At 41.5% G+C, this 72,089-nt stretch overlaps 1 long non-coding RNA gene across 1 annotated transcript; it reads right to left on the bottom strand.

Moving 5' to 3' along the window:
• Nucleotides 1–40,911: 40,911 nt before the first annotated feature.
• LOC116420255 lies at nucleotides 40,912–71,584 on the bottom strand. Its single transcript, XR_004230556.1, has 4 exons — nucleotides 71,103–71,584; nucleotides 51,622–51,700; nucleotides 45,236–45,329; nucleotides 40,912–40,970 (listed from the first exon to the last, which is right to left on the bottom strand). It is a non-coding gene; the product is annotated as an uncharacterized LOC116420255 (long non-coding RNA).
• Between the last annotated feature and the right edge of the window lie 505 nt (nucleotides 71,585–72,089).

Below are 72,089 nucleotides of genomic sequence, written 5' to 3'. Positions count from 1 at the left end.
CCATCACCACACTGAGGTCGGTTGGTCATAGAATTACCCTGGTTGCTGCACAGTCTGGAGGGCTTCCTAAAGGAGACACGCACATCCTATAAGCCCAGCTTCCATGTTCCAAAATCCCTCCCTCCAGTCTCAGATCTTCTCTGACCTCTGCTCTTGTGTTTCTTCAAGACTCAAGGACACCGTCACGTGTGCTGCTCTGTTTCACATTCCTGCCAGTCCCCATGTTCTGAGGACCTCTGAGTCAATCTTCTAGTGTTCCTACCAAAAGATGTCTCGATGGATGGGGAGGAAACCACGGCTTCCAGGACTGCCTCAGATAGTTTGCATCACGGTGTCCATCACCTTTCTGCCACCCTCGCACTCTGCTTCATGGCCACATGCCCAATTCAAGATTGGCACAGGCCTGGCTCATCACTTATCACAGGGACAACAACAGAGCCGCAGGTGAGAACACAGCAGCTTCTCTACCTCTATGCTACCAACCACTAAGTTTGGAAAGAGGGAAAAGGGGACACAAGGGAAAATCCCAAAGTGCAATGAGGGTACCAGTCATCCTCTCTTCTGAGAAAGGGTAGCCGGAGGTATGAGGAATCTAGTTGGGCTGCTTCACTGCTGAAGGCCTATAACTAGAACATAGGCTTCCCCAGAGATCCCTGGTCCTTGCCCTCTGCACCATTCTCTAAAACCAAAGCCTCACTAGAAGGCCTCATACTCACTAGAAGCCCATTCACCACCCCCATTCACCAGTCTCATAGTTGGCTCCAATCTTTTTCCACCCTGGTTCTGACTCGCCTTGTTCTATGTCCTGAGGTCTCACCCTGCCAGCTCTGATCCCCTGGGAGCTCTAGTTGAAGGCCGGTGACACTCATTTCTACTGCTGTCCCTCTGACGATTTGTACCACAAGATCTCTATACCTTTGATCCTCAATAGCCTACACAGAACTGTGATTCCTTTGCTTTTTAACATCCTGAACCCTATGTCTGGAGGCCCTTCCATTCCGGTTCTGCAGCTTGTGTTGCATATTCTAAAATCCTCCTTCGCACCTGGGATATTTTGTTCCACTATTTGTCTGTGTCCAAGGCCCTTTCAGCTCAATCATTCCTTGTTTCGTAGTTGTTTTCCTGGCTTTAATCTTTGCTCTGAGGCCTTTTCCTCCTCTGACACCTTTTGGTCCAAAGTCATCCTCAAGTTAGCTTGGTCTAGTGCATCGAGACCCAACCTTGGAGTCCTGGAGACCTCACTTTACACAGCCTGTCAATGTCACATGATCACTGTGTAACTAGGTGAGATACGAGACCTTCTACATGATCTGGCCTGTGAAAAGTCTAGAAAGGAGACACCAAAGGGAGAAAACATCTGATTGCTTGACAGAACAGGAGATCCTGCCTTCAGACAGAGCATTACCAGTGTTGGGGTCACTTAGGCACTGCCTCCGCACAGCCTGAGGTCACCAAAGAATCAGGAACTGCAAGGCAAATCTTTGGCCCCTGCCCCAGACCCGAGTTAGGCTCTCTATCCATAAGAACCAAGTCTAGAGATTCTTCTTGACCTGCTATTCTATGTTCTAAGATACTTTAGAACTCTGATATTCTGGCCTCCAAAAACCCCTTTAAGATTAAAGACTACTTCTTAAAACAGTCTGGAGAAGCACAGAGACCTTCGTTCAAATCCTATCTCAGACAAGGTATTCATCCTCGTAGAGGCCCAGGGACATGTTCAGACTAAAACTTACAGCTCAGGACAGGTAGGAGAAGCAGCTGGTGTCCCAGCATGCTCAGTGCTCCTTCTTTAGGCTGACTCACTGGAAGAGAGAAGACAGCTCAAAGTCAACTACATCTTTATTCCTCTCATAGTGTTCAGCACCTGGGAAAGGAAGTACCAGAAAGGACAAAATGGGGGCACAGTGGAAAAAGCAAGGGCAGGAATGGAGCCAAAAATCCTGCCTTCAGAGAAAAGGCTGCTCTTCCTGGTGGGCCCCCGGGGACTGACAACCAGGGTCCCCAGGGCCAATCCTGGGGCCCTGTCCTGGACCATACCTCCCCCCACCCCAGACCGCCCTCCAGGGCGCCTTCAGATATGCACCTTCTACATGGCCGAAGAGTTAGGTTCCACGGTCCCTTCTTGTATGTAGGCTGCCTTTTTGGATTCTCGATGTTCTGCCAGCCTTCCTTCTGAGCATTGGTACAGCACATTCCCCTTTTCTGGAAGAACTTTCCTTCACGCACAGCCATGGTGCCTTTGTCTACCCATCCCCAGCTTCTCTAAGCTTTGTCCTACCTGACCCTGATCATCTGTGTTCTGGGTCCCAGGCCCTTCCCGACTTGGACACTCTCCATTTCTCATTCAGAACCCTCCTGGCATGTTTGGAAATTAATTCCATGTTGCAAATTCTCCCTTCCCTTTCTGTTCTGTCTCTGTTCCTTATGCGAAGATCTTTCCCTGGGAAGCTTGCCACTCTTTGTTAGCTGCCCCAGGCTCTTCTTGCTGGCCCTGCCATTCTGCATCCTAACATCCTCTCTTCTGGGTTTTCGCCTTCCTCTTTCACATTCTGTACCTCAGTGGCAGCTAGAAGGCACAGTGCTGAACCTGGAATCAGAAAGACGCAAGTTCAGATCCAGATTAGCTGTGCCATCCTAGCCGAATTGGAGCAGGTCTGCCTCAGTTTCTCCATATGTAAAATGGGGATCATAATGATACCTATCTCCCAGCATTGTGAGGATGCAATGAGATGATATCTGTAGAACTATATAGCACGTGGTAAGTTAGTATTCCCTTTCCCTTCCTCCCAGTTCAGATCGTGTGCTCCACTATCACCCTGGCTCTGATACTCTGTGTTCTCTCATCTAAGATCCTTTCCTGTCAGCTCCATGTGTTCTACTGGTCTGGCTTTAATCGGTGCCATAAACTTTCATCTCAGGCAGTCTGGAGCTTATGTTCAAATGACTCATCCCACCAATCACTGACAAGTGTGCTCTGTGGTCCGATATCTCTCAAGGCTGCGCCATTGTATGTCTTTGCTCTGGGGTTCCTTTCCGGATCTGTTCTAATGTTCCGTCCTCAAGCAAACGCAATCTAGCATGGAGAAATCTAAACCTTGAAGTCAGCTGGATTTCACTTGACATTCCACCACTGAGGCACATGGTAACCATGTGACCAGGACAAGACAATTAACCTAAGGGGCCCAGGAAACTCCCTGACTGTTACTTACAAGCACAGTGGGGCTGGAGAAGTAGGCAGGCTCTAGGTGCGCTGGTGCCCAGATTCCTCGCTTGCTCCTAAATCCAGGTGTAGAAGCAGAGCCCTAGACACTAGGCAGCGAGAAAAGAGTGATTTGCCTGAGAGAACACGACATTCTCACCCTCCTCTACACTGCCAGGCACCTGGAAGTTAAAGTACCTGAGGAAGGTTGAAGGGGAAAAGCTCAAGATTAGTAATGGGACAGGAAATCCCAAGAGGGAACACGACATCTTCCCCACCTCTATGCTATTGGGCTCCTGCAGCTCAGACAACATGGGGAAAGAAAGGGGGGAACAGCTGAGGGATCAGAGTCCGGTGATGAGATTGGAAATTCTGCCTGCAGCCAAAGGGTGCAGTTATGAGGTTATCAAAGAGTATCAATGGCCTCTGACGGAAGATCCTTAGCCCCTGCCTCAAATCGCTCACCGGGATGTAGCTCAGCTACATGCTTGCTGCATGCCCAGTCTTCATGTTCTAAGATCCTGCCTCCTAGAATAGCGCTTCTTAACCCTTTTTTTACATCTTGGCTGGCTCTCTTTGGCAATCTGGTAAGCTTATTGACACCTTCTCAGAGCTATGTTTTTAGGTGCAGAAAATACATTTGGATTACAACAGAAATCAATTGTCCATAAGACATAAGAATAGTCCTACCTAGCTAGCTGTCTTTCCTACCTTTATGCTGCCAGGCAGCTGGTGACCAAAGCACTGGAGGCAGGAAGTGGAGGAGATGGGGAAAGGTAAGTCTGAGAGTAAAGAGAACTGAAAGCCCTCATGCAAAGGCTGCTAGTGTTAGAAGGACTCTAAAACTGCTTCTGCATGGCCTGAGGTCACTACAAAGGAGCCCATCAAGGAAGATCCTTGTCACGTGGCCTAGTCTCCCCACTAGGCCCAACTTCAGGCCCCTTCAGACAGAGCCCTGTGGTAAAGTAACTGAAGTTCCAGCTTCCAGATTCCCTCTTTTTAGGTTCTGACATTTTATGTTCCATTTTCTCAGGTTTTTGCCACCTTGGCACACAACACAGAGTGCCACAGGGAAGGCAATCCCAAGTGTTCTACACCAAAGGCATTAATGGAATAATAGAGACTTTAGAATTCAATGCTGAGGTTCCTTCTTTCTTGGGATTTTTTTAACTTCCAAGGTATATTCCTCCTGATGCTGCCAAAGTCCTCCCTTTCTGCTCTGCTACTGGAGTCTAGATTCTCCTGTTAAGTCGGACATCGACATTCCATGTACCTTAGTGGCTCTTCCTGAGGCCTTCGGAACTCTGCCACTCTGTTCCACGTGGCCCTTCCATTTTGGTTTGGTTTTTTCCTCACCAATTGGCTCAGCTTGGTTGCCATTTGGGGCCTGGACTTTAAGCCCTGGTTCTCAGTCCTATTATCTGGCTGATCGCTTTACCTAATAATAGGCCAGGCAAATCAGCTAAGACTATGACTTACCAAAGGAGGCAAGGCTAAGGTCCGAGAGATACTTCAGTGGCCACTCTCCTCCTTCTAGCATCATGGTCCTTGACATTTAATTGACATTCCCAATGGCACCAGGCCTCTTTAGTACCCTTCATTCTTCTGGGTACCTGGAGGAGAAAATGGAGAGAGGACGTTACTAGGGGTTAAAAGGGAACCAGTGGTGGGGGCACCCTAGTGCTATAACCTGAGGCCATTAATGAGGAGAAGAGATTCCTAGGGAAGCTTCCTGTCAATCAGCCAATTGTCCACTCCGGCTGCCTGCTTGGACATGGCCCCTTGGCTCTTTCAGATGTGCACTCGCTTCAGATCCAAACTCTGTGTTCTAGAACTTCTTCGTCCATCCTCATATGTGCTTTGCCACATTCCAACAACATATCCTGTATTCTCACCTCCGTGCCCTTAGGCTCTGGTTTTGATACTATGGGCACGATATTCTAAAAGTCTTTTATGATCAGATATCATCTGCTACGTGCTAAGGAATTCCTCTCACCTCCACTTCCCTCCCCACCCGCCACCATGCCAAATTCAGCTGGGCAATTCTATGTTCTCGGTTTCATTTCTCCTGACTCTGCCCCTCCCTCTATCCTGGTTCTAATGCTCCCCGATCTACCTTAGAACACTCTTCGTACGCGGGACCCTCTGAGTCCAACGGCTCAGTTCTTCACCTCCCATCTCTGACTATGTGTCTCTGATTCTCTTAACTCTTATCACTAACTGGCTCCTGTTGTCTTGCTCTGGCTTGAATGAGCTGGGAAACCAATTGGAGGCCTGCCGGAAGCCGCCTGGAAGTTCAGAATTCCCTGCTGTCTCCTCTGTTCTAATGGCCCTCCTGTAGCCAAAGCCCCTCTAAGTCTAATCATTCCTTGGTCTGCTGCAAACTCGATCCTTAGGCCCCTTCCAACTTAGACATTTGTGTTCTATCATTCCCTCCTCTCATCTGTGCACCATAGTGCAACCCAAGCTTAGAGTCAGCTGGACACCCGATGTGTGGCAATCGAGGAACCAGAGCAAGACCTTTCCCTTCTAAGTGGCCAAGGCAATTCCCTAAGCTGGGGCCAGGGGGGCTGGAGAGTGTGCAAATGGACTCACACCTGTGGTTAATGCTCCCTCTTCAGGCAAGGTCCAGTAGTAGAGCCCTAGATGCTCGACAGTAAGAGAAGGGAGAATTACCTGACAAAACACAGCATTTTCACCCCTCTCTACACTGTCGGGCACCTGGATGAGAAAGGAGAGGAAGAAAGATGAAGGATTGAACACCAAGAATCCGAAGATCCAAAGTCCAAACTGCCTGGGAGAGAAAGGACAGTTAGCTGATGGGGAACCATCTCATGTCACCCTCCCCTGACCCAGGCTCCTCCATTCCAACATTCACCCCATCTCCCTCCCCCACTACCAAGAAGTAGATGTCCAGAATGTGGAGGGGAAGGAAGTAGAAGAATGGGGGAGAACCTAAGGCAGGACAGAGGGTTGCCGGGGGGGAGGGTGACCTAGTGCTACTGCTGAGGATCAGCACCTCCCCAAGAAGATCCCTGCTCCCCGCCACCTCCAACCTGAACTTCACACTCGGCTCAAGCGCCAGGTCCCGTCGAACACCCACACACGACATGCCCCGATTCCACTGTCCGGCATCCTTCCATCTGACGCCAGCCTCTGGCTCTTGTCCCTTCAGCCTCGGACATGCATGAAGGAACTCCTACCTGCATCCCACAGAGAAAACCAAGGGGCTCCAGGCCTTCCATCCTATGTTCTAATGTCTTCTCGACTCTCCCCTCCTCCTCCTCAGGCCCTTGGGACTCTGAAATTCCCGGCCCCCGACTAGCCCCTGTTCAACGTTCCTTCCGGGTCAGAACGCAGCATCACGGCCGTGGACTCGGCCTCGCGGTCCGAGAAGGACTTTGTTTGCGGGCCTGACTGTGGGAAATCATTTAAGGTGTCGAGGGGACCAGACTCCTTGGAAAACGTACCTGAGAGCCAGTGGTCAGAGGCACATCGCACCATTCACACAGATCTGGGCCCAGGGACCATCTTCCTCTTTGGACTGGCTCCAGCAGCAGAGCCCTGGATGCTCAACAGGGAGAAATGAAAGAGTTAGTGGGGGGGGGGGGGGCGCCTCCCCTTCTCAACACTGCTAGGGCATCTGGGAGGGAAAGGGCAAACTAAAGGACAGGGGAAAGAAGGGCAGAAGAGAGAGAAGCCCAGACCAGGAAAGGGGCAGGCGGGAAATGGACATTATATTTACACATGCCGGTGGTCCGGGCGACTCTCAGAAGATAACGTTCAGCCAGGACTCATTTGGGGCACTGTGCAGGCAGGCTCAGGCCCAGGGGCCGATGCCCTCCTGCCCTCCATTGTACTGCAGCCCAGAGGTTCAATTGGGAAAAGAGTCAAAGATACCTGACAGAATATGTATGGGATGTTCACTCTCCTCTAGACTACCAGGTACCTGGATGAAAAAGTTCAAGAGGCAAGCAGGGAGAGAAGAAGGGAAGCAGAGAATAGGAAGGAAGGGAGGGAGGGAAAGAGGAAAAGAGGGAAAGAGGGAAAGAGGGAAAGAGGGAAAGAGGGAAAGAGGGAAAGAGGGAAAGAGGGAAAGAGGGAAAGAGGGAAAGAGGGAAAGAGGGAAAGAGGGAAAGAGGGAAGGAGGGAAGGAGGGAAGGAGGGAAGGAGGGAAGGAGGAAGGAGGGAAGGAGGGAAGAGGGAAGGAGGAAGGAGGGAAGGAGGAAGGAAGGAAGGAGGGAAGGAAGGAAGGAGGAAGGAGAAGGAAGGAAGGAAGGGAGAGAGGGAGGGAGGGAGGGAGGGAGGGAGGGAGGGAACAAAGGGGAGAGAGAGTAAAGGGACGAAGGAAGGAAGGAATGGAAGAGAGGAAGGAAGGAAAAATAGGAGGGAAGTGAAGGAAGGAAAAATAGAAGGAAGGAAGTAGAGGAAGGAAATGGACGAAGGAAGGAGGGAAGGAAGGAGGGCAGGAAGGAAGGCAGGAAGGAGGGCAGGAAGGAGGGAAAGAAGGAGGGAAAGAAGGAGGGAAAGGATGGAGGGGGCAAGGGAAAGCCTGTGTGCTTATGGGAGAGAACACTGTCCCCAGCCAGAGTGCTGCCTCTGCCAGAAGACAGCCCCACTGTTGTATAGTCTGAAGGTACCCAAGAAGCCCTAGGGTTCTAGAAAGAGCTTTCCCCAGGAGTCAAAGGCCTCTCTTGGCTCCCTACCTGGATCCAAGTCCCGGATTTTCTCCATCATAGCCTTCCCATGAGGTCCAGTCCCAAGCTCTAGATTCCTTCCCGGCCCGTTTCTGTCCCGTGACTTCCATTCCTCCTCAGGCACCTGGCTCTGAGCCGGGCTTGCAAGGGCTCCTTCAGCTTCCATGTCCTCCAGTCTAATGTGTCTTCAAAGAAGCAGCAGGACTAAGCGCAGAGGCTGGGAACAGGCTGTCAGTCACTGCCGGGACAAACACAGTCACTGTGACCATGAATAAGTCACGGCTCTCAACAGCCCTGGAAACCGCACAGCTTCTGAGAGCCCAGGACCAGGGCTGGTGTGCATGGCCACGCAACCAAGCTCATGATAATCTCTGCCTCCTGGGGCAGCAAGAAGGCCCTGGATGTGCTTGACAGAGACGTGGGCAAGCTCCCTGACATGTCCAAGGAGCTAGCCCACAGTTACCCTGCTGGCACCTGGAAAACAAACAAGTCTGAGGAGGGGACAGAAGGAAAAAGCACACTCTGAAGAAGGTCCTGAAAATCCTTCCTGCACAGGGGAGGAGGAGGGGCTGCTTCTGCACAGCCTGAGGCCGTTTCTCAAAATTCACTCTAGCTTCACCACTGTGTTCTAAGAGGTCCTCTTCCAGCTCATGGTTTTTAGGTTCTCTCTGCTTCTGGTTCTAGCATCCATGTTCTCCGAGTTTTTTCCAGTTTTAACGTTGGAGGTTCCAAAGATTCCTTCTGATGCCGACATTCTATTTTTCAGTGTTTCTTCCAAGAACATGCGTATGGTTAAGTGTTTAACAACTGGCTCCTCCCCAACAAACGTACATGCCAGACACTTTCAAGTTTAATCCATACTATTGTCATTTTTTTCTGACACTTTCTTAAGTTTAGAAAATCATCAAAACAATCAATCAAGGCTGGATGTATAGCGTGAAGTGAAGCGCTCACACCCAAACTTTGGGCTGTGACTCTGTGACTACTGACTAAAAAGTTCCTCGGAGCCCATCTCCTCACACTGAAATAACACCTATACTGCCTACTTTACATGCTTGTTTTAAACCTCAAGTAAAACGCTGTCAGCAAAACAGTACAGTTTTTAAGCGCTACAGCAGTGGCGATAGGGCACTATTTCCTGCCCAGCCCCCAATGAACCCCTTACCTCATGAAAGGGCACAGACCTCGTTTATATTTTTATAGTGACAAGAAGTGTTGGTACAGACATGTCTGTCTATTTCTGTGAACACACACATGTCCTCAGTCACATCTATATGGGGATCCTTCTTTGTGAGGATCAGGGGGCCTGAAGAGCCAGTTCCATGGAAAGATGGCTTCCTCTGGAGTCAGAAGTTAGAGCTTCCCTTCTGACCCGGCTTCCTCAGGAGTTGGCTAATATCAGGTAGCCTGAGAAACCCACCGTCCTCCTAGGGAAATCTAGGGGCTCTAACTAGACGCCCTCTTAAAGCTCTTCCCAGCCCTGTGAATAGTTTACTTACTTTCCTAGAATAATTTCTGTTTTCTAGAACTTTTAGAATAATTCATCCCTTTACTGGGAGTAGATTGTATGGCTGAGTTCCCACAGACCTCTGCACACTGATTATTGAGGGGGAAGAGACACTGGAGGAAGAAAGGAAGAGGAGGGCGCGGGGGGACAGAGAAGGGGGAAATGCGAGGAAGGGGAGAAAAGGGAAAAAGGAAGGGGGAAGAGAGGAGGGGAAAATGGAAGGGAGGGGAAAAGAGGGAAAGGAAGGGGGAAGAGAGGAGGGGAAAATGGAAGGGAGGGGAAAAGAGGGAAAGGAAGGGGGAAGAGAGGAAGGGAAAATGGAGGGGAGGGGAAAAAAGAGGGAAAGGAAGGGGGAAGAGAGGAGGGGAAAATGGAAGGGAGGGGAAAGGAGGGAAAGGAAGGGGGAAGAGAGGAAGGGAAAATGGAGGGGAGGGGAAAAAAGAGGGAAAGGAAGGGGTTAGAGAAGGGGGAACAGAAAGAAGAAGAAGAGGAGGCTGACCAGAAAAAGGAAAGGCCCTATGGGCTGGACCTGCCTACCTGTAGTCTGGAACCATCTGGTACCGCAGTTTCTCCCGGACCTGGATTATTGTCGCGCTCCTCTTTTCTTCTTTGACCCGGGCTCAGATTCAGAGTTCTGGCTGCTCCAACACTGCCCAGCTCTCTCTCCTTGCACAACAGGCCCTCTCCTTCACACACCCTACCTGTCCTGGACAAAGTAAAGGCTGCCCAGGGTTCTAGGAAGGGGCAGGGCTTCCTATTCCGACAGAGGGCGCTCTAGAGCACACCATAAAGCACCAAATGGCTCAGGGATCCTTGGGAAGGATGCTGCCAGCCTGGCCCAGGGGGTTTCTTCATGGACACTTGAGGAAAGCCCACGTGACAAGACTGTGCATAGTCCTGCTAAGCCGCCTCATAAGCCAGCCTTGCACAGTGGGGCAACCCCACCTTCCAGGGCTCACCTCGCAAGCACGTAGTGCACAGATCCTGCCTTGCAAGGCAGCCTTATAAGGAGCTCAGCAAAGCTGCCACCTTGAACGTTTGCTTTGTAAGGCTACAGGCCCTGCTGAAAGGCCTCATGCTTGAGCAGGCTGGAGTTACAACAAGTTCTTTGCCTGGTCTTAGGTGGGGTTTTTTTGTTTTTTGTTTTTTTCCTTTCCCTTCCCTACACCCAGAGTTCTCTGCACAAAACAGACTCTGCCCTTACTAGCAGCTGACTGGGTGGAGTCACTGAGAGGATGGCCAGTAAAAAAAAAAAAAAACAAAAAAACAAAAAACGAGGTGGGGTGGGATGAACAATCCAGGTACAGGAGAAAGTGGGTTCTGTGCCCCCTACTCCGATTCTTTCCCTGAGCCCACCTACCAGGCTAGGGGGGCCAGGACAGTGAGCATCCCAGATCTCAGAGATGGGTCCAGAGGCTGAGCCCCAAGTGCCACATCTACACTTCATCCCATTCCTCCCCCCAACTCCTTACCTATTGAGGGGCTCGAGGCTTCCCACAGAGGGTATCCAGGATACTTCTGGTGTTCAGTTCCAGGGGCCATCTCCCTCCTCAAGCTAATTCCAATAGCAGAGCCCTAGATATTGGGTAATGAGGGACAAGAGAGCCGCTCAAACACTCGCACCCTCATCACTCCCCCAGCAGACTGGGCTACTGCAGCAGAAAAGAAAGAACTGGCTACTGAGGGGAAACCCCGCTTAAATAGAACTAGATATACTATTGACTAACAGGGGGGCAGTGAATCAGGAGGAATTCTAGCGCCTCATAGCACTAAATGAGATCAGGCCCCTATCTGAAAGAGCGAACTTCCTTCTCTCCTCTTCCCTCTACTCCCCGCCCCTGCTGGATGGAAAGCAAAATTCCGACTTGATAAAACTCTCCCCTCTCTGAAATCTGAGATTTATACTCTATGGCTCCTTTTGGCTAACTTTCCTACCCTTCATTCTAAAGGCCCTTCCAGCCCTGGTATCCTATGTTCCCATGTCCCTTGGAAATTCTGACACCCTAGTAGTAAGAACTGAGGACTATTCCTACTGGCTATATATTGACTTATTTTCTAAATTTATATTTGTCCATGAGTCCTATACCAATAATTACATATGTTACAAAACTTACCTTCAACAGAAATGGAAAAGGTTGAAATATATTTGATCCTGGGCTTAAAATGAAACCATTGGAAATTGAGGTAGGAAATGAAAAGGGGGCAGAAAAATTAATCTTTTACTCACCAGTTAGAGCCATCAAACACAGACTCTGCCTTGCAATGGATACCTGCCATGGCCATGATGCGACTGACCTCTGGCTCACAAGTGGGGGGGTTGGGAGCTTGCACAGTGGAGGGCAGGAAGAGTGCCGGTAAAGACAAGTGGGGTGGGCTAGTGCTGGAGACAAGCATATCGGCTTCTGAGGGGTTGGTGGAAACCAAGCCATTTTTCAGGCCTCTGGGAGGAGGCCTGATCTGGGAGATCACATACCCTCTGGGGTCAGGACACAACCTCCACTTGGGGATCACATTCTCAAGTTCCTTCTGATTGTAATACTTTGGGCTCTAAACTTCACCTAGCCCTGACATTCTATGTTCTTAGGTCCTTTCTACCACTGATATTCTATGTGCTAAAATTCCTTTTATCTCTGATACTCTATGGTACTTTCAGATAGGTCACCTCTTTCTGCTGGGTTAAATTATACACGTTAGATTGTCATTTTCTTGGATCTATAAATGTACAGAGTATGTCCCCATCCAATAGCCATCCTTCCCTCTTCCAGACTCTAGTATCTTCTCCTCCAAGATTACTCATTTATTCTAAATGTATCATCATCGTCACTGCTAATATTTATAAAACAATGCGACAGGCACTTTGCTGAGCACTTTATAATTATCATCTCACTTGATCTGCACAACAATCACGGGATGTAGGTGTTTCTGTTAGTCCCATTTTACAGCTGAGGAAATGGAGGCAAACAGGTTAAGTGGCTTGCCTGGTGTCACCCTGATATCCCTCCCTTTCAATTTGCTTAAAAGTCCTCCGTTCGGATACCTCCTTCACCCATCTATTTCATATCAAGATCATAATTTCAGGCATGCGTTTCTTATCGTCACTATTAGGTTCTATGCCCTATAAATGAAGGAGCCAAATTGTTTTTATGGCAATATCCTCAGGACTATGCACGAGCTCTTTGTGCCCAAGACATATCTGGCTGAAGGAATGAATGAAAATCAAAGGAATAGTAAATTCTATTCAGTACAGAGAATGTAAACTACAGGGATATAACACTTGTTGGGGGGGAGTCTAGGCAAATTACAATCTCCAAGTTACACTTTCCCTATCTTTAAAATGGAGATCATAACACCTGTGGTACCTGACTCAAAGGGCTGTGGTGAGGCCTAAAGAGACTGTATATAAAATACTTTGATATGCAAGCCCAAACTTGGTTGTTATTATGATTATTATATTTCTGCCATCAAATGTTGAAACAAAAAAGTTTTGAGAATTAAAAGCCCGGTTATTCAGAAAACTCAGTAGGAGTAATCCCATCAGCTGAATTCTGGCAGTACTTTTCTTGCCTAGCTGCCATCCTCATTCAGCACTGGATCTGGAATAATATAGTTTTTACCAATAGATACTACTTTAGTGTGATATGCAGTATCTAGCTTGGCAGCCAATTACTCATGAAGAAAAATGCATGAAATATGTTGCATGATTAAGTATAAAAACCCATTCCAAAACCCAGCCTTTGAAAGAACACATCCTACAAAACTCAGTTTGTCTCCACATAGCAATACCACAATCCAGAAAGAAAAGAAGGGGAAGTCCATTCAAAATGACTACAAAATACGTAAAATATCTTGGAGTTAATCTATCAAAGCACATTCAAGATAAATATATATATATATATATATATATATATATATATATATATATATACATATATATATATACACATATATATATAGCTATAATATATATACATACATACATGCATATATATTTATATATATGCATGTATGTATAAAATACACTTAAAAATAAAGAACAACTTAACTGTTCAGCTATTCAGTGCTCATGGTTGGCCTAGGCCAATACAATAAAAGTGACAATACTAAATTAATTTCTGAATTTAGTGGAAAATCAAACTACAGAGGGGATACTATAAGATAAAGTTTATTTAGAGGATCAAAAAAATCTAAAATATCAAGACAAACAATGAAAAAAGTAAGAATGGAGGAGAAATAGTATTCTGGGCCTCAACCTATATCATAAAGCAATAACCAATGCAACTATTTGGTACTGGTTAAAAAATAGAAAATAAATCAATAGAACATACTAGAAAGAAGAATAAAAATAACTGAACTCAATTAATCCAGTGTATGATAGAAAAACAAACATAAACCACCTAAGGAAAGAATTCTCTATTTGAAGAGAATCACTGGCAGAAGCAGCATAACAGAAATTAGCTTTAGAGCAGCATGTTATACCATATGCCAAATGAATATCAAAGATCAAACAAACCATTAAAAAAAATCAGGTCAGATACCTTTCACACATCTATGGCTAGGAAGTAAATTCTAAAGCAAACAAGGGATAGAGGAATTATACAAGAGAACGTGCATAATTTTGATAGCATGAAATCGAAATACTTTTTCCCCAAACAAAATTAATGCAGTGAGGATAAGAAGGGAAGGAGCCAATTGGGCAAAAATCTTTTTGTCAAAAAAACCTTTGATGACTGTCTGATTTTCTAAATCTATGGACAAGTAACCGAAAGCTATAAGCCATTCATTCTCCAATAGATAAGTCATCAAAGAACGTCAACAGCTCTCAAAAGAATAATTACGATCAACTAACAACCATATTAAATAATATTCCAAATCACTAATAATAAGAGAAACACAAATTAAAACAACTCCAATTTCACCTCACATCTCCCAAAATGGCAACAGTCAACATTAGAAGGGTTGTGGAAAGACAGACACACTAATGCATTGCTGGTAGAGAGATAAGTTGGTTTAATAATTATAATTTGAAATTATAAAAATAAAATGATTAAAATGGCCATAATTTTTGACAAATAATCTGTTGCTAGATATATACCCCAAAATGATCAATGATTAAAAAAAAGATCCTATATAGTTCCAACACTTTTAGCAAAGGACCGCAAACAATGCATGTACCAACTCGTTGGAAAATGGTTAAACAAGTTCTATTATATAAACACAATGCAATATCATTGCACTATAAGCAATTTTGAATGAGGAAAAAAATGAATGAGAAAATGAGAAATTTCAAATGAGAGAAGAATGGGGAAGATTTATGAATTGATGCAAAATGGAGTAAGCACAACTAGGAAACATTGATTGTTGCCATTTTTCTCAGTCTCTTTTATAGGATCGTCATGCACATTCTGTCCTCTTTGTGTGGGTTTACTCCAAGGTTCTGTCTTGTTCCCTCTGCTTTTCTTCTATTCTCTCAGGCATCTCAGTAGCTCGTGGGCTGCAATTATTATCTCAAGATGTCGAGCCCTTATCTTTCCCCTAAACTCTCATCGCATATCACCAATTGACCAATATGATGGGACATCCCCAGGCGAATCTTCAGGAAACCTCAAATCTAATGTGCACCCTCACCCCTGAAAAAAAACCCACTCCTCTTACTAACTTTCTTATTTCTATCATTTTCTAGTCATTCGGGTTTTAACCAACAGCAAATAACTTTGATGACTATTGCCTTACAGCACAGTTTGAAATTTGGTACCATCAGTCCTTTTCTTTCCTTTTTCATGTTTTTCCTTAAGATTCACGAGCATTTATTTCTCCAGATAAATTATACTACTTTTTTGGATCTATTCAGTAAATCGTTGGTAGTTTGGTATGGTGTTAAATAACTAAACTAATTGGTCTGTTTATTAACATTGGTATGGTCCAATCATGAGCAATTAATATCTTCAATCATTCAGCTCTGTTTTTATGTTTTGTAGTTGGGTTCATATAATTTCTTATCTGCTTCTTGTTACATGGATTTAGGTGTATTTTAAATATTCCATAGGTATTATTGAATGGAATCTCACATTTTCTCTTTCTACTGGGTTTTCAGAGTGATATATAGAAAGGATGATTATTCCTATGAATCCTGCCACTTTGCTGAAGTTATTTGCTTCAATTCATTTTAGTTGAATTTCTGGGATTCTCAAAGTAGGATGTCATATCTTCAAAAAGTTATCATTTTATTCCCTGCCTATGCTTATTCCCCAAATTTCATTTTCTTATCTTATTGCTACAGGAAGCATTTCCAAAACTACCAATGAGGAGGATAATGGACATCCTTGCTTAACTCCTGACATTATAAGAAACTTCTCTAGAAGTTCTCCATTACATGAAGTCAATTCAAGATTTTTATTTTAAATAATTACAATTTGTCATACTAAGGAAAGGTCCAATTATTTACACTTTGGAATGTTTTTAAAATGTAGGAATTTTGTATTTTGTCAAAAGCTTTTTCTGTATTGATCTAATCATCTGATTTTTGCTTTATTATTAATATGGCTCTTTATATTTATAATTTCTCATATTGTACCAATCCTTTATTTTTAATATAAAACCATCCAGCAATAGTTTAAAAATATGTTGTTGCAACCTGTTACTTATATTTTTTTTCATATTTTGTGTCATCATTTGTTTCTCTTGTTTAAGTATCACGACTATAATTTTTAGAAGGAACAAGGAAGGATCCTTCTCTCTCCATTTTTTTCAATTTAAATAATACATTAATTCTTAAGAACATTTCACAGAATTCATTTGTAAATCCATTTGGTCCTTTGGGAGATCCTTTTTCTCCCTCTTTGGGAGATCCTTTGTGACTTCTTCAATTTGTTTTCCTGAGATTGGTCTATTTGAATTCTCTATATCTTCTTTTGTTAGTATAAATATTTTTATATTTGTGTATATATTCACTTGTTTCATTTGTGTAATCAATTTATTGCCACAATTTAAAATTGTTTTTCTCAAAAGCAGCTCCTAGTTTTGTATTTTAAGTCAGTGTTCAATAGGACACTGAGAATAGAAAAAATAAGACATTTCTTAGTTGTACATGTCACCTTTATAAAAAACTGATCATCTGCCAGAGCATAAAAATCTCTGAAGCAATATCAGAAAAGCAAAAATATTAAGGATATCTTTTTCTGACAATAATGTAATAAACATTATAATCAATAAGGGATCCTGAAATAAATTTGCTTTGGATTTGAATGGAGGATAAAATATACTAAATAATATTTCGGTCAAAGAATACAAAACTATAGATAACTTCATCAGATAAAATAACAAGATACCAAAAACCTATAGAAACTGCCAAAGCAGTCCTTATGGAAAAATTTATCCTTCTAAATTCTTTAATTAAAAAAAAGAACAGATCAATTAATTGGGCATACAACTAAAACATTAGAAGAACAACAAAAAAAAAATTTCCTGGCCTAATCCTAAAGAACAAATTCTGAAACTGAAACAAGAATAAGAAAAATTAAAAATAACAACAAAAATATTGAATTGGTGAAGCTTTTGAGAAACAATAAAATAGATGAATCATTACCTAATCCAATAAAAATAGAGAAAAAACAAATCACCAATATCAAAAATGAAAAAGGAGACAACAACAAATGAAGAAGAAATAAAGGAAATTATTTGAAGCTATTTTCCTATATTACATAGTAATAAAATCGATAACTTAAATGAAATAGAAGAATATTTATAAAAATATGAAATACTCAGGTTTGCAGAATAACAAATTCAGTAACTTAATCTCAGAAGAAATCAATTGAAGAAGCCATAAAGGAGCTCCCAAAGTAAAACGAAAAACCCAGGAGGAGATGGATTTATAAAGTGAATTCTACAAAACATTCAAACAATTTTCCTATTTCCAAATTTCCACTAATTTCACAATAAATTGTGAAAATAAAGAAAAGTATAAGAAATCCTGGAACTTAAATGAAGGAGAGATAAAGCAAAGAAAACGATAAACCAATATTTTTAATAAATACCAGTGAAAAACATTAATTAAAATATTAGCAAAGAGATCACAACAACACACTTCACAAGATTATGTACTATTATTAGGTTGGATTTATAGCAAGAATGGAAGACAGTTTTAATATGGAAGTGTATAATATACTATATTAATAATAAACACAAAAGTCACACAATTATATGAGTGGAAGAAGAAAGAGCTTTTTTGACAATACCCCTCTTTGTTTAAAATACATTTTTAAAATATAAGAATAAATGAACCATTCCTTAATAAAGTTAAGTAATATTTATCTAAAACAAAGGTTTAGTATTATTTATAAGAGAAAAGTGCTGGCGAGGCCTTTTTGATGGGATCATGGTTAAAGCAAAGATGCCCAGTGTCAGCACTAATACTGTTATTAATTCTGGAAATGCAAGTTAGAGCAATAAGCCAAGAAAACAAAATTGAGTGAAGACATAGGCAAAGAAGAAGCAAAATTTTGCTTTTTTCAAATAACATGATGGTTTACTTCCAGGATCCAAGAGAATCAACCAAAATGAAGTGAAACAACAACTTTAGCAAAGTAGCAAGACAAAGCTGGGAGGGTCAGCTAACAGATTTGATGGCAGAGATGGGATTAAAAACAATTTTGAATGTCTAGAACACTAGAGGCAATAGAATATGATAAAATATAACAGGGATAAATGTAAAATCTTATTCTTGGGTTCAAAAAACCAACTTCACAAGTATAAAACGGAGAAGGCATTGCTAGAGAACACTTCATCTGGAAATGATTGGGGGGTTTATCAGAATGGAAGTTGACTGTGATTGTGATCACACAAAAGTGTGATGTGGCAACTGAAAAAGCACATGGCAAATTGTCTTTCATTGAGAGAGGCATGGCTTCCAGGAATAGGGAGATAATCATTCTATTGGAGTTTTGCTTTGATCAGATCACAATTGGAAGGTCGTGTTCTAATTCAAGACAACAAAATTTGGAACATTCAAAGTAACCAAATCCTCTTTCAGCTTAACAAAAATTGTCTTATTTACTTGATTTTTCCTATCATATGTTAGAGGTTCCTTGGTGAGCTCATCAGTTCCTTTAAGTCTGATTATCATTTTTATGTAGATGGTTTCCAGATCTATCTAGCTAGCTTGAATATTTCTCCTGAACTTCAGTCCTGTACCACAGGATTGCCTAATTTCAACGAACATCTAAAATTTAACATGTTCCAAACAGGATTCAAACTTTTGTCCAAATCTTGCCCTTATTCCACGCTTTCATGTTGTCTTTGTTGTTGGGTCATGTTGTTTGGTTGTTGGTTTGTTGTTGTGTCCGACTCTGTGACCCTATGGACCACAGCACACCGATGCTGTCCATGAGTTTTTCTCAGCAAAGATATTGGACTGGTCTGATGGTTTCTCCTCCAGTGGATTAAGATAATCAGAGCTTAAGTTACTGACCCAGAGTCACACAACTAGTAAGTGGCTGAGACTAGATTTGAACATGGGTTTTCCCAATTCTAGATCCAGGGCTATCCACTGAACCATCTTAACGGTTTCCAAACTTTCTTATTTCTGTCAAAAACATTAGTACCCTTCTAATTAACCACATTCACAATCTTTGAATTATCCTTGACCCTTCACTCTCCATCTTATTCACATCTTCAAATCTTAGTGATTTTTATCTCTACAACACTTCTGGTTATTTGTCATTTAACATGAAGTCAAGAAGTCCTGGGATTGAATTCTTCAGACACTTAATAGCTGTGTGAGCCTAGGTGGATCACTTTGGTTCCCTCTGCCTATTTTGGTAGCTGTAAAATGGAGATAATAATAGCACCTACTTTACCAATAAGGATCAAATGAAAAACATGTCTAAAGTGCTTTATAAACTTTAAAGTACTACATATATTAGTTGTCTATTATTATGAATTATTAAATGCAGGCTCAGGATTTGTATTTTAACCCAAGGTAATGGGGAACCACTGAAGATTATGGAGTAGGGATGTGATATGGTACCCTCATTTTTGTTTTAGGAATACGAATTTGGTGGCTCTTTGAAGGACGGATCGAGAGATTGGGGACTTGAGGCAAGACCATCAATTTGGAGGATATGATGAGAGTACAGGAGGGAGAATACATGAGAAAGTCCTTAACTAGGAGGCTATAGAAAAAAAGTTGCATGCAAAAAGTTGTAGAAGCAGAATTGATAAAATGTGGCACCTGATAGTATATCTCAGAGTTGTCATAATAAAAATAGTCCTTAAGATCCTTTTAAACACCTTTAGAAATAAAAGGTCATCATAGATGTAGAGCTTGAAGGGAACTTAGGACTCATCCAGTCCAACTCTTTGCCCATCTACCAATGAAGAAATGGAGGCCCGTTAGAAGTACATGGGGAGTAGTGGTGGAACTGGATTTTGAACTGAGGTGCCGACTCCACTAAGTGTTGTGCTACGTGTTTGTGATGGGGCAGCCACCTCTGTAGTCAAGGTTGGGTCATGCTTAAAAGGAAAAAGATGGAGCACATGACCTCAGGAGCTCTCCTCCACTCTGGGCCCAGATTATTTCACTGTCAAATCTGTCTGCCCGTGAAGCTCAGGGGCCAGAGACAGAGAAGGAATGGGGCCTAAATGGGCAACTGTGGAACTCCAGGGCATTTCAAGGTCAGATTGGAATCAGCCCGCTTTGGTGTTTCTGATGCTTTTCAAAAAGAGGATCTGGGAAGGGACAGGAAGGACATTTCTTCTGGGTGGAGCAGGGGAGTGAAGACAAATAGTCTGAGGAGTCAAACAAACAATGGGGGAGGAGAGTTTCCTCCACTCTCTTTCATGGCTCTTGCTGGGGTTCTAGGGTCATGTTTGGATTCTCATGTATTTAGAATTACAGTACAGGCAACTCTCCATGACCTAAAAGCAGACAATCTGCTCCGGAAAGAACTTGTGACCTCCTCAAGAGCACTTCCCATTCTTCCAGGATTGTAAAGTTTATCAAGCACTTTTTCACAACTATTATGATGATCCTTATTTAACCCAAGGGGATAATTTATGGAAATATTAACTGATATTTCTAGAATGTTTTAAGATTTATCTAGTGTCTAAATTCATCACTTCATCTGAATCTCACAACAGCTCTGGTAAGGAGGTACTAGAGATTTGTTTAATCCCATTCTCTGTATGCCAAAACACAGACTCAGAGGTCAACTTGCCCAGTCACACGGTTGCTAATTGTTCAATCAGGGGAGCACTTAAAGAGAGCTGAGAAAAGAAGGACCAGAGACAAAGGGAAAGGGCAGTGTTGGGGGGGGGAGGGGTCTAGGGAGGGACGTGTGTATATAGGGGTATGTGTGTATGGACGCATGTATGAAAGTATGTGTGTCTACTAAAACCAGACAATGGTTTCAGGGAGGACTTCTCAAATGTTTTGCATTATTTCAGGTTCCTCCTCCATAGCCGAGATTTGGGCAGCGTTTCTTAACGCACGTCTATGGTGTCCCTCATTCTACGGACTGAAAGTCGTGTCCCTTCTCTGATGAACTTGCTATCTCGTTCCACATGCTTGCATATTTCTCCACATAGAGAGATCTCTTTGAAGTCCAGGGAGCAGGAAGAGAAGTTGGCCGATAGTTTGTTCATATGTGTAAATAAACATCTTCTGTTTTACTGGATTCCTCTGAACTGTGGTGCAGAGTATCAAGAATCAAAGCAAAGCAAATAAGAAGGCTCTTTCCTACCTGACCCTGCAAGACACTGTATTTCCACAGCTTTCAGAGTCAGATTAGGGAACCTGCTCTGGGCTGGGAAAAGCTAAAAGCTGCAGCCAAAGAGAGTGGAAACTGACAGTGAGACGGTCCCAAGCTCTCTTACTTGTGCTGCTCCAAGGAAGAGTCCCCTATGATCTACTTTCCTCATTTAACCTTTAAAGAACATTTTGGGGGCAGCTGGGTGTCATGGCCATAGATAGAGCCTGGACTCAGGAGGAGCATAGTTCAAAATCTTCTGACATTTGACACTTTCCAGCCATGTGGCCCTGGGAAAGTAAGTCACGGAACCCCAAATGCCTCGCAAAACAACCAATAAAGAACACTTAAAAACTTGACAGTCATCATCAGATGGGAGCAATTTCACATACAAAGGACAGAAATAGAAGATTCCAGATGAAACTATGAACCAGTCATGTATAATTTTTCAATAATTTCCAATTTCACATGGTGGTATCACCACCACCCTGCTTTTCTGTGTCCCCTTCTAACAATTTGCGCTCATTAGCTCTCTTCTGTGAATTTTTAAAATGTTTCCCAGATACCATTCCCCTTCTTTTCTTTTTTGCATCACTATTTTATGTCTTACTCAACCTGCAACATTCTCCCTTCCTTCAATAAAAGCCTTCCTTTGAAACAAAGAAGTAGTCGAGCAAAACTAAGAAAATTTGCCTTGGATTGATCATAACGAAAATATGGGCTTGCTGTGTCCTTACAGTGTACTCTTCCTCTTGTATTCTTTGGAGACTATCTATGGAGGGCTCCCAATTCTGAGAAATTAAAAGATAATTCAGCTAGACTCCAGGCTAGCTCGGGTTTTGCAAACATTAACTCCATTGGGACTTCACAAGGCTGAGGAAAGGAGTCCTGGTGGCCAGTGTCCTGTCCAAGATCACGTGGCTAGTATGCAGATGACTAAGACGCAAACCCAAAGTCAATAAAATATAGGAGAGCAGCAAGTCTGTTGGCCTTTAGAGCTAAAAACCCTGGCTTTCTTGTACTGATAACAGGTTATTTTCCTTTAGAATATAAACTCCTTGAACAAAGGGACTATTTCACTTCTGTTTTTGGATTTCCCCAAACCCTGCTCATTACCATTTCTGCCACACGGTAAGTACAAATAAATACTAAACAAAATCACGGCCCCCTCCATTCTGCCATCATCAACCAACACATGGATTCCGCTCCAGAGTTCCTGGGGGTCTCATGGATGAACTTCCACTTCCTCTTACCCAGAACAAAGCTCCACCTCACTGCCCAACACACCAGCTTGATGCCAAGAGCTATATACTGCTGCCACCTCCAACGCACAGGAAACTAGGGCGCCTTCCCGAGCAAACTAGCTTGGCCCTACCCAGCTCTCCATCTCTCCTAGCTGGCACCTTTAAACAATGCAGCTATTTTTTTCTACCTCCACCACAGACCATGGAGTAATCCTTTGTTGGACCATAATCTCCTAGAGGGTAGGAACTGTCTTGTTTGTGCCAACATTTAGCACCACGCTTGGCACAAAGTGGACACTTCAGAAATGCTTTATGTGTCCATCTGTCTGTCAAGCTACCAATGTACCATTCAAGTCTCAGCTTTGCCACTTACTCCAATTCAGGATCTTCTCCTTAGTAGTTCCATGACTTTGGGGAAGTTCCTCTCCCTTTCAGGGCCTCAATTTCCTCCTCATCTGAAAAGTGAAGGGAAAGAGGTATTAAACAAGATGCTAAGGTCAGCTCTGTGCCCCAGAGAGACTTTAGCACCTGCCTTAAGGGCAAGAGCTCTCTCTTGCCTTATACCCACACAACTCAGCACCCATGAAACAGGGCACTGTTCTTCCTTTTCAAGGATCTGTTTGCTTTGATGGACCTTTCCCTTGTGTTATTAATGTAACAGCCCCTGAGTTTATGAACATGGGTCTGGTCCAGTTGTTCTCAATGTTATTAAATGTGTCATACTGTTATGGCCTCAAGTCATTCTGTACAGAAGACAAATAAACAGTGAACATTTGTCAATCTCAGCAATAAACCAAAGTGGCAGCAGACTTAATCTGGTGTTAATTAGGCTTGTGGAAAACTAAATCAAGCATCAGAAACCACAGATTATTTTAGGCTTCCTCTAGCATAAACAGAAAGGCTCGAGGGTCCGTAACATATTATTTTTGTTGACAGTTGCCCACTTTTGCCCCAATTAATTCTGCATTTCTGATAGGCCGTGGCTTGATTGCCTGATGCTCTGTCTTCTTTTGCCCTCTGAGCGGCAGTTTGTTAATCCTTCCTATTTCTGTGTATTTAAGCAGGATTACAAACTTCAAATGCACTGTAAAATGAACCCGTATACAATCTTTCAAAACCACTTAAGTGGCCCGGTGATAGAAGTACCAGCCTTGTAAGGAAATACAGAATATTTCGGAAATCATCCTGCATGTTTATTTATAAGCCATCTGTAATTACCAGGCAGGAATGAATGAAAGTGCTGGAAAATGTCGACCAACAGAACCCTGTTGCATTAAATTACGGCTTCCCCAGAACAAGAGATGGCCGATACTGTTTGTTAAGTCTGTATAATTGAGGGGTGTGATTATAGTCTGTGAGTTTATTGACAGGAGAATGAAGAACCCAACAGCAGAGAGTCTGGAACACATGGAGCAAAATAAACCAGCGAGGAGAATTAACGAGGGGAGACAAGAGCACAAGGCTTGGCCCTCCACATCTAGGCCCAACACACAGAAAATAGTCACAAGAGGCAGGTAAAACACATGTCAAGGGGCTCAAAGGACAGGCTGAGAAGCAGCAAAATGGTAAAGTGTTATTTTGGGGATGTGCAAGAAGCTTGTGGGGCCCGACAACCAAACCTTAACCTGGTGCCTGAACTGAAGGGATCCCAGGATTTAAGGGGATGTTTGGATACGTTAAGTAGACTAGGAAGGAAGGATTGGTGGCTGGTACTGCTGATGAAACGTGAATTGTGTCTCCTTCGGTAAGTCGTTAATGGTTCACATCAATGTGACAGGAGGTTTCTGGTATAATACCCCAGGGGTCCAGCCTTGGCCCTCAGCCGCTTAACATTTTTATCAACGACTTGGATAAAGGCATAGATGGGATGCTCTTCAAACGTGCAGATGACACAAAGCCGGGAGGGGACAGTCAACACATTGAACGATTTGAGTCAGAATACAAAAAAAAAAAATCTTGACAAGCTGATACGTCAGGCTACATCGAGTAATATAGATTCAAGCAGAGGTTGGATGACCATTTTTTAGGTATGTGATAATGGGTATTTCTTTCATATATAGGGTGGGCCACGGAGGAGCCTTCCAACACTCAAATTCTATCATTTGGAATGACTGGAAAATTTGGAGTTTATCCCACAAATTATATTTGTACAGTGGTTTGAGGGTCATAAAGCCCTTTATAAACTACATGATCTCATTTGATCTCACAACAGAGCTATACATTCCCATAGTTTAATGGTCACCTCTTCCTCCTAAAGCCCAGATCCACACCACCAATTACCAACCGAACCTTTCAAACTAGATATCCCACAGACATCTCAAACTTGCATTTTATCCAGAATTCATTATCTTCCTCCCAAATTCCCCTTTGTCCACTTCCTGTTTCTTTCCAAGATACCACCATACCCCCAGTCACCCTGCTTCACAAATTCAACATTATCTCGACTCCTTGTTTGAGCTCACCTTTCATGTCCAATCGGATCCCCAGGTCTAGTCATTTCTGTCTCCATTAACATCTCCTACATTTGTTCCCTTCCCTACCCACACAGTTACTACCCTGGTTCAAGCCTTCATCTTCTATGGCCTACATGATTGCAATCAACATACCCGCCTCAATTTTCTCCTCTCTCAAATCCATTCTCTCTACACAGCTGCCAAAGTAATCTTCCTAGGGGGCAGGTCTGGTCACTTTCCTATTCAATAAATATCGGTGGTTTCCTAATACCTGTAGGATCAAATAGGAACTCCTCTCGTTGTCATTTGAGTCTCATCACAATCTAGCCCCCAGTCTACCTTTCGAGCTCCCCTCTGTGCCTCTGTACTGGCTATCCCCCGCCCCACCCCTTCAAGCTCTCTTTCTGCTGCCTCATATCAACATCTTAGAATCTCTTGTTTTCATCAAGTCATACCTACAACACCATCTTCTGCATGAAGTCTTTCCCGAGCCCCTCAACCGTAAGCTGTCTTCCTCTTCCCTGCACTCCAAATGACCCTCGATTTAATTTTGTATCTCAAATACGTGCATATTGTCGCCACCAATAGAATGTAAATTCCTTGAAGATAGGAACTATTTCAGAAACAGCTAGGTGATACAGTGCAATAATTTGTCCTGGACTTAGATTCAGGAAGACCTGAACTCAGATGCAGCCTCAGACACTTATTAGCTGCATGATGTTGGGAAAATCTCTTTACCTCTACCTGCCTCAGTTTCCTCATCTGTAAAATGGGAATGATAATAATAGCATCTATCTCCCAAGACTGTAGTGAGGATCAAATGAGAAATATTTGTCAAGTGCTCTGCAAACCGAAAAACACTATATAGATGCTATTTTTTTTCAGCCTCCAAGTCTGATGTAATACACGAAACATAACAGGCATACTTATGATAAATTCTTATTGATTGCTACATAGGTAGCCCAAGCATGATGATCTCCACTTTACGAATAAGGAATCAGAGGCATTTTGAGACTTGCCCAAGATCAAGGAGCTGATGGTAGCCGTGGTGGAGCCTGGCATTGAACCCAGGACAAATACTATCCTAATTTTCAAAAAAGGGAAGAGAGGAGAGAGAGTCTACAAAACACGTAGTAGCCATCTTGATGTACATTTCTGACAAAATTCTAGCATATATTATCAAAGGACTGATTGGTAACCCCCTGGAAATCACCAAGAGCCAGCAGGCAAGACTTTCTCAGGAATGGATCAAGCCAAAGTAACCTAGGATTAGTTGACCAGTAAGTAGGGGAGGGGACTGCTGCTGACAGTATTTCTCAAAGCTTCTGACAAAACCTTTCATGCTACTCTTGTAGATAAGATGGCTAGATGCAGTCTAAAACAAAGCTTCTTAAACTGTGCTTTGGGACCCCATATAGGTCATGTTACTGAATACAGGGGTCATAAAATTACGATTTATTATCAGTAAATGTTAAATTAGTATACCTATTTTATATGCCTATATACCTGGGGTTGCATAAAATTTCTTGGGTGAAAAGAGGTCATAAGAAGAAAAAGATTTAAGAAGCCCTGGGCTAGAGGATAGTATAGTCAAATGGATTCAAAACTGATTAAATGCCCATATTCGTGGAGTTATTTAATTAATCAAACCATTAATGAATTGATGTTAGATTGAAAGGAGATCTCTAACAGAGCATCCTAGAGATCTATCCTTGGTCCTGTGCTATTGTGATCAACTAAAAAGACTGAGACTCATAAAAGTCCCTTTGAGTAGCAGGCTGTCTCGGCCCTGGACGTGTTCCCTTTTCCTGCCTTTTCCTGAAAAGTTCTTTATTTCATTCTTATTTGTCTTACTTGATTTGCCACCCAATCCCTTGTGTTTCTGTGCAGGTGATATTAGAGATATCAGAGATCAATTCGATTTTTAGCTAGAAAAAGTAGCTTTGAATTCTAGTCCTGCCATTTCACTGAATTAGAGCAGTGATTAATAATAATGGCTCACATTTATAGAGCATAAGGATTGCAAAACATTTTAACACATCAGCTCTTCATTTCACATTTCTGGGCCTCAGTTTCCTCATTTGTAAAAGAAAAAGGTTGGACTAGATGACTTCTAAGGTCTCTTAGTTCCAAAGTATCTGACTCCAAATCCAGGGTGCTTTCTATAACATAACACATTTGATCAGAAGCTCTTTTGTGTTCATTAAAGTAGTTGGGACTAGATTTCTAAAATGATTTCAAGCTTTAAAATTCAATAATTCTATGACTGTTCTGATGGATATCCGAATTAAGTGCATTTAATTAAGATTTCAAGATCTGGAAAAGGATATATGACACTGAAAATTAACTGAATCTACTATTGTAGTCTAGAAAAAGATGAAGGCTGTCCTTTTAAAGTAGAAGAGTATCAAATATGAAAGGGGGAAAAAAGCTTCCTATGGACACTGACAGGTTTTAAGCATTCAATGGATTCAATTTTGTGTTTTTTATTCAGACAGAACTGTTGATGTCAATAACATTTGACTTCAATGAAAATTATATGCCTGAGCCGGAGGTTCTGCCCAAACAAAAAAAGTAGAGCCAATGTCACTGACTAAAATGAAGGAGATGGAAAAGTCTGTAAACAATTCAGGCTGAATTTCTCCACAAAGGATGGTTAAAATGTGAAACAAATGGTCAGTCATCTACAAAAGTCAATCTCTTAAATCAGTTTTAAAAGCAGTTCGATTTTTTTTCCTGCCTAAGATGTGAATCAGAGGGGATAAATGCCTAAGACTTGGGGGAAATGGTGATAAAATATAAGCTGATTTGTATTTCTTTGAGTTTTGAAACTCAGTCTTTCTGGCCCATGTGGATTTTAAATGTGTCCAGGGTTGTAAACATTTCTGAGGGGGGCAGGGAAAGAATCCCAACACAGTAACCTTTTGTTTGAATAACTATGAGATGAAAATTCGTGGGGGGGGGGGAGGAACATACGGATATGTGGAACTATATTCAATAACCACAGGAAGATATTTTATATCTACTTGCATTACACCTCTGTATAGAGCAAAAGTCAGACGTCTTTCAAAAGAAGTTTTTGGAGGATCTAACACTTTAGCTGTGTGCGTAGACTCTAAGAGATCCCACGGAGGAAGAAGGAAGAAGAAGAAGGAACCCAGCAAGTAGAATGGAACAAGACGAGATGATAAGGTACAGGCTCTATGCCATCACAAGAGCAAAGCATGGGACAAAGTAAGGGGGAAGAAAGGAAAAGATGCTTGAAGAACCCGATAAAGAGGTCTTCTAACATGAGGACCCACACTCTACTTCTTGTTTTGGGTTTTTCATCAGGAGCTTCCTCCCACAGAGATTATGTTTGTAGTACAGGGAATGAAGCTGGCATTCTTCACTGCTCACTCTGGATGCAGTTTCATGGCGGGCTGTCACAAGGCAGTAAGTTGTTCAACTAGAATCTTACAAAAGAAAGAAAGAGGTCTGCAGATTAAACTCTTTGTTTTCAAGATATATCTTGCTGCTCACCTTTCTCCTGGGAAAGGTTAGTAGAGAAGATTTATAATGGAAAAATGGAAAATTCAACATTCATTCAAACAAGCCTACCATGTGCACAGTGCTAAGCACTGAAGGAGCCTTACAAAGATAAACAAGATATTGTGATCTCTTCCCTCAAGGAACTTACCATCTGGAAGAGACTAAATATACAGACAAATATCACATCCCCTCAATTCCTAGTAGGGAATTACCTACCTAGTAGGTAAGGGAAATACAGAGAGCCATAAAACTAGGCGGGGATTAGTTAAAACAATGGATGAGGGGGCAGTGAAGTAGAAGGAAGGGTAGTGTGTCAATCCTGGAAGAAAGGGTCAATAAAGACAAAAATACAAATTCTTCAGCTGGGCATTTTAAGCCTTTTCCAGTATGTCTCCAAATATGTTTTACATAATTCTTCTTTCCACACTCTTTGCCCCCTCCAAACTGCCTTCAAGTCTTAGCACTGTCTGTCCATTTGTAATATAACCCGCCCCCCCCCCTTCACTTCATCTTCCTAGAGTCCTTGACTTCTTTTAACTCTAATTTCAAGTGCCACCTCCTATGGTTGGACTTCCCAGATCCCTCTAATGGTTAGTTCTTGTTCCCAAATCCCTCTCTTTCCTCCCCCCATACTACATTAGAGATTTCAAAAGCTATGAGTCAGAAGCCCTCCCCCCCCCCACTGCCGCTTTGTACTTAACCCAGTCCCGTACCTGTAACTGATCCAAGAACCTTCTCCACAACACTTATGACACATGGCCCTATCTACACCATTGCTTGCAGCCCCAAGTTTTGTACGTACTGCATTTGTGTAAAATGTGGCAGCCTCCAAAAAGAATGTGAGCTCCATGAAGTCGGGGGGTTGTGCTATCTTTATATGCCCAGCTCCTGTAGTACCAAGGTCACAGTGTGTGTTAAATCCTTTTTGGTCACGTCCAACTTATTGTGAACCCATTTGGGGTTTCCTCGGCACACAGTAGGCACTTAATAAATGCTTGTGGGACTGAACAGACTTGAAAAGTATGAGGCACAAACAGTCCTTCTCCTCAAGGAGCTTTAGACGCAACATATAAATCAATGGGTATACACAAGATAGCTACAGAGAAAATAGAAAGTAAGCTTTAAAGACTATAGTAGCTCAGAGAAATGGCAAAGGCTACCTGCAAAAGCCAGGGATTCTGAGAGAGACAGGAGAGAAGACATGGCATTCAAAATACAGAGGACAGCTACTACAAAGGCATGGAGGTGGGAGATGGAGTGTCATGTGAGAGGAACAGCAAGAAGGCTAGGATGGTTAAATTGTAGAGTCCCTGGTGGGGTATGAAGTATATAAAAAGACTGAAACAGCAAGAGAAGCAAGCTTGCTAAGAGCCTTACGTGCCAAGTGTCTTTCTGTTTGATGCTGGAGATAAGAGAGAACTATTAGAGTTCATGGAGTAAAGAGTGATATGGTCCAGCCTGTGCTTTATGAAACTTGCTTTGGCAGCTGTGTGAAAAATGGATTGGAGTAGGGAGAGATTTGATGCAGGGGTTAAGGTTTTAGTTCCCCAATGGCTCTCAAAACAAGAATATGAAATCTCTTCCCAACTCAGTAAAAGCTTAGATTTTCTTCTCAAGACTTTTGATTCCTTTAGACTCCCCTGACATCTCCAGATGACCTGCATAACATGAGAAACCCTAAAGTCCAACTGAGCAGTTGTCTGAGCAGACAGACAAGCTGGGGAGGGGAGAGAGGAGGAACTGTATTACAATGTCCACTCCTATGAAAAGCACACAAAGTCCTTTGAAGGTGATTCCCTAACACTTTAAGTTTAAGGTTCGCACACTTCCTTGGTGAAAGACTTGAAATCTCCAAATGCTGAATTTCTCAGGATGGAAGGCATGATTCAAGAGACATTCCGACATGTGCGATGGGCCCCTTGGGAAGGGAGAAACATCATTCCTTCCAAAAACATAACATTGCTCAGAGCTTCATGTCTCTTCTTCCCTCTATGTATGAAGCTGCCGTCCCTGGGAATCCTTAAGAAACAAAGAGCTTTAAAGGAAGTCGAACAGAATGAACCTTATCCTGATGCAATGTAGATAAGGCACGTCTCAGAAGAGATATATACAGTTTCCATTTGCTGTTCCCAGCCAAGGAAAACAGCCATTCCATGGTTCTGCACATACTGTAATGGCCCCATGATCTCAATGATACAAACATTTCTATCACTGAGTCAAGTCCTAACTCCTGCCTGCCTTCTCACTGGCTATGAATCTTGGGCATGTCTTTCTGTATAGCCTCCATAAAGAATTACCCTCCTCAGTGTGCTGGTTGCTAATCTTTGATTCTCCTAATGTTTGGTGGAGACCAACACAACACTTAGACTGTACATCTGTTAGCCCCATTTCTTACTACATGGCCATCCCACTCCTTTTTGGGGAATACATGTCCTTGGTAATTACTTTTTTTTTGGTCATTTCCCATGTGTAAGTCATCACTGCTAATAAGCTACAGCCGACTTACACCCATCATGTATTTTTCACAATTGCCCTTTGGGTCACCTTTCATTGTGAGTCTTCTGAGATCATAAGAGTTCTGTGATTCATAACCATCCGGCATCAACAGGATGTTGCTGAAAAGATGAGCTTTGGTGGTAGGGAGAAACCTAGGTTCACTGGAAGCACCATGCAGTACCCCAAATATAATCCAGTCTGATCTCCCTCCAGTCTTTTCTGAACCTAAGTTCCTTATTTGGCTACATTAACCCCAAAACAATTGGTTATTATGAAATATATTGATGTTTGTTATATTCGGTGATTGTCAAACTTTTGTTCTTAGTATCTTTATACTATTCAAAATTATTGAGGATCTGTCCAAAGAGTTTTGTTCATGAGGGTTAAATTTATAGATAATTACCACGTTAGAAATAAAAATTAATTTGGAATTTGTAAACCCTCTGAAAGGGTTTCAGAGATCCCCAGGATTTTCTGGACCACACTTTGAGAACCACTATAATCTAACCCATATCCCCAGAGTCTGGTCCAAATAAAGACCTAACAGAGCGCCAGTGGTTCAGAGACCAGGATTGGTTTAGGGTCTAACTAGGAGGCTATATGGAAACCAGTCAGTTCATTCCAAACCTCTCTGAGGATATCCTGAGGTTAAATTCAACCCCTGGAAACCCCTAGGGCCAATTCAGCCCTACCTGAAAGTAAATCTCTGTTTATGGGATTCCTATCTCGTCTAGAATATACAATGGTCTGGTAGCCCTAAACCCTTGATCTCCCCCACCTTAGAATCCCAAAGTACAGGCCTATCTCAAGGTTCTTAATTAAGAACCAGATAAGAACAACTGTTCCCAAAGCCCCCTTTTTAAGGCAAATTAATGTGTAAGAGGACAAAGAGGAAAAACATGAATAGCTGGATCAGAGAATCAACTTCAGAACTGCAAGAGATCTGTGATTCCACTGATCTTTGGCTCACATGCAACTCTGATTCTTAAATATCATGATGTCTCAAGATTTACAACCATACAGTATAGAGAAGAGACCATTTCTGCTAACAAAATGGATTTTTACACTGGAGGTCTTCTTCTAGCATGATAAGAGATGTGTTAAAAATTTCCATTCTTTTTCTACGTTACATTTTGCTCTATCAAAGTCAGACTGTTTTTTGTTTTTTTTTTTTTGTAAATAATAACTTATAGATCAGAGTTCTTAATCTGGGGTTCATTAAATTATTTTAAGCATTAAAAACACACGATTCTGAGAAGGGGATCCATGGCTCACCCAGACTACTAAAGGGGTCCATGGCATCAAGAACGTTAAGAAGTCTGCTGTAGAGGGCCGGTATTTCTGTGTTGTTGGAGGCAGATATCATATTAAAGGCAAGACTGTAAACCCTGCGGATGAAATGAGATGGCTTTGTCTTCTTGACTCTGGTTCTGGCCTTAACTTCATTTGCTTGCCAATCAAAGATCTTGGCTCTTAGGAATGAGGTTCACCTCAGCATTTTAGGCTTGGCACAATCAGTGTTTAGTTTTTGAATATACTTCCTTAAATAGGTTTTGAGGACACCGATTTAGTTAGTACTGAGTTTCTAATCACAGAAATTTTGGGCACCATGGCCTAAAAAGAATGGAAAAAAATCATGACATCAAAAGAGAACAGAAGACACACATACAGACACAGTTTGGTGTAGGAATACATTCAACTCAACAGGGAATGGGAGATAATTTGTGCAAAGGAAAAAGGGAGAGGGAAAGGAGACTCAAGGAGGGATTAGTCATAAGCAAAACAAACTTCTCTTGGAGGGTGGGTCTTAAAGGGGTTTAAAAGGAAAGAAAGCAAGCAATAATCTGTGATTGGCATCTATATGAAAAGAAAAGGGCATGTGAGCACTATATATAACATGGGGATGAGCTAGAGGCTTTTCTAGGAAGATAAGGGATAAAGGAAGGAAGAATGTCCATTATCATTATTCTTTTAATATAGTAATAGAAATGCTGGCTATTGAAATAAGTCAAGAAAAACATTTAAGGAAATAAACAGACAAGGAGGAAGCAAAATTCTCACTTTTGGCAAAGGATATGGTAGTTTACTTAGAAAGCTCTTGACTCAACTAAAATTAATAGAAATCATGAATAACTTCAGCAAAATCTCCATATATAAAGTCAGCTATCAAAATCACCAGTATTTCTGTGTATTATCAACAAAACTCAGCAGAAACAGAAAGAACTCCATTTAAAAGAGCTACAGAATGCAGAAAATACTTGCGTCTGCTTACCAAGATACACAAATAAAATCTATGTCACTCCAGCTACAAAACACTTTTTTAAAGAAATAAGTAGATCTAAATAACTGGAGAAATATTAACTGCTCATGAGTAGTCTAAAGCAACAGAATAAAAATACCTACATGAATATCCCATTAAGAAAGATCACTCGATCAGTGTAACAGACTAGTTAAATAACATGTAGGATGGGACTTCTTTTTCTGCTTTGAGTCCTGAACTCTCTGACAGACTGGAGAAGCCCATGGACTCCTTTTCAGAATAATGATTTTAAATGTAGAAAATAAAATATATAGCACTACAAAAGAAACCTTATAATGAAATATAATTATCAAAATATTGACCCCAGCTTAAGAACCCCAGATATAGAAGACAATTAATCTAATAGCTTCGTGTGTAAAAAAGCCAAAGACTCCAAGGAGCCAAGAGGGCAAAGACTCACTGTCAAACAAAAGCTGCTGGGGAAAAATAGGGATTTTACTATGTGTTCAGCGCAATACTAAGTACTGGGAAGACAATCCCTTGCCCAAGGAGTTTACATCCTAACAGGAGGAGATAATACATATAGAGGAATGATGGACAGGGCAAGGTGATCTGATCAGGGAGGTCACAGGGATGGGGAGTAATTTGTTCCATCCATTCTTGAAATGGTGGTGTTCATTTGATTGCTCTTTACAGAGCAAGAGGCATGGAGTGAGGATGGCCAGAGAGCAGCAGCTTAGGGTTCTAGGCCAAATTAGAAAAGGTGAAGGCTCTTCAATCAGAAGTCCAGGTCCCTAGGGCAATAAGTCAAGTGCTGGGTAGGACATAAAGTCTGAAGCACAAGAGGTGATACAAAATGGCTGTGCAACATGAATAAGATGTGCTCACTATCTATCCAGAAGTTTATATTCTACTTCTCTGGATCAGTAGTGTCAAAACTCAAATAAAAAGTGATCCAGCCTTGCTGGTTGAATATTGACTTATAAATCTACAAAGTAGTGTTAGCTATGCTGTACTGCATTTTTATTGATTTTTCTTTAAAATTTCCCAATTATGTTTTAATATGGTTCAGGCTACACTCTGGAGTTTTGCAGAGCAGGAGTCTGACATCTCTGCTCTCGAGTCTAGATCTAGAATGTTGCTTAAAAATGGTGGCTACAATTGGTATATGGCTGAATAAAGGAACATATCTCCCAAAGTCAAAAGTCAAGCCCCAATCTAGTGTAGCAATGGCAATGCGAACTGTGTTCAGAATCATTTGGGGCTATTGATTGGTGAAATGACTAATTAAATAACATAATGTTATTCACTCTAGGAAATGATGAATATGGAGGATAAAAAGAAACATGGAAAGACCTATGTGAACGGATATAAAGTAAAGCAAATAGAATTAGGAAAATAACATGCACAATGACTACAACAATATAAATGAAAAGAACTTAAGAAACACTGTTATCCAACTTGATCCCAAAGAAGAAAAGATAAAATGCATCTCTCTCACTTTTTGGCAAAACTGGAACAATTTGGCTACAGAATACTGCATATGCATTCACCCTTGGTCAATAATTTAGTGAATTTTGGTCAAAGGGCTTTTCCCTCCTATTTCTTTTTTTTTTAACTTTATTCCAAGGAATGGCTCTCTCCAGGAAGGGCCAAGGGAAAGATTTCAAATTGGAAATGAAAATCAAAAAAAATATTCAAAGACATCAATAAGAACATTTAAGGGGAAAACATGAATTACCTTGAACAATTTTGTTCTCTTCTGTAGGCCTCTGTTTCCTCATCTATAAAATGAAGAGTAAGGATTAGCTGAACGCCCAAGTCCCTTCTAGCTTTCACACTTTACAACAGCAACAACAATATACAACATTATATACAACCTGCAATAATAATTGCAACAACAGTTGCAACAATGCAATAGACTGTGTAGGATTAGAGGCAACATTCTTGGTTCCAATTCATATTACTTGCAAATATCATCTGTACTAATATTTGACAATAATAATCTCACATTTCTCTGCTACTTCAAAATTTTTAATATGCTATTATCATAACAGCCCCATGAAGTATGTAGTACGATTATTATTGTTCCTTTTACAGAGAGGGAAACTGAGGCTCAGGGCTTACAAATAGAATAATATGAGTCTGCCCAGCCATATGAAAGAAAGGCAAGGGGGAATAAAAAAGCTGTAGCTTGGGTGCTCAAGTCTTCTTGTTCATATCACATGAAGATAAGTTGAAGGAACCAGAGATGTTAAGCCTGAAGAAAAGAAGACTTAATAGGGACATGATAACAGAGTTTAAGTAAAGGGATTGTCAGGTGGTAAGGTCTGCTTGTTCTTCTAGGTCCTAGAGGGCAGAGATAGGAGCCTTAGGTAAAAGTCGCAAAAGGCAGATTGAACCAGATGAAGGAAAAAAGTGTACTAACAATTGAGGAATGGCTGAACAAACTATGGCACATGAATAGAATGGAATGCTATCATATTCTAAGTAATGATATAATAATGGAGCAGTTAACTTGCTTAATGGATAAAGCACTGAGTTTGGAACTATAAAGACTCATCTTCCCGAGTTCAAATGCACAAAAAAGACATTTACTAGCTATGTGACCCTGGGCAAGTCACTACATCCTGGTTGCCTCAGTTCCTTACCTATGAAAATGAACTGGAGAGGGAAATGGCAAACCATTTTAGTGCCTTTGCCAAGAAAAACCCAAATGGGATCACAAAGAATCCTCAAAATGACTGAACAACAATAAGTAATGATAAACAAAGAATTCAGAGAAACATGGGAAGACTTTTTTGTGAAATGATACAAAGTGAAAAAAAGAGTCTGAAAGAATAATAGGCAACATGATTGCAACAGTATAAATAATGGCAAAACAACACTGGTCCAAAACAACAAATCAATGCTGAATGCACATTGTCAAAGATAAAGAATGCATCCCTTCTTTCTCTCAAGAATCCATTTCAGGAAGTATACTTTGTAAGGATGCTTGTATGTTTCTTGGAAAGTGTCTATTGTTAAAATTAAATCTATCAATGTTAGTATTGTTGTTTTAATTTTAAGTAAAGATGTATACTCTATGATTTCATATCACCATTCCTTACAAAAGTTTACCTAGTATAAAAAGATGTACAAAGTTAATTCAAAAAAAGCTGATCTGGTAACTTTATAGCCATTAAATGCTTGATCTCCCGGCCAGAGACATGGCTGCCATTGTGGAATACAATCCCATTTAAAACACCATATAGAATAAAACCCCACTAATAAAATATTACAAAGGAGAGAAAAATATCTGTCCCACTGGTCCTGAAATGTCTACAATTCAATTTTGCTCCTTTTTAAGATGAACACAGTAACTGGGAGGGATAACCCATTAAAATAATTGTCATTCATTAACTCAGATTAGTTTGTTGTTTCCTAATGAGGCCCTGAAGAACCTGGACTCAGGTAGCTAAATACCGATGAGCTAAGAAGGTCAAGACAGGTCCTAAACAAAGCCAGGGGCTTGTTCGGGGTGGTCACTGTGGTAGGTTTCCTGGACAATCAGGGGTCAGGGAAGGGGTTAGAGGAAAAGGTTACTAGAAGAGGATAAGGATTAGTTTATGCTTATTTTATAATTCTGCCCAGGGCCCCTCCTAAATCACTGGATAACCTGGTTTTACAACTTGAAATTCCTGACAATTACATTAATTTCCACTTGTTCACAGACTTCCCTTTCACGTGTGCCTTGGCTTTGTCTTGTGCTTGCCCTGTCTCCCCTTGACATTCCAAAATAAGCTCCTTTGGGGATAGGGCCTTGTGTTTCCTCTCACACTGCATTTTTCTGAAGTACCCCGCAGATAGTTCAATTCAGTCACTAGTGACGACTGAACAATTGGCATTTAGGGATGGGATTTAAGCACCTGTGTTTTGTTTTGCAAAACCAATTTCATACCCATTTTTCCGGTCTCATTCCTCCAGCTTACCCAATTTGAGTCACCACAGACTAAATTTCATTACTACACTTAAATTGCCTGACATTGGACATTTAGTTCTATACACAGAATCCAGAGCTACAGGTAATCTGAGAGATCATCTAGTTTAACTCCTCCATTTTACAAAAAAAGGAAACTGAGGCCCAGAGAGGTTAAGTAAAGCCAAGCAAATGGTAAAGTCATATTGTACTGAAAAAAAAAACTGAGGCCATTTGTTAAAAGCTCCATCTTTGGCCCCCCTCCTCCTTTCATGACACTCAGATGCCTTTTGCCTCTACTCCTCCCCTTCACCCGAACTCTCATAAAGAGGTGACCCTTTTTTGCCAAAGTAAACTCTTCTTCCTGCATGAATGATCCCATTTGAACTCCTGTTCTCCAGTAGATTGTCTGCTATAATTATCATCTCCACTCTCACTTGTCTTCAATCTCTCCTTTTCTACTGGCTGATTCCCCAACGCCTATAAACATGCCCATGTATCTCCCATGTTCCAAACCTGAAACTTGATCTTTTTATTCCTGTTATCATCCCATATCTCTTTTGTGTCTAAATTCCTCAAGAAGGCCATCTATAATAGATGCCTCCACTTCCCCTCTTCTTCTTCTTCTTCTTCTTCTTCACTCTGTACAATAAAGCTTTTGACATCATCACTCAACTTTAAACTGCTCTCTCCAAAGTTCCCAGTGATGTTTTAATCACCAAATCCAAGGGCCTTAATTGAATTCTTATCCTTCTTGACCTTCCTGCAGTCTCTGACGCCCTCAATCACCCTCTTCTCCTTTATCTGAAGAGCCCTTATAAGCTCTTCTTCTAGGTTTTTAGGAGACTACTTTTTCTTGGTTTTCTTCCTACTAGTTATTCCTTATGAGTTTCCATTGGATCGTCATCCAGGTCACAACCACTAAATTTGAGGATCCCCTCTCCCTCTGTATCATTTCACTTGGTGATCTCATCAGCTCCCATGGATTCAGTTAACATATCTACGCTGATGATTCTCAAATCTACATATCCAGTCCTAACCTCTTTACTAATCTCCAATCCCAAATCTTCTACTACCTATTAGACATCTCAAATTGGATGTCCAGTAGCCATCTTAAACTCAATGCATCCAAACCAAAACTCATTATCTTTCCCCTCAAAACTCTTCCCACTCCTATTTTCCCAATATTCCAGAAAACAGAAATGAAAGGATTAAGTGACAGGTTTGGAGCATGGGAGATACATGGACATGTCTGCAGATGTTGGGGAATTATCCTAGAAAGGGAGAGCTTGAAGACAAGCGAGGGTGGGGATGATAGAGCAGAATATCCCTGTAGAGGATCCTCCCAGTTCTCCAGACTCACAACCTAGGGGGCATCCTGGATTCCTCACTTTCATCTCCTCATATCCAATTAGTTGCCAAGAGCCATTGATTTCTCAAATATGGCCTATTTCTTAGGTGTGGCCCCTTTCTCTCCTCTGACACCACTACCACCTCTGGGTGCAAATTCCCATCACCTTACTCCTTGACTATTGCAACAGCCTGCTGGTGGGTCTGCCTGACACAAATATCCCCCCCACTCTGCCACTTTGCCACAAAAGTGATTATCCTAAAGCGAAGGTCTGATGGTGTCACCCCTCTTACTTGATAAACTTCAATAGCTCCCCATTATCCCCAGGATCAAACACAAAATGGTTTTTGGTATTTGAAGCATTTCATAATCGGATTCTCCCAATCTTTCCAGTCTTTTTACAACTTACATTCTCCCAAACCCCAAGGACTCTGATTCAGTGACCCTGGCCTCCCAGCTGTGCCATGAACAAGACATGCCATCTCTTGGGTCTGGGCACTTTCTGAGGCCTAGAATCTTCACTTACTGGTTTCACTCACTTTTTTCAAGTCCTAACTGAAATCTAACCTTCTACAGGAAGCCTACCCCAATCCCTCTTATTTTCAGTGCCTTCTTTCTTTTAGTTATTTCTATTTATCCTATATAGAGTTTGTTTGTATATATTTGTTTGCTTATTGGCTCCCCCACTTAGATGATGATCTCCTTGAGGTCAGGGGATAGCTTTTCCCTTTGTATATTTAGCACTTAGAATAGGGAATGGTACACATAGTAGGTGATTAAAACATGCTTATGGACTAACAGTGACTAGGTCTTATGACTACAAGTCCAGTATTCTTTCCATTACCCCCAGCTGTCTTTCTTCACTGATCTCTTACCTGGCTAGCAGGGGCTCTCTCCATATTGGGAAGTGTTTCCATTATAGAATCACAGACTCTGTGATGCATCTAGTTCATCCTCTGTCCTGCAACTTTTGCCAACTGCCCCTCTGCAGGTAACGGAACAAGTCAAATTCCATTTCACAGACGACTTTTCAAATACCTACAGACTACAGACGCCACCACCCCCAAGCTTTCTTGTCTGCAAGTTAAACATCTCCATTTCCTTTCTCTGATTCATGTATGGCACAGCCTGAAGGCCTTTCACCAATCCTATGCTATGGGTTCTCCAGCTTAGCTATGTGATTCTTAAACATGTGGCACCTAGACAGGAATATAATCTTCTCGGTATGGTCTGATCCAGACAACAAACTAAGGAGCATTACTTTATTAAGCATTTATTACGTTCCAGGCACTGTGCTAAGATCCTGAGTGAGAAAAAGATAGGCAAATAGACAAAAAGAGGCAAATAGGCATAACACGTTCCCACCTTCCAGAAACTCTTCCAAATGATCTGAAGAATCTCTTAAATAAGACAGGTCTGCGATTGGGTTGTAGTGGAAATAACATGGCATTTGGAGCCTAAAGTTCCAATCTGGGTTCTGCTACTCACAACTTAAATGATAATGGGCTTGTTATTAAGCTGCAGAGTCTCAGTTTCTTTGTAAAAAAAAAAATAGAAAAAAAAGTTAGACTAGATGATCCTTAAGGAACTTTATTAAAACCCTACAATCTCAGTAGTTAGTGGTGATGGTGTAGGTATTACCCTCCCTGATACAAATGATAACCCCCCCCCCCAGTCTTTGAATGGCATGCTTCTTTAAAAAGGTGATAGCAATATTAGCATTGGAGAAAATAACTTTCTTTAAAATGGCTCAATCTAGAGTTCTATCCTCTTTCTTTGTCAGCCACTCATTATTTTTCCTGATAGAATCTCTCTCTATCTGGCTATTGTTTTACACCAAAAAGCACTGTTACCATCTGGAGACATTCACAAGTATTTTTGAAAATATTTTTTCTAAAAGCATGGAAAGACTTACACGAACTGAAGCCGAGTGAAGTGAGCAGAACCAAGAGGACATTGTACACCGTGTAACAGCAACTTTATCAACCATAATGGATGTGGCTCTTTTCAGCAATGAGATGACTCGGGCCAGTTCCAATAGATTTGGGATGGAAAGTACCATCTACATCCAGAGAGAGGATATGGGAATTGAGTGTTAATTGAAGCATAGTTTTTTATACCTTTTTGTTTGTGTGTTGCTTGTAAGTTGTTTTTTGTTCCTTTTGGTTTGATTTTTTCCTGCACAAAATGTTCAAATGTGGATATGTGTTTAAAAGGATAGCACATACTAAATCTATATCAGATTGCTTGCTGTCTTGGGGAAGGAGGGAGGTGAGAAAGGGAAGAAGAAAAAACTGGAACACAAAGTTTTACAAAAATGAATGTTGAAACTCTCTTTACATGTATTTGGAAAAATACAATACTATTGAGAAAAAAAGAACTGCAAAATCAGAACTGCAGAAAGGAAGATCACCAAAGATCACTCAAAAATCACTCAGATGGGGACTGAAAATCCCCTCTATACATACCATTGATGAGTGGTCAATTAGGCTCTGCTTGAAGATCTCTAGTAGCCTGTTCAACTTCAAGATAACTGGAATAAATGAATATGCATTTATTAAGAAAAAAATTTTTCTATTTTTGCAAATAAGACATCTATTCCCAATTTTGAATTGGAAAAGTGGCTTTCCCCACAATCGACCACAAGATGGCATCATGAACTAAACTACTACAGGGGCTTTATAAAAGGCCTTTGATGAAAAATTACAGTTGTACTGTTTGAAAAGATGATTGATTTCTCTCTGGGTCTATTTACTTAGTAAAGCACCGTTGCACGGAGCCTTCGGGGTGGCTGAACGTTAAGTCATTCCATGTTCGTTCCTGAATTTGGATGGGAGAAAATAGTGTCCTTGTTTTTCTGAAGTTGCTCAGGCCTTGCAACTTGCTGGATGAAGAAAAAAGCAAGCTGAGCAGGCCTGTGACTGTCATTTTAACAGACAGGTATTTCAGAGTAGACAGGAAAATGCTCTGGGAATCTGGCTTTCTTAAGGCTACCGCCAATAGATGGAAGAGGTTTTTCCACTCCATTTTTTCATTCTAGCACTGATTTTTTTTCCCTACTTAAATTTGGAATTAAAAAAAAAAAGCTTTATAAAGATCTGTACATGCATCTTTCAAAGCACAAACCTACATTTTGGATGCACTTTCAAACGCTAAATGAACAGGACATTTCAGTAGCCTATAGGTCTATTTATTTTAATTTTTGGAACTAACTTGAATCTGTGGGTCTTAATGGAAAATGTGAAAGATTTTATGCAAAACAGGTATAAACAAATCGGCCTTTCATAAATTCACTGGGTGTTGCTTTGAAATCTTTAAACGATTCCCCAGAATTCCTCCAAGGGATAATAATTTTTTTAAAAAAATCAAAACCAAGCCACACAGAAACACCAAATGGAAATGGGAAAAAGCTTCTTTGTCCTTTGCCCGAAGGTATCTGCCGATCTCTAAGGTCCCTCCCTGCTTCAACAGTCCTTGCTTCCATGAAGAGAAGAGCCTTCCAAAATGAAAATGACTACATTTGAAATATCCTACCAGCCCCAAATCAAGCCGACATGTTTTTTTTTTTTTAACTCTAAATAAAAGAAACCAGGCAGCTAGGTGGCAAAGTCAATAGAGCACTAGGTCTGGAATCGGAAGACCAGAGTTCAAATCTAGCCTCAAATACTGCCTAGGTAAGTCATTTAACCCTGTTTGCCTCAGTTTCCTGATCTGCAAAATAAGCCGGAGAAGGAAATGACAGCACTTGAGAATTTTTTTTCCCAAGAAAACATCTAACAGCATCATGAAGAGTTGGACACAACCAAACAACCATAAAAAAGAAATCAGAGTCTGTAGTCCCAAAATGCATTTCAAGCAGGATCAATCTGTGACAGTAGCTGCTTCTGCAAGGGATCACGATCAAAGGAGTCACCTTTGTCAGCACTTCCAAATTTACTGCATGACCCTATTACACACTGAAAACGGCTTGAGTACTTGGCATTGCCAAGTAGATCACCGTGTATCTCTTGCATAGGCTTTGGAAGTGCAGAGGATCTTAGAGAAGATCTAATCCAACCCTCTCCTTGGACAGAAGAATAAAACGGTTCCCAAACATGGGAAATGATTTGCTTAAGGTCATAGTATTAGTTAGGCAATAGTACGAGGATTCAAAATCCATATCTTCAGATGCCAAAACCACAGCTCTCAAATTAAACTGGGAATTATTACAACATATAGAGTGAATTACAGAGTATACGATGCCAGAATAAACAGGCGATCACCAGGGCCATTTTGTATTAGTTCTTGAAGTAACTACTGGCTATACTTGGATCTCTTTAGAATTTGACCCACTTCATTGTCACCTATAGATGAGAAAGCTTAGAAATATTATTTTGCTCACTCTAAAAGTCACTTTATGGTATAATGAAAAGAATGTTCAAATTGGAGCAAAAGAGATCTGGGTTCAAAACCTGCCTCTGATATTTGTTAGTTTTGACAGTGGTCAAGTCATTTCCCTCCACTCTCTGAGCCAATTTTCCCATCTCTAAAATGGGAATGATCATGTTTATACAATCCATTATCCAGGGCTGATGGGAGAATATGCTTTGTAAACCTTCAAACATTATTTAAATGTCAAACTGCTGTTACTTAAAATTATATTTTAAGTTAGTTTGTTCGTTCATTCCACAAACATTACTGAATTACTTTGCCAAAGGCTCTGTGCTGGTGTTGCCAGTAGACCGAGAAGTATGACACGATCCCTGACCTCAGAGATCTGCGGGTCTCATAAAGGGAGCCAAGGTACACCAAAAGTTAAATGATAATACAAGGCAACATAACCCTCTTCTCAGGTACAGCCAGATTCAGGGCACTGCTGGGATTGTATCAGTTCCTAACCACAACCAATCCATCTCTATGCCAGACAATATTAGATGACATGTATTTGAAAACAAAAGGCATTAATTAGAACAGACAAGAAATGAACTCAATCAGGTAATAAACAATCCCATCAACAGTTGCGATCATCCACAACACTAGGGTGACATTCCCCAAATCCCCATGGCATTTTTCCACATCACAAGAGAGCAAGACCACACTCATCCAAAGCTCCTCTGCTTAATGAGATTCCCTTGGTCTCAGATGTTTCTTTGGGTTAAAAGAACGCTAAAGTTAAAAAAAAAATCAAAATTTTTAAAGAACACTAAAGCAGCTCGCATTCTCTCAGGTAGGACCAGACAGGGAGCCAAGGCTGCTTGCTTTCCCTACAGCCAGGTTATCTTTTCTTTTGCATTCATCCTTACCACTGCCAGATAATCTCCACCAATAAATGAATCTCCTTTCAACCCCAAACACTGGGGGAAATAGAGAACACCACTATGCCTTCTAAAGCAGTATATGACAAATACAAGATAAGGAGTACAACTATTCTGAATTCAGTAGGTACAAGGAGTCTAAAGGAGAAAGAGATTTGTGTGACCTACAATGGTGAGGAAGGACTTCATTGGGAAGGAAGGACTTCAACTAGGCCCTCAAAGTTTCAGACCCACTGAGAAGGAAGATGGCATTCTGAGCTAGGGAAATGTTTTTTAAGAAAGGTGTTAAGAAAGGAATGTGAGGTCCTTGAGGACAGGGACTGTGCCTTGCTTCTTTATGCATTCCCAATGCTTAACATGGCATGTGGCACACAGGAGAAACTTAATAAATGCTTATTGACTATTCAGTAGATGGGTCCCAGGTAGAATACAGGGCATGGGGAACTGTCAAAAATCAAGATGGAAAGGTCCCTGCCTACGAAGTTTGAACTTTTATCATATAGGCAAGAGGAAAATGGTAGCTGCTATAAATTTATGACAAAACATAGTCATTTAAGATTGTCATAGTGGCCAGGAAATAAACATTAAGGCTACTGCAACACAGCTGGTATGAGGGATTTGGGCTAGACCATTTGTGGGACAGACGAGAGAGAGATTAAAGTATCTTCAAGTTTTGTGAAGGCTACTGAATATTTATTCTAGGAAACATCAGAAGGAATTGGTCCAGCCAGACCTCAGGATCTGGGCTGAGACCAGAGGTCTCCGAAGAGAGAGTGGTAAGAGAAAGGTATAGAGTTTTCCCTCTCAGCAATAGCTCTAGTGGCTTTAGACCATGTTCTAGGTCTTGACTAAGGAAATGCATCAGTTGTGTCCCTTCATCTAGATTAAGGAGATCCCCTCCTTTTCATGCTGAGGAGACATGGAAACATCTGTGGTAGAGAAAAACCCAAACCAACTCCTCTAGGGTGATTTGGGACTCGGTCTCCATGACCTTTCCCAAATGGAGCGGGACTGCTTATATGAAGAGCTCGATATTATCAGTCACAGCCAGGATCCCAACTAACCTACTCCTGGACTGAAACAGCCACACAGTTCATTCAGGGGAGCAAGTCTCTTCAATAAATGTTTCTAATTGAAAAAAATACATATACTTCTGGGGAAAACACTCATTGGAAGTAGGCTTTGCTGATGGGCTTGGCTTTACCCAAAACTCCCATCTCCTCAAGAAGGAAAACCACAGATGCTGGAGAATATTGTCTGGTAAACAATTCATTGGGGTTGTGCCTACTATAATCACATGGAATAGAATCAATCTCCATGGGGCTGTTCTTTGAGCAAAGCTCCGTCTGAGCCAGGAGCTACTCTCTAATTGAAAAGATAATTACGTCCTTTAAGTGCTTTGTACTCTAAGGAGTCTTAGTCTCAAGACACCATTTAGTTTACAGGGACAATAAGGGAGATCCCTTTTGAAGACTCACTTAGTGGCTGGACAGATTTCCCTTACCTGCAAAGATGCCAATGACTTGCGATGTGGGGAACCCAACCGGCGAGCCAAAACCAGAGCGACAAGGGCTATGAAAGTCATGCTGTGGATGATACTAGAGAGGAAGATGATAGAAGATTAGAGAGTAGATTATGTCATCTCTGGTAGAGATCATCTCACCCGAACCCCTAATTTGATAATCCCTTTGGGCCCAGAGAGGGAAAGTGATTTGCCGAAGGTCACACAGGAAATTAATAACAGAACCTGGATGAGAATGTGGGGCTCCTGACTCAGAGGTATCACTCTTATGTGGGCAGCAGCTGAAAACGAAGCCAGTGAGCCAGTCAACTGGCCTACCCTCTGCCAAGTGCTGGGCAGGGCCAATAAAATGAAGGGTTTTCACTGTCAAGCAGCATGAGCGTGCATTTGAAGATCTTCTGAGGTGTACCGAGTTAAAGTGGGAGTTGGTATGGACTTCAATCCCCTATGGCTTTTCTGATTGAGGCAACTGATAATGCAGACTAGGGCAGGTCTGGATCTGCCTTGAAACCTGATGAGGCCAACTATTAAATCAAAGCATCTTGGGACATCTCTTTTGCAAGTCACAGCTGACTAAAATGTATGCCCGTTCTGGGACATAGCTACTCGGCTGAAGGTCTGCTCCCTGCTCATGTGACACAGTGAGGATGATTATCTAGAGATAAAAGAGCAGACTTAGAAAAACATGCTGACCACAAGTCTCTGCATCAGCTACCAAAGAAGCGAGAGACAGAGATGAAGAGGACTCTGTCCAATGCCCCTCAAAGAGGGTAGATATGGATTAACTATCAGAAGAGTATTTGGTACAAACACAAACATCATTCGCAACTCTAATCCAAAGAAGAAATTCTGCTTTTCCTCTAAAACACTTGGAAATTAGGACTATGGAATCATCATTTCTTGAGAAAGACATTTACTCTAAGAGAACGACTAATGTTTACAGGGTAAGGCAAGATCTGGGCCCTATCCCATGCACGCAACCAAGGTATTCCCTTCACCTTGTGAAATGCTCCCATCTGACAGTCTCACCAGCAAGATGACATACTTTGCTGTCTACTAGGTTATCGGAGCTAATCCACAGGGCGGCCCTGCATCTAGTTTGGTTAAGAGGTCACCTATAGAGTATAATTGGAGATCCTCCCTCCCAATGGGGCCCCATCTAATTGCAGTGGCATTGGCCTCCCCTCCCACCAGGACCACCCTGAAATCACCACTATTCAAGGAATTGATGTCTTAGATAACAAAGGCAGTGGCTCTTGGTCTCTGTTCAAAGCAGGGCAGGGTAGAGAAAATCTTCTACCTGGATGTGTTGGGCACTGCTAATGCAGGGATTAGTTTGTTGAATACCCCAGGAAGCAGAGAGAGCCCAAGGAGACAGGGCAATTTCCTCAGAACAATATAGCAGGTGAGAAGAGGAGCAGGGTATGGCGACCCTAAGTCGTAGGGGAGGGAGCACATGTCTTGGGGGATGGATGGAGCATTAAATGAAACAGGACAGGCCACTGGAATACTCGCCTGAGGAGCATGGGGCTAACAAAATATAGAGAGGGCAAAACTGGACTCCATCACCATTTCCCCTAAGGCTAGCTCCCTTTTCTTGGGGTCTGGAGCTAGAGGAGCCCTTAGGCTTCACTTAATAGAGGATAAAGCTGAGGCCCGGGGCCAAGAGCCAAACCAAGTGCCTCTGACTACAAAACACTACCAGCCAAGACTACGGAAGTAAGACTAGAAGCTTGGCGGAGCTTGGTCACTCCGGGCTGACGGGACCGATTCGTGCCAATCTATTCACACCACATTCATATCAGTGGTAGGGCACCGAGAGGATATGGCAGCATGGCTAATGTCACCGCAAGTAGGAAAAGAAACTCAGAGTTCTAACTATCCTCTCCTCAATAAATCATATTCTCAAATGAACATAGCTAGGAAGAGTTATATGATACAGAACATCGTTACAGATAATTAACACCTTCTAGTACCTGAGACGTGCTTAGGTCCAATTTAAGTGAAAACAGAGTGAAGAAAATCCTAGATGACCTCTAAGCTTCTCTCCAACTCTAGAATTCTAGGATTCATCAGCATATATGGGAGAACCACCTGCACTAAGGAGAGAAGATGCCACTTGCCCCTACTCTTCTCCTCCTCCCCAGCCCATTCTGAGCTCTAGAACATGTCCATTTAAGGAAAACCAGAATGACTGACTACCTTGTGTGCCTTCCACAGACCCCTCTTGGACATCTCTGGACACCATCACCTACCCATTGCTCCCATCTGGGTAAGTTAGAGGTTGATAAAGTATTCAAGGCCATTGGGATTATTAGTAAATTAATTTAATTAAGAGTGGGAAAGCCTACGAAACACTAAGCTATCTTATGAACAGGCAGATGATAGCAGACACTGTGTGGTAGAACTACAGTATTCATCTCTATCTAAATGGAGGTATTATAGTACCACTGCTTCCCTGGGCTCCCACTGGGTGATTGCCCAGGCAAGCCTAGAGTTCTGGGAATGAGGAAAAGCAATGCTGTGGAAAGACTCCAAGAATCCAAGTTCTTGTTTCGCACCTTGGCTTCCAAGGAGAGCTCAAGGGAAGACTGCTGCCGAACTAGCATTCAATCCTCGTGGGTGGAACTATAAGAGCTCCCTGGTGAAACATCCTGCAGAACCTCCTGGAAGCAGCTCTAATAAGCTCAAAGAAGTGTTTTTTCCTCCCCATCAAGGTCGGGTGATCTACAATGTGTCAGACCGAGGAGAGAGGGGGATCACTTGTCACAATCGTAGAAATGTTAGTCATGCGACTGCAACCCCAACCCTAGATAAGAAAACACTATGAACAGTTTGCTGTGAACCAATAACCCATTTTGGAACAGGGCTGACTTGAGCAATGACATCATAGCAGCAAAGCATTCCTATAATTATGGAGCTAGAAAGACCAGGGAGTATTAGGAAAGAATGAGCAGGCCAGTCGGGACAGAGCACAGGGTAGATGCAGATGGGTAACAAGTAGTGGGAGAGAAGGATGATAAGGTCATAATAAATGCGACCTGACATCTGGGGATCTAACTCATTTGAAAAAGGTTTCACTGGAACAGCCAACAAAAGCAAGTCCATAATCCCTAAGGAGCAGGGATTGGGTATCTAGAGGGACAAACGCCATGTTGCTGAACAGCTCGGCAAAGTGTCATGCTGAAAAGCCAGACCATCCCAACAACTTCAGAAACCTGCTCTTTTCACAAGAAACTGCTTTCCATGACGTTGGCCATGAAGTAGATAGCACAGAGCTTCAGCAATAAGCTCCAAGCATCATACTTGTCAGACTGATGCAGAAGAGATCAGACACAAAATCTGATGTCTGGCATTTCAAGCCCATCACGACCCAGCCCCAACCTACCTTTTGTATGTAGTACTCCCTTTCAGGCCCTCTAATTCTGTTTGTTCATAGACCTCATCTGGACTGGCTTTCCTTCTTGCCCAAAATCTACTCCCCCCTTTTCTCCACCTGTTAGGATTTCAAGAAAACTCAGCTCAAGCTTTCAACGTGAAGCCTTTCCTGGCCCTCTCAGCTACTAATCATCTCTCTCAAAATGGCCTCATATTTAATGTGTATGTATACATCATACAATTACATATGAACACATCTCCTCCAACAGAATGTAAGCTCCACAAGGGCAGAGATAACTGGACTTTTGTCTTTGTACCCCCCAATACCTAGTACAGTGCCTGGCACCTAAGTGCTTAGTAAATGCTTGGTGACTTAAGGTTTAGGGAGCTGTGGATCGATTGGAGAAATTGATACAAGTGTTGGGAATGCTAGTCTCCGCCTCTTTTACAAAACCAACCCAACTGGTCTAGCCAATGTCGAGTCCTCTTGCCTCTCAAATTCCATGGAGTTTAATGCCAGATAAAGCATACAAGTCATAATCACAGACTGCCTCGGACTCACTCTAATAAGAGTCTCAGATCTTGGGTTTGTCTTTTATGTCCCGTCTCTCTGGCAAAAATCAAAACTTCCTGAGAGCAGGGACTACATCTCAGGAAGCATTACACTCATCTTTATGAACTATATCCTAAGTACTCTTCCACAGTAGCTAGCACAGGCTCCCATAAGACATGTTCAATAAGTGTTTATGGATGATGACTCTGGGAACATTAGGTGAGTAAAATAATAGGAAAGTCATTTTAGTCTTAGAGCTGGAAGGGACCCTAAAGATTGGAATCGCACCCTACCCAGGTGACACTGGGCAAGTCACATAGCCTTTCCAACCTCGGTTTCCTCTTCTGTAAAGAGAGGGTTGGACTAGATGTCCTCTGCAATTCCTTTCAGCTCTAAACCAAAGATATTCCGATGAAGCCTCCCACTTTTCACAAATGAGAAGAGTCAAGTCTAAGGTCCAACAGCTACTTATCATCAACAATCTGCTGTAATATTCACGCAATAAAAAAAAATCACATTTCTTCTGGGATTGAAAAATGTTCCATCTCGCTCTCCTTACTTTTAAGTCAACAAGGTGGTGGTAGTCTTTTTTAAATTTTGGTGGGCCATTTGTAACAAAATTGGTCTTGGGGCAGACTACCCATAAGCTTGAGAAACTAAAAATCTCTTTACCTCAGTCCTACAGAGAGATCTCACAGAGCCGCTTTTGAGTGAAAAATGCACCAACATATTGCACATATTGTGGGCGAGGGCAGGAAGTGTGGGGGGAGGCCTTCAGAACATTACCTGCGTGTGAACTATAGCATTCTCTGGGCTGCCTCAAACCCAAAGAATTCCTTTTGAAAATAAGCTGGGGGCAGAGGATCTGCCCCATCCTGAAAGGCCCAAGATATGCTTGTGCATGAGCACACCCGGCCGGAAAGAACTTCATGGTCCTCCAACCCTTTGATATTGGGATAACAGGATGATCTTTGGAAATGTGGTCCTAAGTCCGGAACACTGTTTAAATTATTTTAGTCTTGTATTTATATAACATGGACTTTTATGCTTTTATTATTAAAGTTATAAGCAGAGGGTTTTTTTTTTGTGTGTGTGTGTGTGAGAGAGAGAGGGGGAGAGAGGAGGGAGAGGAAGAGGGAGAAAGAGAGGAAGAGGGAGAGGGAAGAGAGAGGAGTGGGGGAAAGGGAAAGGGAGAGAGAGGGAGAAGGTGAAGGAGAGGGGGAGAGAGGAAGAGGGAAGAGACAGAGACAGAGACTGGCACAGAGAGAGAGAGACGGGCACATAGGGAGAGAAAGACAGGCACACAGGGAGAGAAATACGGGCACACAGGGAGAGAAAGACAGGCACACAGAGAAAGACAGGCACACAGAGAAAGACGGGCACACAGAGAGAGAAAGACGGGCACACAAAGAGAGGTATGGGCAGAGAGAGAGAGAGACAGACATACACACACAGATACACACAGAGGGGGAGAGGTAGGAAAAGAAGAAAGGAGGGAGACAGAGACAGACAGACAGACAGACTCTGCTGACAGACTCTGTGAAGCCTAGATATGCCCTTCTTGGAATTATCTTTCTAACTGTATAGAATAAAATATGATTATAAATGAAACCAATTATATCAAAACAGTTATCAAATCTATATATGTAGCTCTATATACACAGGCACATATATACACCTGTCTGGGCATATATACATACACACATGTGCATACACATACCATAGTATCCGTGTACATACATATCTACATGTATATGTATATCTACAGCTAAAAGAGGCTTAAATCATGGGCAAAGTTTGGCCCAAATCCACCCCCTTTATTCCCCTACAAGGGGGAGTTGAAGCTTCAGCTTCTTGTGTACAGTCAGCTGGGGGCATGCCTAGTACTACTCACAATTAAATAAAACATCTTAGTCGAGTCAAACCTCCCTGCTGATAGTAAAGTTACCTTGTACAAGATTTTTGGGTGCTCTGTTGCCAAAATGTGCACTTGAGAATGCATCTCATTTTGGACAGTAGAATAACAGTCAGATCCTACTTAGCTGCATGTTTTCTCGGGGTGGTCATAAGCTGACATGGGAGGCTGCGTGGTAGAGCAGCGAGTGCTACATTTGGAAGCAGAAGACCTGGGTTCAAATCCCAGATCTGCCACTTACTAGCTTTCCCGGGTCCATTTCCCATCTGGGTCTTCACTGCCCCCTCTATAAAATGATGTACCCGGGTTAGACATCTTCCAAGGTTCCCACCAGCTCCAGAACCACAAACCTCTGAGCTACAGGACGACACTGCTAAGACTCGATCCTAATGCGGTCATGCAAAGTCTGCCTGGCTGACTCCATTTGTAGCTAGCAGCTTCCTTAAAATGATAATTAATTTGTTAATCCTCCCCTGCCCTGTACCCCTAACTCTGCGCCTAAATCTCACACCACGTGCTTACCTTTGGCATTCGAACTTGTCCTTCTCATAGCATGTCATGTTTTGGAGAAATGAGAGGAAGTGCCCAGAGAAATGAAAACCTGAAAGACAGAGGGTTAGTTGATCCTTTATACAACAGCATATTTTAAAGATAAGTTAATATCTCTGGTTCAGAATGTTTTGACAACTAAGGAATAGGGTTACTAACAAAAGTCAATCTTGATGAAAGCATTTATTCTAAGAATTTTTCTATATCTCCATGCCCCCATCTGCATAGTCTGACCTTTCTCAGCTTGAATTTTGATTTGGATAGGGAAAGGAACCTTAAAAATAATTTAGGCCTACTCCAAAGCTTTTTCGGTTGTCTAGTTGTCCATGTATGCAGAGGCCCGTTCATCCGACTCGGTAATAAATATCAAAAACAAAAGGACATCATTTCATCTTCTGGATATATAGGTGGACAGGCTAAGCGAGTTCATTTGTACATGATAGATTTTTTTTCTTCTTTTCTAAACTCTTCTAAAAAAGTGCTATTTACACCATAATGCTACCTCCCATTCACAAGAAAAATTTTATCTGAGAATCACCGTTTCCCTACAAGGGCAGGCCTGACCTTAGATCTGTCCTACCTCAGGTACCAACTCCTTCCTGAAGCTGTCTCCCAGATCCTTGTCTCCTTCGTGCTCCTCAGGGGGAAATATAAGCTCCTCCCCAAAGTGCACACAGCAAGTTATCTAGATCTCTTCCTTTCTCCCTCTTCTTACTTTGACAGTATTTTCTTGCATGTTCTCCTCTGATTAGATTAGTTACAAGCATTAAGTATCTCTCACACGCCACGTGCCAAGGAGACAAAAATCACAAGCAAACCTCCTCTGCTCTCAAGGAGCTTACCTTCCATCTTTGACAATGAGGTCTGTGTTACATATGTATCTTCATATCCCCAGTAATGAACACTGTACCCTTATGCACAGATGGTGCTTAATACATGTTGGGTCAATTAACTAACTGTTTCTGGGCCTCGGTTTTTTCCTCTATAAAATGAAGAAGTTGGATCAGACCGTTTTTAAGGTGTCTTTCAGGATTAACATTACACAACTGGGTAAAACTCAAGCAGAGTCCGGTATGGCCTTCACAAGGAGACACCAGGGACCACAGCAAGGCCATAATTGTGGTCTTGGCCATTCACCGGTGATATGATTATTGTATATTATTCAGAGGGGAGATAGGAAGTCGAGGACTTCCAGGTGGCATCATACCTTACCAAAAAGCAAGGTAGTTGAACACCTCACTAAGAAGATATAGGGGAAATAAGAAGGGTCTCATCCTAGCAGGCTCCTTTAAGATGTAACCTCCACATAAAGATGGGGATACTGTACTTAATGACGAGGCTAAAATAACTTGGGCACTGAAATCTGAGAAACATACTCAGATACCTCTATGAAAGGTGGCAAAGAGCAGTCTAGCTGGGTAGGAGGGTTTCAATTCACTTCCAAACACATAAATTCTAGTGTCATTTCCTTACCATAGACAGCAAATCATTTGGTGTATGTTTTAAGCAGAGATGAGGCTCTCTACATTGTACCATTTGATCTACTCTAACATTTTCCATTTCAAATATTTTGGGAGGGGGTGTTGTTAGTGAATTTAGTGGATTTTGAATTTGGTGGAATTTCATACATCCCCAGAAGTCGGAAAATCAAACTAATTGTTTTTATTATAATCAAGTTATAATGTCCCCAGACAAGAAAAACAAATTTCAACTAAATTAGTCATCATGTCACACCTCCTTTTCCACATAGCTGTCTTTTCTTCATAGATCTATATGATGCTTGCTTTCCTTCTGTTTTTAAGCATTAGCTTTATGCAATAGCTTGTAAAAACGGATGACAGATTTAAAGATACATTTAGAGGAACTTTCTAAACACTCAAGTTGCATCAAGGCTTTTAATGTTTCCAGGTGTCTAGGTTCAGTAAACTTCCTTCCTCCCTCCTGAACCACCTTTCTTGGGTGTTTTCAACTACTTCCTGTATTTGGTATCTTAAGAGATGAAAACTCACAAACCAGAGTGTTCAGTTTCTTTTATATCTTTAAATACAGATAACCTCAATCAAAAATCTAGCCCCTGAATTCAAGGAGCAATTTTCAAGAACAGGTCAAGCTTCTATTTTTTTCCACTGTCTTTGGTTTGTCTCTCTAAAAGTTACATCGAAAAGTTTTTGGATGTCTGAACTCTACTTTTTTGGAAGCAGTCAACCATCAGTATCATCCTTGCCCATCACCCTTGCCAGTTAAATGCCTCACATGACCGAATCCCAGGTGTTCTAATTCCAAGTTCATCATGCTTTCTACTATGGCCAATCAACAAAATTGAGAAACCCAAAAAGATTTGTATGATCAGATGCAGAGTGCTTTTACAAAACTAAGACTCAAATCTATGTGATTACAGTAACATAAAAGAAAACTTACAAACTTATAAAACATATATTAAAAACAACTTTGAAAGTCTATTGAACTTTAATTAACCAGTCACGACTTCACTGATATAAAGAAACATTTTACAGGCTAGAAGTGCAGACCGAGATGTGCATTTTCAAACATGGTCAACGTCTTGTTTTGTTTGATCATATCTATGGGCCTCTAATTTGATTGTGTGTGGGGGTAGGGAAGGATGAATTTATGAGTAGCAATAGAGATAAAAAAAATGACAGAAGCACTCAAAATATTTTTAAATACAATGAAGAAAAAAGTTCAAAAGGGAATACAAAGAACATTTTTGTTACAATCATGCTGAATTATTTACACTCTTAAAAAAGTATAGAATAGGAACTCTTGGTTTCATATACAATTCTTTTTGTTCCCCTTTGTACAATGAAATGTTCATGTTTGTTGATGCTTAAGTTCATAATAAAAAGGAAATTTTAGGAAAGAAATGAAAGAAAAACATTTAATTTCTTTGAGCCTCATTGCCTTTATCTGTTTTACAATAAAAGAGATTCAATTATATCTGAGGTACTTCCAGGTTATTCTGGCAATCAAGCTCCCCTATGCTGAGCTTTGTAAAACACAGTCCATCATAAGTTAACCATTGTTATGAGTGTTGTAGTAGTTATTATTTTCTTAGATTAGTATCTATTTGCAACACTTGCTCTGTGGTAGCCTCTGCTTAACCAGGCTCAGTGTTAATTCAGTGACGTTAATGATTGACCACATCCACACTCAAAATGAAGTAGTCATTGAGTGAAGGTGTAATTCCTTGAAAGGAAGCAAGTATGACACTGTATATGGAATCTGAGTGCCAACTGAAGAAAGAGGCCCTCTGTTTAGTCTTTTGTACTTTCCTAAAAGTGGTAAAGTTATGAGTCCAAGAGACAAATAGAAGAGCATTTCAATTGCCACGTCCCTTGATTGTTCCTGCCCAAAGCAAAGAGGAGGGCTGAGGAACTTCTAGAAAAAGAAACGGGTTTGCCACAGAGGAAGGATTCATCATCCATGAGCGACCTCTTGGTACTTAGCTGGCCCCTCATCATGTCACTCTGTCCACGCTCAGAAGTTTTTGTAGCACAGTGGAACTCTGCCAGGGCTCCCACTCCACAGATTAACTTTCATGCACTCCAGGCTCTGAGCCTCTGGGCCACACACACACACACACACACACACACACACAAACCCAACTGAATAAGACAAGTAAGGATTCCCTGTCTCTCTCCTCAGTGGTGGGCTTTTGAAAATATCTAAATCGCTGAGATCATTGACCTAAAATACCATTTGGCCAAAATGTGACATAGCCACAGGCCCCAGATATTTGTGCTGTCCCAGGAGTTATCAATCCTTTACTAAACGATCACTGGACATTTCTTACTTTCCCGTTCTTGTTCTCCCCCATTCCCAAAGCAAATGTCAAATCCCTTTCACTGAAATGAACAGCTGCAGGATAAGAATATGATGCTATAGATGGGATGTGACTGTAATATAATAAGTCTGGCCTTTTGACAAACACCCAAGAATGGAGACAGCCAAACGAGTGCCGTTCCATTTGGAGGCCATATACGTATGCCAACAATGTTGTTGCCACTGTTCAGAACGCATTTGAAAACCTTCTTTGGAAAATGTATTTTCTTCTCAGAATTTCCCCCAAACCTTCCTCCTTCTCTACAGAAACAACCATCTACCCACACTATCAATTTGAAAGTGTCATACTTTCACATATGGATGAAAAATTTTCAGTTTATCTTGGCCCAATCCAATAAGCATTTATCAAGCACCAACTACATGAGACATTTTGCTAGGAACAGAAAGACTAAGAGAAACTGGAAGTCCACGTGGGTCCTTGAGAATCCATGTGGATTTGTGAAGTGAGCATTTCCAATACAGAAATGCATTGACTGCATTAGGATTTTAAATATTCTCTGTTTCTCAAGTAGTTTACCCTCAGAGTCTTTCCATCAGCTTTGAGTTTTCTGTGCAGCAAAAACACTGGTGGCAAGGTACTTGAAAACTTCAACTTGTAGAAAATGGTAAACAAGCTATGTATAATGGTATTCAGCATGCAGACTACTTACTTTAGATATCAGCATCCTTCCTACTTGAAGATCAGGCTCTTGACAATGATCCAGGTAGGTGTAGGTATGTCCAAAGAGACAGTCTTTGCGCAGCTAGGCCAAGAAAATACCACTTCTTTGATGTGTGGTTACTACAGTTGTTTAAGTAACTCAGCCCAGCTTGCTGTCTCTTGGTCAAGGAATCTGCACCAAAACTTTGCACAAAAACAGTCGCCCCATTTTTGGGTGTGTGTCTGGCTGGCTTTTCTAGGGCTGGCAGTTCCTTACACACTCCAGAGATTCCAAGCATTATGTCTCTGTGGGTTCTGCCCTCCTCTGTTTGTGACCATCCTACTCTTGGGCCTTGGTGAAACGCTCCCAATTCCATAGGTTAAAGGCTGAGTCAAAGAAGGTCTCAGAAATAATCACTCTCTCTGGGTTTCTGGCTTCGTCTCTCTGTCTTCAAAAAATGCTTAATTACCATCAGACCCAACCTTTACCTAGCTCATTGTCTACCCCTGTTCATGGGACTCTCCATACCATCCCACCTGCCCACCCACCCATCCCATCCAGTCAGCCAAAAGATCACCAGAGTAGAGATGCTCAGAGATCTTTCTGGATAGGAAGCCTTGAAAGAGGTAAGCCCTGAAGAATGTTATTCTGAATAAATTTTCTACCTACTTAAGGTCATGAGGTGTTTGTAAATTGGGGCAGAGTTAAAAAAGAACTCCATTTCATGATTTAAGCTGTTTTTGAAATTAGGTTCATATAACAGTAATAAATGTCGAACAATTAAAATCTCTCTGTGTGTCTATAATCAATTTGATCCAGTACTGACCTCAAGAACTTAGTGACATGAACATTGGGCTTACATACACCATCTGATGTAGCTACATCACAGACTATAGTAGTTTAACAACACTTTCTTATTCTGAAACTTTTGTTACATTTCTCAAACTATTCTGTGGTCTGAGTGTTAATGAGAAAAGTAAGATCAGCTTTGCTAACTCACATATTATACATTAAATCTTTCAAACTTAGTAACTTTCCATGAGTTATTAAATTATATATATATACACACACACACACACACACACACACACACACACACACACACACCCATTCACTAGAAGGTATTGTTATAGTTGTTAAGTCATTTCAGTCAGGTCTGACTTTTTATGAATCCATTTAGGGTATTCTTGACAAAGAAAATGGAGTGATTTACAATTTCTTTCTCTAGTTCGTCTTGCAGATGAGAAACTGAGGCAAACAGGGTTAAGCTATTTGCTAGGGTCTCACAACTATTTAAGTATGAGGGCAAATTTGAACTCACATCTTCGTGACTCCAGGGTCAGTGCTCTATCCATTGCAGAGCCACCTAGTGGCCTATCAGGTACCGTCCTGGGCACTAAAGATGAAATTATAAACAGTCCCTGCTCTCACAACTAACTACAAGGCAGAATACAGAAAGTGCAAAAAAGATAGATGCAAAGTGCTCTGGGGAGTTTAAGCAGAGATCCCATAAAACCAGTGGGAAAGTCAAGGAAGGCTTCCCAGAAGAGGTGATACCCGAGTTGGGCCTTGAAGGAAGGCAATGATGCTAGAATGAGGGAATGATCCTTAAGGATGGCAGATAGCATGAGGAGAAGCGCAGAGAAAAGAAGAGAGGGGAACAAAAATAGGCAAGGTCAGAAGGTGGCATTTGGGAGCCACCTACAAGAAGGCAAAAGGGCCAGCATCTGGATGTGCCTTACAAACAAATGTCTATAATTATTTTAACACTAGTTTAAAAATATGAAATACAAAATATGAGTCTAAAACAAAGGCAACAGAAGAACTCTGTACTTTTATGCTCTTATCAACATTTCATGGAAAATTACTAGTCCTTGACAAGATTCTGAACACTAAGATTTTTACTATTGGTTCTACTACAAATAATACCGAGCAAAAGAAAGTCTTTTGTTTACAACAAACAGGAAGGGGTTAGAAGAAAAGGGAAAAGGAGAAACTGAACAAGTAAAATGTAGCAGAGTAGACAAAAAAGAGTTCTGGCGACTTAGAGAGAAGTGAATTCAAAACCAGCTTCACATAGTTAACTCTCGAAACCAACCCAACCCAAAACAACCTTTACAGAGATCTTCCTCCAGCCCTGTGAGCTTGGCAGAAGAAGGATTCTTAATCCCCACTGAGCCCTAGAGAGATGATCAAACAGCTTAGCCAAGGTTATTCAGCCAGAACTCCAAGACCCTGACACCAAGTCCAGAAGTCACCGAGTCACACTCCCTCCTCCCTCCAGGATGGTGAGGAGGACAGAACTAAGCCACTGGGGATGGAGCGCATTTCATAACAACTAGTATGAATACAGAGCCTACTATGTGCCAAGCACTGTGATGAGTGATTTACAAAGATTATCTCATTTGATACCGACTTTCCGAGGCCACAGGCCAACCCTGAATTCAGCTATAGTCATGCTGGCCAGCTTTTGACGTGTGGAGAAAGAAAAAAACAATACCAACTGCTAATAAATGAATGATAAAATGAGTTGTAAATAATCTCTTTCGATTTAACAGCTATGTTTCCTTGGACCAGCAGAATTCAGTCCATCTCCTCAAACTTCTCTATTTACATTTCCTTCTGAATATTATTGTTTACCATTCTATTTACTGTTTCCATAACACTATCTGTTTCAGTTAGTCTATTTACATATTTCACTCTATTTACATTCCAAAGCAGGCATCTGGTCTTGAGCCCAAAAGCTGGATTGAAAGACCATTGTGTTAGCTTCCCTGCCAATTGCATAAATAAATTAGAAATATGAAAAAATTCCAAAATAGATGAAAAACACCTTTCTTGGTGGTAAAAACAGGAATATAGATCTCTTTAGGAAGACTCTTTGGAAAACTTTAATTTTAATGACATAATCTATGGATGACCACAATAAAAATTCATTACATATTTTTAATATTTAACAGGAAAGCCTACTTATGAAATTCACAGACTAGCAATAAAATAATCGCTCTATATCTGTAAGGACAATAGGTTTCTTGACCCTATGGCCAATTTTCTTCAGATGGGGTCACTTAGCCCCACCTAAAGGTCCCACCTCACATGAGACTGGCAGAAGAGATTTAGAGACCCCTGTTTTCAACAATTCAACAGCTCAGCATCTAATCAGTCTAACTGCAAATCCTCCCCTGGCCTTCTAAGCTGGTTGCAGTAACTACATTATCATCTTTCTCTCTGGACAAATAATCTGGACCTTGTCATTTCCCAAAATTTCATCCTTGCACTTAGCCCTTTGTTCCTAAGTCCCTGGTCCAGTTTCCCATCTGGTTCCCTTGTTCTCTAGCCTTAGGAGATGGCCTTGCTTCTCTCTCTTGTCTTTCTCTGCCTCTGAACCCCAGTCCCCATTGCTGGGTACATCCTACCTGCTGCCAGGCTCCCTTGACTCTAACCACCTGCTGGTCTAGAGCCCCACCTTGCCTGCTGCCAGATTCCCCTGCTCTTGTTGCTCTGCCTGCCCCCTGAGATATGTCAGTTGTCTATAAGGTGTCTCAAGTTCCCGATATGGAATGGCTGCCTGCTTTCCTGGACTTCCTCATACTGCTAACTGCTAGGACCTGCTGCCTCGACTGTATCCGCCTCCCTGATGGGGCTGTCTAATTCCTGGGTCCCAGCCACCCTCTCGGTGATCAAAGCCTGGCACAAGAGAAAGTCTGTAAAATCAGGAGCCTGGATCAGACAGCCTCTGAGATCCCTTCCTTAGCTGCTCTAGATCCAGGATCCTCTAGTCTTCCCTACGATTTCTTTGCTCTTTCCTGTTCCCTCCCTCCCACTCTGCTCAGGCTAACAGACTTTCCTATTTCTGCCTCTGCTCATTTTTTTCCATGTTATACTATGAAAGCAGAGCAAAGCCTTTTAAAAAAAACATCTAACAATTATTCCTCTATTCATTCCCCTCTTCTATTCTCCAAGTGACATAGATTACTACATACCCTCAAAGGCAACAAACTTGGTAGGTGCCATTATAGACAGAGACATATGTGCTGCTGGCAAAGAGCACAGCTGAGAGCAATGGATAGAGGTTTCAGATCTAGGCTTGGAGAAAGGAAGAATTCTCTCCCTGGGACTTTCCCCTAAGTAGAATGAGGGGGGGGGGAGAGAAGAAGGAAAGTGAATACAGTGCTGGACCCGGAATTAGGAAGACCCACATTGAAATCTTGCCTCTGACATTTCCCATCTATGTCTACCCTCCTAGGAGGGTCACTTAACATCTCTCAGTCTTTTTTCTTACATCTAAAATGGAGGGAGAGATGAAAGGAGGGAGGGAGGCGGGGGGAAGAGAGAGAGAGACAGAGACAGAGACAGACAGAGAGAGAGGCAGAGACAGAGAGATGGGGAGCAGTTCTTATTGGCCATTTACTCCCATTTAACTGGTAGATTTCCCAACATACCCAACAAGTAGCTGCACAGCTTTTAACTGAAAACTCCCAAAGAGAGGGATCTCGCTACTTTTTGGGCAACTCAAGTCATTAATTTTTCTGCTGTCAAATCTCAATTTGCCTCGAATAATAACATCTTCAACAGAGTTGTGAGATTATTTGCAAAGTGCTTCACACACTTGAAAGGACTACAGAAGTGTTAGCTCTTGTGATTCCCATCAATTGGGGTTGTTCCACAGAGACTGGGAAGTCGTGGAGGCATAGTGTAAATAGAGACTATTCCTACTCAGATAAAGTAGTACCCTGATTTTGCCTAGGTCCTTGCTACTCTGAGACTTTATGATTTTACTGCACGTGGCTGTCAATCAAGTATCCTTCCCTTCATTGATTTCCCTAACAAGCTGGTAACCTACTGTGAAAGGTACTGTAGAAATCTCAAATGGCACAAAATTCTGACTTTAGAAGTGCTTCCTGAAAAAGGATGCAGTGATATACCAATCAAGCACACAAATGTTACCTGTTTTAACTTTAGTGTCAGTTTTTGGAATGATAAGTTTCTTAATTTAATTTTTCATTTATTGATATCATGTGGAAAGGTAACTACTGTATAGGGAGGCAAATTTTCAAGTACCAGAATTGTATTTTGATAAATTATTTTTTTAGTAGAATTTCATACAGACTGAGCTTCGCTGAAAATATAAATAAAATGATTAGCAACTTACTTTCATCAAGTACTAAACATTAAGAAAAATCTATAAAAGATTAATTTTTAAAAATAAAATTCTACGTGAGAAAACTGGAACATAAATACATTGTTGGTGGATTTGTGAACTGATGCAACCACTCTGGAGAGCAATTTGAAACTATGCCCAAGGGGCTAACAAACTATGCATACATACCCTTTGATCCAGCAGTGTCTCTACTGGGCCTGTATCCCAACAAGATCTTAAAGAAGGGAAAGGACCCACGTGTGCAAAAATGTTTGTGGTGGCCCTTTTTGTAGTGGCAAGGAACTAGAAACTGAGGGGATGCCCACCAGTTGGGGAATGGCTGAATGAGTTATGGCATATGAAGATTATGGATTATTTTTGTTCTATAAGAAACAATCAGCAAGATGATTTCAGAGAGTCCTGTGGAGAGACTTACATGAACTAATACTGAGTGAAGTGAATGGAACCAAAAGAACACCATACCACCATACACGGCAACAAGATTATGTGACAATCAACTGTGATGGATGTGGCTCTTTTCAACAATAGTGATTCAGGACAATTCCAATAGATTTGTGATGGAGAGAGCCTTCTGCGTCCAGAGAGAGGATTAAGGGAACTGAATGTGGATCACAACATAGTATTTTTATCTTTGTTGTTGTTGTTGTTTATTTGATTTTCTCTCTCTCATTTTTCCTTTTTTGATCTGATTTTTCTTGCACAGCATAACTGTGGAAATACATTTAGAAGGATTGCACACATTTAACCTATATTGGATTACCCGCTATCTAGGGGAAGGGGGAAATATGGAACACAAGGTTTTGTAAGAGTCAATGTTGAAACTTATCTTTGAAAAATAAAAAAAAAAACTTTTATAAAAATAAAATAAAATCCTCACAATTGTGACTTGGAGATACATGTTATCAGCTATGGCTTAGTACTTCATGTTGATGAGTTTCTTCATGCAGGAAGAAGACACACATCTTCTCAGAGATGCAAGGTTCTACTAAGTCTCTGAGATAGAAAGACAGAAAAACTTGTAGTACTGCTTTTCTCTTTTGTTGCCACAAATCTCTAACTGAAAGCCCCTCCAAATGTGTTACTTTTGCAAGTGCACTGTGGTATTTCTATTCTTAGCAAAACATGTTTGAAGGAAATACATTTAAAAGCCCACCTGGGAGCTGCAAGAAAAAAGGAAGACAAGCAAAACCCACCATTGAGTCTTGCTTATCCAGGTAATCACCAATTTAGAATAAGCGGATCATAAGGGACCTTAGGGGTTATTGAGTTCAACACTTCTGGACACCATACCATTGAGGACGGAGATCCCACAATTTGTGACATAAATGCATTCCTCAAAAGTTGTCCATAAAAGTGAATTCTTGGCCTTTTCTCATAGCCCAAGACCAATGTCCATTAATCATTAAAGCACTGGCTAATAACAATGTTAATTATTGGATCATGGCTAGTGTCAACATCCAATTCAATGATTCCTCACACTTTTTGAGTTATGACACCCTATCAAAAACCAAATCCACAAAGATTTACTCAGTCCCAACAGCATGCATATTCAGCCCTACGTGAAGAACCATGGTGGATACAGACAAGTAACCCAGGATTTTCAGTTCATAACCTTGGAATCATCTTTCGTTCCATGTTGTCCTTCACCCCATGCCTCTAAAGAGACACCAAGTCCTGCTGATCTCAACTCCCCAATATTTGTTCCAGCTCCCCTCTCCTCTATATTCCTACTGTTATCACACTTATTTAAACCCTCATGTTTCCTTGCCTAGACTGTAAAAACATGGTAACTACTCTTCCTAAGTTGATAATAAATCTCACCTCCAATATTTCCTTTACATCGCTACCTAGTCAAACAAGTAATTGATCAACATGCATTCATTAAGCGCCTGCTAATCAGGCACTGGGTTACAAAGACAAAATGTCAAACGATCCTTACTCTGAAAAAGCTTATATCGTACAAGACATGTAATATATAAACAGAAATTATATGGAATAAATGTAAGCTAAAAATACAGTCCTCGGGTTAAGAGAAAGAGGAGTGGATCAGAAAAGATTTCAAGGAGGTAGCGTTTGAGCTGTGCCTTAAAGCAAGTGAAAGATTCTGTGATGTAAGACGATGTAAGAAAAGAGTTTGTTCGAGGTATGCGGGATGGCCTATGCAAAGGCATGGACATAGGAGATGAGTATGAGGAACAGAGAGAAGGTCAGGATGGGCAGGACCACTCTGTGCAGGATGGGGACTGGTGTCAGTGTTTTCCTATTTCTCAGAATTTATAGTAGAAGAGCTTTAAAGCTCCATTGGTGTCACGTTATGAAGGGCTATAAGAGCCAATATTTAATCCTTGGTACAATGGGGAAGAATTAGAATTTAATGACTAGAGGAATGATATGGTTAGATTTGTACTTAAGGAAAATCAATTTGACCACCATGTGGAGAAGGGATTGGAGAGGGAAAAAACTTGAGGCAGAGAGGGAGACCAATCAGAGGGCCAATTCAATAGTATATATTATATGACAGAGATAATAATTCAAACAGCCAGTGACTATGTAAGGAGAGAGAAGGGCCAGATGCAAGAGACATCAGAAGAGATGAGAAGATCTGGCTCATGACTGGCTATGTGGAGCAAAAAAGGAGAGTTGTTTAAAACAACAAGGAAGGTACAAATCTAGGAGATCAAAAGAATGGTGCCCTTTTCAGAAATCAGCAAATTGGCAGGAGTGGATGTGGGCTTCTCCCAAGACAATAAGTTCTGTTTTAGATATGTAGAGTTTAAGAAATTTAAGGAAGAGCCAACCAGAAAAACCAAACGGGGAACTGATGAATGACACAGACTAGAGCATTCCAGCCCAGTAGTCCATTCCATCAGCAGTAAGACCAAATATTCTAAGAATGGGAAAGGCGACGAGAATAATTCATAAAGAGAAAGGGATTAGCTCCAGGATCAAAACCCCTAAAGTGAAGAAAATGAAGGCAGAGCATCGGTCACAGTTTGAGAAAGTACTGGGTACTAAAAGGGATTGGAAGTCATGATGTAGAGGTAGAGAAGAGGCAGAGGGAGAGGTGGAAGGATAACAGGATACGGTCAGCCAGAAGGGCGTCAGGGTTCATTATGAAAGGGGAACACTTGTGGGTAATGGTGATCTCCAGACTAAGCCCCCCTTCCCTATAACTGGTTGAGATGGAATGGAGGAGAAAGCCATGGAATTTGAAGAGGTTAAAACTGGAGGAGGATCTAGAGCATTTGGGTACATCGACAGAAACATCAGAGTCCTCTAATATAAAGACGAGCCCTGGATAGCGTGGAGAAAAGTGAACTGGGTAGCAAACTTCTTCAGAAAGTGGACAAAATGACCTGAAGGCCAACAGACCTGAGCACCAGGATCTGTAGTGGGTGGAAAATTTTAATAGAATGAACTCAAAGGAAGAGAGGTAGCTCAGCAATGATGGTGAGGAGAGAGTCAAATGAATAAGACAGCTCCGTCTAGGGGCTTATCCAACAAGGTATTTTCAGTTTAGCCCGGTAGATAAGGTAGTGGGCAAGCCTGAGGTAATGGGGTGACTGGCTGAATGGGGCCTTGCTTATATGTCTGCGTCTCTCTGGGCAGGGGGAAGAGTGATAGTGCCTTGGGCAGAGACCGCAATATTTCTGACATGCCACTCTGACTATGGTAAGCCAATATTTAGGGAAAAAATGGTAGCTCTCCATTACCTAAGAAAAAAGTAAAAGTTCTTAATCCCCAATATTCAAGATGTCATAGGACTTCATTATCGACATCTAACCTCCCTTTTCAGCGTTATCTCCTATTCCTTTATATCGCCAACATTCTAGCCCAACTGAACTACTTATATCCTTGTCCTGCACTCTGACTCTCCCCCTATAGCTATTATAGACTCCACTACCCTAATCAAAAGTCAACTTGGATGCCATCTCCTCTTTGAAGACTACCCTGATCATTGCATTGTGAAAGCGATCTCCCCCCACCTTGATTTTTATAGCACATTGGCCAGAGCTTTCTTTAGCACTGATCTCACTCTCCCTGGTATAAGTTATTTACGTACGTGTAAGGCATGTGATGTGTACACACAGTTATTTGTGTATCAAGGACCAGAGGGAGATTACGATCAAGAGTATTTGACCAAATATTAGTGGAGACGGAAACAAAAGAAATGAGCCATCAGGTATGTCCTCTAGACTACCTGTAATGAAAAAGGAGTAAGATGAGGAATCCGGGAAATGGATCACAAACCTGGCACAGAAGCATTACGTAGTAATAACGGGGGACTTTGATTATTTGGGCATTTGTAGAAGGTCTCTTTCTGCCAAATGCAACGCGACTGAGAATTTTCTGACTTGGCTTAAAAAGAACTTCATATTTAAATAGAAGAGTCAAAATGGGGAGATTCCATTCAAGAACCACCTGTTACCAATAGAGGACTGGGTAGAGTGGGAATGATGGGTATCTTAGGGAGATGTAATCACTCCTTAGTAATTTGTAATGGAGAAGAAAAGAAAGCCTGGAACTTGCTGATTTGCATTCTAGATGAGAGGAAAACAGATTTCAAATGATTAGGGAAAATAAGAAGAAAGATTAGCAAGCTCTTGAGAATGAAATTCTAAGGACATAAAGAAAAAATTCTAGCGAGGAAGGGAAATTGTCTAAAAAGAACAATGTGGAAGCACATGGAACTCACCAACAAACTTGGCTTTGAAAAAGTCACATAGGGAAGATGAAAGCAAAGACAAGTAACAGCATGAACACAATGACACGGGCCAATCCAATGAAAATAACACTAGAAGTGGTTTTCTGCTTGGTCCTGGGCTGGTCAGCAATTTTATCAATGATTTGGATAAAGGTATAGATGGCACACTTCTCCAATTTGCAGATGATCCAAAATTGAGAGGGAGAGCTAACACAACAAACAGATAAAAGGAGCCAATATTATCTTGATACAATATTGCCCGATCAAAAATATAATGGGGATAAAGTGTAAATGCTTACATTCAGGTTAGAAAAATAAACTTAAATATGAGATTGGCTACATAGTGATTCACTGAAAGAGATCTGGGAGTTGTAGTGGGCCACAAGCTCAATGAGTTGCCAGTATGATATGACAGCCAGAAAGGTTAATGCAATTTTGGGCTGCACTAGAAGAGGCTGAACTCCCGAGAACAAGAAGATGATAGATGGTCCCTCTGTACTTTGCCCGGGTCACTTCACACCTATAATAAGATGGTCGTTTTGGGGTTCCACAATATAGGGGGAGCACTAAAAAGGTGGAACGTACCCAGAGGAAGGCAACAAGGATAATGAATATGAAAATACCAACAATAAAAATAATAAGAGCTAACATTTATATTGTGCTTATTATGTTGCAGGCACTGTGCTAAGTACTTTATAATCACTATCTCATTTGCTCCTGCAAACAACCCTGGATGGTACTATTCTTAACCCCATTTTACAGAAATTATAAACTGAGGCAAACCGATGTTAAGGAGTTGCCCAGGGTCATACAACTAGAGTCTAAGGTCACTTTTGAACTCAGATCTTTCTGATTCCAGGCCTGGTGCTCTACCCACTGTACCAGCTTCTCAATGACTGAAGAGTACTTTAAGGGAAAGGAGGAAAGATATGAGAAGACCAAGAAGGTAGGTGGGGGATACAGATAGATTATGAAGGGCTTTGAATGTCAAAGAAAGGATATTTTTATTTGATCCTAGAGGTGATCAGGTGCCATATCAAAGAGGGAGGTGCCATGGTCAGACTGGTACTCTTGATATCTGAGTAGAATATGCCCTGGGCTGAAGAGAAACTTGTGGCAAGCAGACCAATCAGGAGGCCACAGTGTGGGCACGAGAAGATGAGAGCCTGTCCCAGGACAGTGGCAGTATCAGAGAAGAAGAGTGATACATGAGAGATGTTACAAAGGCAGAACTGACAGGCCTTGGCACAACACTTTGGATATGGGGGGTGAGAGGGATTGAGGAATCCAGGAAGATTCCTGGGTTGGGAGCCTGAGAGGGACTGGGAGGGACTTTGATACTAACAGGGAAGTGGGGAAGGGTTTTGATGGGAAAGATAATAAATTCAATTTTGGACATGGTGAATTTTAGAAGTCTACTGGACAGCCATTTTGAGCTGCCTACCGGACAGTTACAGATGCAAACAAAATTTGGAGTCCGCAGATTAGTCGGCTGGATAAATAGATTTCAGAATCTTTGCCACGGAGGTGATAATTAAATCTAAGGGAGCCGATTTCCAGGTGAAATGTTACAGAGGATGACTCCAGAGGAGAGAATAAGGCTGGTGACTTTGCACAGCCCTGCCTCACTTAAATCCAATTCACTTCTAAGTCACAATGTCACCCTCTTGATGTCAATGGTCCCCTTGGAGAACAAAGGACGAATGACAACATATATACAGGGAGAATGATAGGTCCATGATAGAGCCTTGGGGGACCTGTATGATTAGTGAGTAGGAGAAAAAGAGACAAACTAAAAGTGACCACCAGTGAGGTGTCTGTCTAGAGAGAGTTACTCATGAGGGCTAGATAACAACAGTCTGAAGTGAAACACATAAGGGCAGGTGGAGTTAGCAGAATCATGGGTGAGCGATAAAGTGGGGATTCCAGATGGCGGAATGGAATGGAAGCCAGAGAAGGATTGTTGCTGTTCGGTCACTTCTGATCCTTTGTGACCCCATTTGGGGTTTTCTTGGCAAAGATACTAGAATGATTTGCCATTTCCATCTCCAGTTCATTGGACAGATGAGGAAACTGAGGCAGACAATTAAATAAATTGCCCAGGGTCACACAGCTCACAAATGTCTCAGGCAGGATCTGAACTCAGGAAGAGGAATCTTCCTGACTCAAGGCCTAGCACTCTATCCACTGCAGTATCACCTAAAAGAAGGAGAAGGACCATGGAAACAAATGGCAAGGCACAGGAATTAAGGGAGAGGTAACTGGGAAAAGAGGGGCAGCTAGTTGGCACAGTAGATAGAACAATAGGCTCGGAGTCAGAAAGACCAGAGTTCAAACCTGCCCTCAGTCAAGTACTAGCCATGTGACCCCGAACAAGTCACTTAACCTCTACCTGCATAAAACTGGAGGACAAAAGGGCAATCTGCTCCAGTATCTTTGCCAAGAAAACTCTCTCTTGAGAGTTGGTCCACGGTCAGGAAGAGTCAGACATAATTGGACAATAAGGGAAAGAGAAAAACAAGAGAAAAAAAGCCAACTCTGACTGTGAACCACAGGGAAAAGGAGAATAGGAAATAGTAAGTTTCCAGCCTAAGATGGAGGAAGAAGCATCCTCCAGGGTAGGGATGATGAGGCCAGCTTCCATTCCTTATCACTTTAAACATCGGTGAAAGCCGTTCACCATTCTGAACAAGCATCCACAACAATAGATACATGGTGACTAGCCCTCCCAAACCCCAATGCCAGCTCCATGGCTTCCTCCCCAAATGGCACAGAACATGGCCCACTCCAGGAGATGTCACGTGAAGACTTTGATGTAGCTATCTGAGGACCTGCAGTGCCTCCGACTTGTTATGGTTTAGAATCTCAGAGTGATATCCAAGAGACAGTAACTGCCAGAGGATTTCAGAAAAGCACTTTGTGCTCAAGTATGAAGTCAATGAAGACCTCCTGGAAGAGGTAAGATTTCAAGTAGGGCTTGAAAGCTGGTAGGTTTAGAGAGGTGTGGGAAGGAGGAGAAGATAGGAAAAGGAGGGAGGGAACAACAGGTTATTCCAGATGTGTGGAACTGAATGAATAAAAACCTGAAACATGGAGGAAGAAAACAGTCCTTTTGTGCAGGATGGTGAAGTTTTGGACTTTATTCTGTAGGCAACAGGGAGCCACAGAAAGTTTTGGAGCAAAGAAGTGACATAAGGAAAGTAGTGTTTTTTTTTTTTTAAGGGAGAGTTATGTGGGAAAATTATTTGAGATGAATCGGAAGCTGTAAAGACTAGAAGCAAGGAAATCTATATTTTAGAGAGACAATTTTTATTTGAGAGTTTTAAACCATTTTGAAACATCCATTAGAGGTATCTGGAGATTGGTTAGTGATCCAACCACAAAGAAAGGCGGTATAATGTCCCTGTGACATTCCAGCTTGGAGTTAAAAGCTGCACAGATATGAAGATCTAGAAAAAGAACTTTTCAGTACTGACTGCGACATGTTCATTAGCAGCCTCTTTTTTTCCCCTTGCTCTTCACTTAAATGTCTTTTTAAAAAGCCTTTAGGCAAAGGCAAAGGCACTTTGATTTTACCCACATACTGATGCTAAACAGATTCCCTCCCCCCCCAATACATCCAATCCTGACAATCACAGAACTGTAAATATGTCCCTTAGGCGAGGGGAAGAGATGACAAACTGGCCACAAGACATAATAAAAATCACACTTATAGATGTCACAAATATTCCCCAAATCACTTCTTTTCAAATGCTCTTCTTACAAAATCTTACTATTTAGGGGCAGCTAGGTAAAAGTACATAGAGCATCAGCCCTGGAGACAGGAGAGCCTGAATTCAAATCCAGCTTCAGCACTTACCAATTATGTGACCTTGGACAAATCACTTAACCCTGATTGCTTCCAAAGGGAAAAAAAGAAAAATCCCCCCCAAATATCAATACTTAAACATATCACAAATATAAATGTGGAGTAGTGAGGACCCCCCTCATGTACAGATTTCTCTATCTGTACAAGACCCCCATGGATTCAGGGGATCCATGAATAAATTTCAAGGGGTATCTCAGTGAAGTTGAATCGGAAAACAAATTATCTCTTAATTTTCATTAACACCTAAGGAAAACTTAGCATTTCCTCCAACGATTTACAAGCATGATTTTGAGAAGGGATCTACAGGGTTCACCAGATTATCCAAGAGGTCTATGATGGAGAAAAGGTAAAGAACTAAATGAAAATCAGGCCAGTTTCAAGGGATAAAGCCCACCCACCCAAAGGCCCCAATCATATTTGCCATTAGGATAACTTGCAATTCTCTTTGGTTTCTCGGGAGCTGGTTTTGAGCCTGCCGTGTAAACTGTTGGCTTGACTTGTGTTTGGTTTTATTTTACAGCTGGCCATCTAGTACAACCCTCTCATTCCCAGATGAAATAACCGAGGCCTATAAAGTTTCAATGAACTGCCCAAGACCACACAGGTCATAAGCATCAAAGATGGGATTTGAACCCAGGTTTTCTGCCCCGAGCACCAGTACTCTTTCCACTGTACCAAAGTGGACACCAATGCTCTTCATAATGGACTACCAGGGCGATCCATTTGCTATCTCTCATTGTTTTCTACGGCACAAGCCCAGCTCCTTTTCCATTCATACACCAACTATGCCGAGCCGACACCTTTCATATAGCTTTTGATATATAGCTTTGGTGCTGCCTTTCTCTTACCCTTTGGGTAGCCTAAACTTAAATTCTTCAGAGAATATGTTATTCCATTATTTGCTGCCATAGAGCATCATCAAAAAAATATATTCTGGTTTTTAAAAATGAGCCTTTGTTTCAGAAAGGAGTTTTGAGATGTTAAAAGCATTGTGAAATTTCCCAAATGGAATCCAGCCCACTCTCTTCCTCCTACTTAATTCTGGGCCCAGTTCATTGTCCATCAGCAGTGTCTATTCAAGGCACACGTGAGCATATATGCATCTACAATACATACCATGTACATATATGTACACATTACATGTAACATGTGCTATACGCAGATGCTGTGTCACACGTGCCTATTTGTATGCAAGCTATTATGTATAAGTATACATACTGCTTTAATGACTCTTCACTTATCCATCCAACAATATAACAAAGTGCAGATGACAGACAATCTTCAACCGGTTCGTTTTTTTCTAAAGTGGAGCCTTAAAAAAAAAACATTTAAAAACATTTTATTAATGCTTTTTCAAGACAGTACCATCACTTCTCGGTAGCCCTCTCCTCCACCCCACATAACTTTCTATCGTATCATATCAAGTTGAGCTAAATGAATTCATTGGCTGCATCTTACAATATATGTCCCATTTTACATTCATAGTTGACCATCTTTCTACCGAAATAAGGGAACAAAGTTTCACCTCAAGTCCTCTGAAGTTGAAACTGGTCTCTGCCATGATCAGTGTTCTGATATCTTTCAATGTTGTTTTGCTTTATATTACGGAAGGAATTCTAATTGTTTGCTTGGTTTTGATTATTTTTAATCAGTTTATACAAGTCATCAACTTTCTCTGAATTCTTTATAGTGCTGTTTCTTATGGTGTAGTAATAGTCTATTACATTCATATATTATGTAAGTAATTATGGATTTCATTTAGGAAGTTCTGCAATATTCTGAGGCTTAAAATAAATCAGCGCTTCTTTCTGTACTCTGGTATTATACATATCAGAAAGTTTTAGACAAATTTTGATGCTGCATTTTTCAAGGAATCTCCGATTTTTACCTATGCATGGTATAGTGTGTGTGTGGGGGGGGGGGGGTATGTGTGTGGGTGTGGGTGTCTTCTTGGAAGCCAGTCTTTAACACAGCAGTTTATGCAACTGATCAAATTTTTTGATAGTAAACAAAGAAAAATCACAGTGGAAACTTTTACTCTTTGCACCTTTCAACTATGTGACTACTGATCTACACATACAAAAAATATTCATAGCAGCTCTCTTCTCAGGACAAAAACAAAAACGAGGGGATGCCCATTAATTGGGGAATGGCTCAATAAACTGTGGTATGTGTTTGTGATAGAATATTACTGTTCTCCGGAAA

Source organism: Sarcophilus harrisii, chromosome X (genome assembly GCF_902635505.1).
Source record: "Sarcophilus harrisii chromosome X, mSarHar1.11, whole genome shotgun sequence".
Classification (NCBI taxonomy): Eukaryota; Metazoa; Chordata; class Mammalia; order Dasyuromorphia; family Dasyuridae; genus Sarcophilus; species Sarcophilus harrisii.
Note: the sequence above shows the minus strand (reverse complement) of the source record. Positions and strands in the feature narration are given on the sequence as shown.